This window comes from Leucopleurus acutus, assembly GCF_964270905.1.
Source record: "Leucopleurus acutus genome assembly, chromosome: 15".
Lineage (NCBI taxonomy): Eukaryota > Metazoa > Chordata > Mammalia > Artiodactyla > Delphinidae > Leucopleurus > Leucopleurus acutus.
The window spans coordinates 75,165,559-75,237,647 of NC_139157.1; the positions used below are offsets into that span (position 1 = coordinate 75,165,559).

Below are 72,089 nucleotides of genomic sequence, written 5' to 3' on the forward strand. Positions count from 1 at the left end.
AATATATTATCATTTTTTTTGAAGACAGGGATTGTTTCCTATTCAACTTAGAATTGGACAATTCTGGCAAAGCACCGGCACACAGTAGGCATCCACTAAATATGAGTGAGAAAGTAAGTACAAGTCTTGTGACGCTGCTGACTTGAATCTGACACAGAGCATCTCTGCTCTGCCTAAGGGTTTCCTTCTTCCCTTAGTATGTCTGGGTTATGTTTTGGTTACAGGGTTGCTTTGTTTTCAACTTTCTGATTGTTACTGGGTGATTCCCTTGCAACTCTCTCCTTGCTATGCTTCAAAGACTCTGAGATTTCCATTTGTAGTTAAACGGTCCCATTTTTATCAGCCTCTGGAATGGAACAGGGTCTCGGAGAAGTTCAATTGCAACCACATTCATATTTGTGGACTGTAACAGGCAGGGAAGGAATTTGGCAGGAGTCTCCTTATCTCTTCCCAGAGTCATCCCTCGTGTCTTATTCATCGTCTGCTTCCTCCAAAAGGACCTCGCTTTCTCACTATTCCACACGCCAGTTTGAATGTTTATTCTATTGGTAATGGATCTACAAACCTTAAAAATGAGGGGGTTTATTACCCTTGAAATAAGAATGAGAGGATTGAAGTTTTTTTTTTTTTTAGCTCTTGTGGGATGTCTTTTTGTTATTGTTTTCCTTTCAAACTTTGAAACAGATACTCTAAATGCAGTAAGAGAATGATAATGTATTTGCAATTCCCATGCTATGTTATTAGGTCAAAATTTGGCCTTTCTTTTCTTTATTGCATGTCTGTGTCTGCCTAACTGTAGAATGACCAAATAAAAATTAAAAAGTAAAAATATAAAATAAGAAAATAAATTATAAACACTAAAAAAAATTCCAGATACTCTATAACTGTTTTTTATTAATGGAAGACTTCTACTAAAATCAGGATTTGGGAGAGAAATACAAATTATTTGCCTTTTACAACCACGTTATAATAAACTCCCTTTACCTAGAAATGTTGGGAACTGAGACATTCTGATTAATTGAACATTCTAGTTAATCAATCCAAAAATATTTCTTAAATGCTTTCTGAACACTGTCCTTGACATTGAGAAGAAATCAGAATAATTTTACTGTGCAACTGAGGGTAAGGAGAAGTTTAAGACACATGCACAATGTATGAACAACTTAAGACCATAGTAGCAAACCGGATAAATGCTTAAATAGGCCCCTGAAACTGACAAAAATCCTCCTATAGCCCTCTGGCCAGTTTATTCTCCCATCCTCCAAAATGAGTAGTCAAGCCTTCTCCACTCTCCTCAAGCTTCTGATTCAATATGGTGGCTGCCACGGCCACAACCACTGACTTCAGGTATACTCCTGGCACCTCTCCCACTCTGTGTGACCTTGACTCCTACCTCATAAGACAGAAGAACACATAGAAGCCCTCAGGAACTTCCTCATCCTCCTGATGCCGAATGTATTAACCCACCCCCATCCCTTTCACTCCACTCTGATATAATAAAAGATCTACCCCTTCTCCTATGTAAGACCAATCCTTCCATGGTATGATGGGCTCCACCCACACCCTTCCTTCTCAGAATTCTTAAATAGAGATGCTTATTCTTTGTCACTTCTTTCACCTTTTCATCACTCCCTCCATTTAGAATCTCCCATCAGAATAAAAAGAGAAGATGTTTTTAAACAATTAAAAGTTTTAGACATTTAAAAACTTCTCTCAATGCAAATCAAAACTACAATGAGGTATCACCACACACCAGTCAGAATGATCATTAGAACGTCTACAAATTACAAATGCTGGAAAGGGTGTAGAGCAAAGGGAACCCTCCTACACTGTTGGTGGGAATGCAAACTGGTGCAGCCACTATGGAGAACAGTATGGAGGTTCCTTTAAAAACTAAAAATAGACTTGCCATATGATCCTGCAATCCCACTTCTGGGCATATATCCAGACAAAACTATAATTCAGAAAGGTACATGCACCCCTCTGTTCATAGCAGCACTATATACAATAGGCAAGACATGGAAGCAACCTACGTGTCCATCGACAGATGAATGGATAAAGAAGATGTGGTATATATTTCAATGGAATATTATTCAGCCATAAAGTAGAATGAAATAATGCCATCTGCAGAAACATGGATGGACCTAGAGATTATCATTCTAAGTGAAGTAAGTCAGAAGGAGAAAGATGAATACCATATGGTATCACTTATATGTGGAACCTACGAAACAGGAACAGACTCACAGACATACAGAACAGACTTGTGGTTGCCAAGGGGGAGGGGGGTGGGGGAGGGATGAAGTGGAAGTTTGGGGTTAGCAGATGCAAACTATTATGTACAGAATGGATAAACAGCAAGGTCCTACTGTACAGCACAGGGAGGATTCAATGTCCCATGATAAACTATAATGGAAAAGAATATGAAAAAGAACGTATGTATATGTATAACTGAATCACTGTGCTGTATAGCAGAAACTAACACAACATTGTAAATCAACTATACTTCAATAAAATAAATGTTTTTGAAAAACTACTTCTCTCAACTCCCACTGCCCCCCCGCAGAGACCGTGCTGTCCTCTCCCCCTTCACCGACACATTTTGTAAAAGAGTAGTCTACACCTGCAGTCTCTACCTCCTCGACTCTCATTCACTCATCAACCCAATTTGGCTTCTGCTCCATCATTCCTCCAGAAGAGCTCTTGCAAATGTGACCAATGTGCTCCGTGTTGATAAATTCGATGGGTGTTTTCAGAGAGCTTCAGTGATCACTTACACAATACTAATTCATAGATCTATCTGTGAGAGGTGACCCCAACCCTGAGGCCAAATCATAGCTCTGCCATTTAATGCTTCTATACCTCAGAGAAGTTACTGAACCTCTTGATGCCATGATTTCCTCATATAAAAAATGTAGCTAAGTAATAACTAAACTCAAAGGCCCGTAGGAATTAAATGCATTAATTCTCTCACACACATATATAAACTAGTCCGATTAGAGCCTAGCAATCATCTTTCTTCTGAACCCTGGACTCACATATTGAACTGCATCCTGGACATTTCCACTTGGATGTCTCAAAGGTACTACATCAGTCTTCTATTTTTGCTGTAATAAAGTACCACAAACAGTGGTTTAAAACAAATTTATGATCCTATACTTCTGAAGGTTAGAAGTTTGACATGGGTCTCTATAGGCTAAAATCAAGGTGAAGGTAGGGCTTCCTTTCTGGAAGCTCAAGAGGGGATTCTGTCTCCCTGTCTTTTCCAGCTTCTAGAGGCCACCTGCATTTCTCGGGTCATGGTCACCTCTCCATCTGCAAAGCCAGCAACATTGCATCTCTTTCTCTGACTCTCTTCTGCCGCCCTCTTCACTTTAAAAAAAAATTGAGATGTTACTCACATACCATAAAATTCACTATTTTAAAGTATAAAATTCAGTGGTTGTTAGTATATTTACAAAGTTGTATAAGTATCACCACTAATTCCAGAATTTCTCCATCACCCCAAAAAGACATCCTACACCTCTTAGCAGTGACTCCACATTCCGCTCCTCCCCAACTGCTGACAACCACTAATCTACTTTGTGTCTCTATGGGTTGCCTATTATAAATGCTTTGTATGCATGGAAACATATCGATACAATCCATGGCTTTTTGTTTCTGGCTTCCTTCTCTTAGTTCATCCATGCGGTGGCACGTATCAGTACTTCATCTTTTTATGGCTGAAAATACTCCATTGTAGAGGTATACCACATATTGTTTACCCATTCATTCGTTGATGGATATTTGGGTCGTTTCTACCTTTTGGCTTTATGAATAATGCTGTTATGAACATGCATGTACAAGTTTTTGTGTGAACATGTGTTTTCAATTGTCTTGGGTATAGATCTAGGAGTAGAATCATATTGTAACACTATATTTAACCTTTACGGGAACTGCCAAACCATTTTCCAAAGTGGCCGAGCCACTTCACATTCCCATCAGCAGTGTACAAGGAGTCCAATTTCTCCAAATCCTCACTAACGCTTGTTATTTTTTTTCCTTTTCTTTTCTTTTTTTAAAAAAAAATGTCTATAGCCATCCTATTGACTATGAAATGGTATCTCATTGTGGTTTTGATTTGCATTTTCCTAATGACTAATGATGTTGAGTATCTTTGTATATGCTTATTGGCCATTTAGGTATCTTCTTTGGAGAAATGTCTAATGAAATCTTTTGCCTCTTTCTAACTGAGTTTTCATCTTTCTATCGTTGAGTTGTAAAAGTTCTTTCTATACTCTGGATACCAGACTCTTCTTCTCAGATGTATGATATGAAACAACTTTCTCCCATGCTGTGGGTTGTCTCCTCACCTTTTTGATACTGTGCTCTGATGCACGGAAGTTTTTAATTTTGATGAAGTCCAATATATTTATTTTTTCTTTGGTTGCGTGTGCTTTTGGTATTATATCTAAGAAGCCATCGCCTAGTCAAATGTAATGAAGATTTACACCTATGTTTTCTTCTGTTTTACAGTTTTAGCTCTTACATTTAGGTCTTTGATCCATTTTGTTAATTTTTGTATATCGTGTGAGGAAAAGATCCAAATTCTTTCTTTTGCATGTGTATATCAAATTGTCCTGGCACTGTATGTTGAAAAGACTATTTTTCCCCCCATTGAATGGTCTTGGCACGCTTTCAAAAATCGACTGACCATAAATATATGAGTTAATTTCTGGACTCCGATTTGTATTCCACTAATTTATATATTTATGCTTATGCCAGTGCCACACATCTTTGATTACTGTTTCTTTGAAGTAGGGTAATTTAAGAACAGAAAGTGTGAGTCCTCTAACTTTGTTCTTTTTCCAGATTGTTTTGACTATTTTGGGTTCCTTGTAATTCTGAATGAATTTTAGGATCAGCTTGTCCATTTCTGTTAAAAAGGCATTTGGAATTTCGATAGGGATTACATTGTATCTGTAGATTAATTTGGGTGTTATTGACATCTTAATAGTAAGTCTTCCAATTCAAGAACACAGAATGTCTCTCCATTTATGCAGGCATTCTTTAATTTCTTTCAGCAATGTCTTGTATTTTTCAGTGTATAAGTTATATGCCTCCTTGGTTAAATTTATTCCTATTTTGCATATTAATCTTGTATCCTGCAAATTTGCTGAACTAATTAATCATAATAGGTTTTTCATGGATTTTTTAGGGGTTTCTCTACATAAGATCATGTCATCTGGAAATAGAGAGAGATAGTTTTACTTTTTCCTCTTCAATCTGGATTTGCCCCCCCCACCCCGTTGAATAGAAGTGGTAAAAACTGACACCATTTGCTTGTTCCTGATCTTAGGGGAAAATCTTTAAGTCTTTTACGATTAAGTATAATATTAGCTGTGGCTTTTTCATAGATGCCTTTTACTAGTTTGAGGAAATTCCTTTCTGCCCCTAGTTGTTTTGTATTTTTTCCATGAAAAAGTATTTTGGTCAAATGGGGTTCTTTTTGGCTTCTATTGAAATGATAATGTGGAAGTTTTGTTCTTTTCTTCTATGTACATTTCATTGATTCATTTTTGTACATTGAAACAACCTTGGATTCCTGGAATAAATCCCCCTTGGTCATGGTATATATTCCTTTGTATATGTTGTTGGCTTGGTTTACTAGTATTTTGTTGAAGATTCATAAGGGATATTGGTCTGTAATTTTCTTATGATGTTCTTATTTGGCTTTGGTATCAAGGTAATATTGGTCTCATAGAATGAGTTAGAAAGTGTTCCCCTCTGTTCTGTTTTTGGGAAAGATTTGTGAAGGATTGGTGCTAATTATTCTTAAATACTTGGTAGAATTCACTAGTGAAGCCATCTGGTCCTGGGCTTTTCTTTGATGGAAGCTTTACTGATTCAATCTCCTTACTTGTTATAAATCAATACATATTTTCTATTTCTTATTGAGTCATTTTTGGTAATTTGTGTCTTCATTTGTGTCTTCATTTCACACAATGAAATGTATCCATTTCATCTAGGCAATCAAATTTGTGGCATATTGTTATTTATAGTATTTCATCGTAAGTCTTTTTATCTCTATAAGGTTGGTAGTAATATAAGGTTGGTAATAATGTCCCCTTTTTCATTCCTGATGTTAGTAATTGAATCTTCTTTCTTTTTATCATGGTCAATCTATACTTAAAAGTCTGTCAAATTTTTTTTAACGTCTTTATTGGAGTGTAATTGCTTTACAATGGTGTGTTAGTTTCTGCTTTATAACAAAGTGAGTCAGCTATACATATACATATATCCCCATATCTCCTCCCTCTTGCGTCTCCCTCCCATCCTCCCTAGGTGGTCACAAAGCACCGAGCTGAATCTCCCTGTGATATGCCGCTGCTTGCCATCCCACTAGCTATCTATTTTACATTTGGTAGTATCTATAAGTCCATGCCACTCTCTCAAAAATTCTGTCAATTTTATTGATCTCGTCAAAGAACCAATTTTTGGTCTGTTTCATTTCCTGTATTATTTTTCTATTCTCTATTTTGTTTATTTCAGCTGTAAGCTTTATTACTTCCACCCTTCTGATTGCTTTGGGTTTAGTTTGCTCTTTTTTAAATTTTCTTTTATATCTTAAAGTAGAAGTTTAGGTTATTGATTTGAGATATTCCTTCTTTTGTAAATGTAGATACTTACAGCTATAAATTTCCCTCTGATCACTACGTTTTTCTGTATCCCATAAGTTTTGGTATGCTGTGTTTTCACTTTCATTCATCTCAAAGTATTTTCTAATTTCCTTTGTGCTTTCTTCTTTGAATCATTGGTTCTTCAGATGTGTGTTGTTTAATTCCCTGATATGTGTGAATTTTCAAAATTTCCTTTTGTTTTTTATTTCCTTCCATTGTGGTGGAAAGGACATATTTTATATGACTTCAGTCCTTTTAAATTTATTGAGACTTGTCTAATGGCTTAACATATGGTCTATCCTGGTGAACATTTCATGAGTACTTGAGAAGAATGTGTATTCTGCTGTTTTCGGGTGGAGTGCTCCACAATTGTCTCTTAGGTCTAATTGTTTTATAGTGTCATTCAAATCTATTTCCTTGCTGACCTTCTGCCTACTTACCTATTCATTACAGCAAGTGGGACACTAAACTCTTATTATTAAAGTGATATTAAATTATGAACGTATTACTGTGTTGACTATTTCTCTGTTAAATCTTGTCAGCTTTTGCTTCATAGGTACTGGGTTTCTGTTAGGTACATATATGTCTATATTTACTGTATCTTCCTGGTTGATTGACTTCTTATCACTGTAAGATAGCCATCTTTGTATCTAGTAATAATTTTTGTCTTTGAGTCTGTTTTGTCTAGTATTAGTCTCTGTTGGTTACTGTTTGCAGGTATCTCTTGTCTACCCTTTTACTTTTGACCTATTTGAGTCTTTGGATCTAAACATTGTTGCATCATGTCTTTTAAAAATTTATCTGCCAACCTCTGTCTTTTAACTAAAGTATTTAATTCATTTATATTAATGTAATTATTGATAAGATAGAATTTATCTATAGATATCTATTATTCTATACATAGTAAAATCTATTCTCTTCTGCTATTTTGCTATTTGTTTTCTATATGTCTTATGTCTTTTGTGTTCCTCAGTTCCTCCATTACTGCCTTCTTTTGTATTAAATAGATATTTTCTAGTGTAGCATTTCAACTCCCTTGTAGTATTTATCTTTTACTATATATTTCTGAGTTATTTGCTTAGTGGTTTCCCTGGGGATTACCATTAATATCTCAAGGTCAACTAATTAACAACCTTAATTCTATCTGTAACCTTAATTCCTCTTTGCCATGTAATATAATTTACTCACAGGTTCCAGAGATTTGGACGTGGAAATTTTGAGAGGACCATTATTCTGTCTACCACAAGTACCTAAAAGTCAGTATGTCCAAGACCTTTTCATTAAATGTGTGCCCACAAACACACACATTAATAGACTCCACAAAATAAACAAGCAGATGACAAATTCCTGGTGTTCTGCCAGTGCTTCCCAGTCTCAGCAGCTAGCTGAATCATCTATGCTGTTGTGTATACTAGACCTAGAAGTAATCTCTAAAACCTTCTCCCCCTCTCTCTCTCCAAATCCCATTTATCATTAAATGCTAGTGATTTACCTCCCCCCAAATTTCTGTATCTCTACTTCCATCACCCTAATCTAAACCACTTTTATTAACCTTTTTTTTTCATTATTATGCCCCAGGAAGACCTTTTAGACATTTTTTTCCTAATTGCCCCACCCATGAAATATAAATACCACAAATATACTGGAGAGCTGTGATTTACATATAAAAAGAGTAACTCTAAAGCTTACTCTTTTTGTTCAATAGAGGATTAAGAATGGCTAAGTAGGGCTTCCCTGGTGGCACAGTGGTTGAGAGTCCACCTGCCGATGCAGGGGACGCGGGTTCGTGCCCCAGTCTGGGAAGATCCCACATGCCGCAGAGCAGCTGAAAAAAAAAAAAAAAAAGAAGGGCTAAGTAAAATTTCCAAGTTAAAAGGTCAGAATGGCAACTATCAAAAAGTCAGTAAATCAAAAATCTACAAATAATAAATGCTGAAGAGGGTGTGAAGAAAAGGGAACTCTCCTATGCTACTGGTGGGAATGTAAACTAGTACAGCTATTATGGAGAAAAGTATAAGGTTCCTTAAAAAACTAAAAATAGGGTTACCATATGATCCTGCAACCCCACTCTTGGGCATATATCTGGAAAAGATGAAAACTTTAATTTGAAAAGATACACGCACCCCAGTGTTCACAGCAGCACTATTTACAATAGCCAAGACATGGAAGCAACCTAAATGTCCATCGACAGATGAATGGATAAAGAAGATGTGGTATATGTATATACACAATGGAATATTACTAAGCCATAAAAAGAATGAAATAATGCCATTTGCAGCAACATGGACAGACCTAGAGATTATCATACTACGTGAGGTCAGACAGAGAAAGACAAAATATCCTATGATATCACTTATATGTGGAATCTAAAAAAGTGAGACAAAATGAACTTATTTACAAAACAGAAATAAACTCACAGACACAGAAAACAAACTTATGGTTGCCAAAGGGGAAAGGGATAAATTGGGAATTTTGGATTAACAGATACACACTACTATATATAAAACAGGTAAACAACAAGGACCTATTGCATAGCACAGGGAACTACAGTCAATATCTTGTAAGAACCTATAATGTAATAAACTATATATATATATATATAACAGAATCACTTGGCTGTACACTTGAAACATTGTAAATCAACTATACTTCAGTAAAATAAAAAACAAAAAAAATTTTTAAAACGCTAAGTTAGAAGGCTATCAAACTCTGTATGCTGAATAACTTTTAATGTAATTTATGGGCTTATATAAATTGTAATGCATCAAAAGTATGCATATAAGCAAATGAGCAATTTATATAAATACATAATAATAGCCATGGAATCAAGTTCTTAAAATCATTACATTGTAATTTCCAGCAAAAGTAAAATTATTAAAAAATTGAATTAATTTCTTAAAAATTATTTTTAGTGAACTTAACTTTTGACTTTTGCTTGATATGAGAAAATAATTTTTTTTTTTTTTTTGCACTACGCGGGCCTCTCACTGTCATGGCCTCTCCCATTGTGGAGCACAGGCTCCAGATGCGCAGCCCCAGCGGCCACGGCTCACAGGCCCAGCTGCTCTGCGGCATGTGGGATCCTCCCGGACCGGGGCACGAACCCGTGTCCCCTGCATCGGCAGGTGGACTCTCAACCACTGTGCCACCAGGGAAGCCTGAGAAAATAAATTTTAACTTAATTAGCTGCTAGATAGCCATTCAGATATTGCTGCCATTTTTTCTCTTTAGCATTTGATAAATGAATGATCAGTCCATTAACTTGTCAAATTAAATATCAGTAAATATAAACTATATTCATTTAATTCTCAAAGCTCAACTCACACACAAAAGCATGAAGATCAAACATAGACAACATCTACAAGGTGGCCAACAGCAGCCCATACCCCTGCTCAGGCCATCTCTTGCAATATGAATTGAAGATTGAATAATCATGCAAGAGAATGTCCTTTGTCACAGCTACGGATTTCCCATAGTTGCGGAGCACTGATCTCGTGTACATTTTGTGTATCTTCCATGAATTCAACGCCAGTGCTGCTCATGCGATACCTCAACATAACACCAAAACTCAATAAGAGAAATTAAATACTAAGGAATAAGATTTTATCTGCTAGGCTTGGGCTTTGGAAGTTAACAAACCATTGTAATAGCTAAGAATTTTTGCTCCCAATGTACCAATTTTGTCCTGTCCTGGTCTAAACAATCATCACACAATATTTGTATTCTTAAAATAATCTCCTAGTAGACCTCAATTCAGTAGTCCCTTATCTGGGATTTCACTTTCCGTGTTTTTAGTTACCCACAGTCTGAAAATTTTAAATGGAAAATTCCAGAAATAAACAATTCATAAGTTTTAAATTGCTCATCGTTCTGAGTAGCGTGATGAAATCTCACGCCATCCTGCTCTGTCCAGTCCAGGCCATGAATCATCCCACCATATCTCTCCCATTAGTCCCTTAGTAATCCTCTCGGTTACTGGCTGTCCCTGGTATTGCAGTGCTTGTGTTCAAGTCAAACTTATTTTACTTAATACCAAAGCACAAGAGTAGTGATGCTGACAATTCAGATACACCAAAGAGAAGCAATAAACTGCTTCCTCTAAGTGAAAAGGTGAAAGTTCTCAACGTATTAAGAAAAAAATTGTATGCTGAGGTTGCTAAGATCTACCATAATAAGAATGAATCTTCTACCCATGAAATTGTGAAGAAAAAGAAATTCGTGCTAGTTTTGCTGTGGTACCTCCAACTGCAAAAGTTATAGCCACAGTGTGTGGTAAGTGCTTAGCTAAGATAGAAAAGGCATCAAATTTGTACAGTAAGACATTTTGAGAGAGACAGACCACATTCATATAACTTTTATTACAGTATATTGTTATAATTGTTCTATTTTAATATGAGTTATTGATCGTCTCTTACTGTGCCTAATTTATAAATTAAACTTTATCATATGTATGTATGTATAGGGAAAAACTTAGTATATGTAGGGCTCAGTACTATCTGAGATTTCAGGCATCCACTGGGGGTCTTGGAAGGTAGTCCCCATTCATAAGGGGGGGGTGTCTACCTCCTTCTTGCCTCTCTGATCTGTTCCTCACAATGCTGTCAGAATGATTTTCTAAAACATAAATCTTGATCACCCCACCTCGTTCAATGCTTTCAACAGCCCTCAGAATAAAGCCCAAATGCCTAACACTGTCTACAAATCATTCATGACCTGGTCCTAGTTGCCATCACCTCACATAACAACTTTCAACTCTGTCTGCACTTCAGCAATACTGGCCTTCATGTCACTGAACCACCCTCTCACCACAGGGACTTTGCACATGCCGTTCTGCCTGGAAGCCTCTTCTCTGCCTCTTTGCTTGTTTAAATGCTATTTCTTCAGACTTTTGTTCAGTCATTCCTTCCTCAAAGAATCCTTTTCTGTTATCCCCAATTTCATCACATCTGCCTTTAATAAACTGTGATCTCACCATACCCTCCCTTCAATGGCACTCATTACAGTGGTAATTTTATATTTATTTGTGCTATAAGTTCTATAGTCTCTAAGTTTTATGTCTATTTTTTCACCAGTGTCTCCCAAGTATCTAGTATAAATCTGGCCCATAGTAAGTGCTCAATGAACATATTAAATGAATGCATAATTGATGAACTAATTATTTTAAAGAACTCAAAAGATAGAGTAGTTCAAAGAAGTAAAAAAAAAAAATCAGTGAGAGCCATACCATAATAGTGGGCAAAGGCTTGATGAGGCAAAATTAAAAGACTCCTATAACAAGTATAAACTATAAAAACAAGCATTATGACTCAAGAACTTGAGTTTTCTATTAAACTGTATTCCAGTGATCTTATTATAAAGTCCAGTTAAACAACTGTGTTTGCTTCAGAGTTGCCATATTGTGGCTTTAGAGTGCTATCATGTGTAGTAAGTGCTACAACTGTTCCAACTATAATAACTCTTCGGTACTACGCATCGCATCCTAGGGACCTGCAGTGCCTTGGGGACATCATTGCGAACCACAATCATCACAGCACAACTCAGCGGTCACGGACAACATGAGCTTGCTTTCAGGGATCTGTGAAAAATGTTGCAGCAGTATTTTGCCTCCCAGCCTTCTGCTGTGTCTGGGCTGACGACAGAGGCCTGTCGTACAAGCAGGCATGCAGAAGTAGCTCTCACAGGCCTTAGGGGCTGAAGGCAGCCACTAACCTCCACCCACATAAAACGGCCTTCGCGGCACTTACAGCACAAGCGTTTAACGCTGTCCACGCTGAGGTCAGCACTAATGTCATGAAAAGCATGGCAGGTTTTAGTCAGAAGTTTGAGACTTCATCGTGTCTCTGTCATTAACCAGTTGCATGACCTTGGAAAATGAATTTGACCTCTTTAGACCTCTGTAGAATGTTAAACGAGATAAGTAGTTGAACAATTTTCACTACTAAGCTCTCCTGCTAATAATTTTTAACCATGGACCTTGTGCTCCAAAATATTCTGTCTAGAAAAATCACTTAGTGAGCAATAATTAAGCATTTCATTGTTTTGTTTTTTTAAACATTCCGACTAACCTCTAAAGGGGATTAAAAACTGTGGTAACACAAATGCGTGAAGGAGTGGAAGGCAGAGGGCAAGGTAGGTGATTGGGCTAGAAGGACACGTCAATTTCATCAGGTAGTTAAGCGACAATTTGATGCCCTGTTTTCATGGAACAAAGACCTATTCTGTGTACATTAGCAGGAAAAAAGCCCAGCAAGAGTATGATTTCGTCCAGGTAGTTTGAAATATTGAAAATAGCTCATGACACCCATAACTACTTTTCTAATTATTTAAAAATCCCAGGCTGGACCTCACTGCACAGGGTGATCTCTGAAGTTCCTAGGAAAAGTGTGCTCCAAAATGAATTTTTACTAAATGAGATTTGAGATCGCTGACTTCTGTAATCAACTTAGGGAAATTTTTTTTAGAGGGGGACATTTATCCCTTGTACATATACTATTACATATAAGAAGTCAAAATATTTTAAATTATACAGTTCAAGGGGAAATATGTCTTTCTTGCAAATATTCATTTTATAAATATTTTCTATCAGTGGTGTAAATTCGTTTACATTATGCATTCTCAGTGGCAGCACTATCGCACCAAACAGGACAAAACTCGTTCCTTGGGGGATATTAAAAAAAAATCTTAATATTAAAATGGCATGTGGCCCTCCAAAGCTCAGCCCTACCTAACAAAACCTTATTCTTAGTATTTAATTCCTCTTGTTGCGTTTTTGGTTTTTAGGAGTATCACATAAGCAGCATTGACATTGAACTCATGGAAGGTATACAAAATGTATGATGGATCAGTGCTACAAAACTATGGCTAACGGAAGGCTGTGAATTGAGGACATTCTCTTGTTCCACTGTTCAGTCTCACATTATGAGAGGTGGTCTCTGCATGACCATGGGCTGCTGATGGCATGGTGAATGTCATTTATGTTTGTTCCTCATGGTTTTGTATGTGAGTTGGACTTTGAGAATTAAATAAAAATAGTCTCTCTTTTATTATTTAACTTGACAAAAATTATATGATACACCTTTAATTATGTCAAGTGCTAGAAAGAAAAATATGAACAATATTGGATGAATATCTAACAGCTAAAATTAAAAGTTATATTCTCTTATCAATCAAGAGTCTGAAGTTAATTTCACACAGCACAGAGAAAGATAGCCATTATTTTATAATAACTTTGAATGGAGTATAATCTATAAAAATGTTGGATCACTACGTTGTACACCTGAAATTAATACAATATTGTAAATTAACTATACTTCAATTAAAAAAACCTTAAATATAAAAAAGATAAAGTTTATTAGATAAGAAATTAATTTTTTCAATAGTTTTACTTCTGCTGGAAAATAACACTTTTGAGTGATTTTTTAAAATATTCAGCTACATTGATATTATTATATATATAATATATTATGTATATATATTTATTTATATACTTAAGTAAAATTTTTATATTTTATATTTATTTATCTATTTATATATATATGTAGGATTTGCCCCCTCTCTGGAATTTAGTTCCTTTAGACTTCTTTGCACTCAGCAACCATTTGTCTTTTTAAAATGATTTTCTTGGCTTATCTAATTTTTTTCTATTTAAAGATGGAAGTGATTGACACAACTTTCTACATCCTATCTGGAGCAGAATGTCATTTATTTTAATTTTGCCATTTTGATAAAGGGAAAAAACCAATAGTATCCAGGGATTTTATGTTTGCTTTAAACCTTTAAGGCAGGAGGGGCATGCCAGCATCTGACATGAGGATTACTTCTCCAGCCTAAAGATGGAGACACACTAGTCAGGTTACTCTGAAGGGGGTCTCAGGACAGGGAAGTAGCCAAAAGAAATACTTAGAAATGGGTCACAACACTGGGGACAATGCTAGTGCTCAGACTGTGGACCAAAAGCTCTTCAAATCCTTCTTATGTAAAGTCACTTGATCCTCACCTTCTAACTAAAATTTCTCATGGTTTCCTTTAAGGGTCAAAAGCAGATGTGAAGCCTCTTTAGAGCCTTTTCTCTTTGGTCTAGCAAGAGATGTTAATCAAAATAGTATAAAATGCCACACTAGATTAAAGATCTAGAAAGGGGTTTCTAATGTCCTTGTAGGGAGGCCCCATGTAGAGCACAGGTAATAAAGGCCCAGATTTAGAGGAGGTATCTTTCTGAAGTTGTGGGTTCTGATATGTGATCATTTACCTGAAGTGAGGAGTTCTTGTACAACAGGCAAAGAAAGTGACAAGTTAGCCAAAAACTGAGTTAAAAAAAATCTGAATAGAAAAAAATATATAATAATTTTGCCATATAAATAAGATTTGATTTATTTATAACCTCATTCATCCTAACTCTTTAAAATACTTCTTTGGAAACCACTGATCATTGCTCAAAGCTTCCCTTCAAGTACAAAAGCATAAGTAAATCTCTCTAAGCTCCTTTCCCTTGTCTTTTGGGAAACAGAAGCCAAATGAAACACGATTTGTTCAGGGTCTGAAATATAAAAAGTGTTTCTGAACTTAACCAAAATGTTCAAGGCTTTCCCCATCATTAAGAGAAGCCTAAAAGCTTGTTTTACTGTATCTAGTATTATATGGTTGGACCTGAGATTAAGGAACTGTCCTGGCATCTTGTCCCCCTGACAGCCAAAGTGATGTATTGTGTGTGACAGCTGGCCATGGTGAAGGTCACTCTGGCTCTGGTACCTCAGTTTTGCAGAACTTTGTAAATTAGGATGCACACTATCCAGTTTTCATGAGGTAGACAGTCAAAGCGAAACCCATTGGGGTCTTTGGGAAGCTTCCAGGCATAGCCCAACACCTCTATGTTTCAATTTTCCCATTAATTAATAATCTCAAGGCTTAACGAACAATCTTAAGGCTTAATAATTATATCTAGACAACATCTGGCTCTTGTTAATTGCCAATGGAATTCACTGAAAGCAAATAAATGGGAAGCCTACCAAGCATTTGGGAGAAGTATGTTGTCAAAGAAACTGCAAACTGTTTAATCCCCAAAGCAATCCTTGGGCCCTCCAACCCATACCAGGAAGAAGCGGGATACCAAAGTTTAGCAGCTTCCAAACAGGATGAACTCTTCAGTGCCACTTCATACTGGCCCTGGAGGACGTAGCACAAGGAAGACCTTTCCAGAGGGCAGAGTAGGGGAGTAGCTGGGGAAAGTGGGCATGGGAGATCGTCCTGGAGGAGACCCTGCCATCCAGGCTGCCAGATGAGCCCATCAAGGAACTGAGTGCTAGAGAATGAGTCTTGTCTACACAATCTCAGTGTATCAGGTGTTTGGGGAGCAGGTAACTTGGCTACATCAGGACCTGATGGAGAGGACTGAATAGCTCCTGGAGGTCCTGGACTTTCAGCTGGACAATGTAAATGGAAGAGATGGATGGGATTTGAGAAGTTTCTCCCTTGGCCAGAAGGTGAATCTGTTCTATGTATGAAAAAAAAGATTGGGCACGGATATTTGGGTGGCCAAAGGAGGGCACTGTGGCTGAGAAGCCAGTGTATTAGTTTTTTTTTTTATTAATTTTTATTGGGATATAGTTGCTTTACAATATTGTGTTAGTTTCTGCTGTACAGCAAAGTGAATCAGTTACATGTATACATATATCTACTCTTTTTAGATTTCCTTCCCATTTGGGTCACCACAGATCATTGAGTAGAGTTCCCTGTGTTATACAGTAGTTTCTCATTATTTATCTATTTTATACATAGTAGTGTATATATGTCAATCCCAATCTACCAATTTGTCCCACCCTGCCCCCCCCCCCATTCTGCCCTTGGTAACCATACGTTTGTTTTCTACATCTGTGACTCAATTTCTAGTTTGCAGATAAGTTCATCTGTACCATTTTTCTAGATTCCATGTATAAACAGTATTATATGATATTTGTTTTTCTCTTTCTGACTTACTTCACTCTGTATATCTCTAGGTCCATCTGCATCTCTACAAATGGCACTATTTCTTTCCTTTTTATGGCTGCTGTAACAAATGACCATAAATTCCGTGGCTTAAGACAACAGGAAATTACGATCTTATATTTCTACAGGTCAGAAGTTGAACATGTCTTGCTACTGGGCTAAGGTGTTCCCTGCTGGAGGCTCTGGGGGAGAATCTGTTCCCTCACCTTTTCCAGTTTCTAGAAGCCAACTGCATTCCTTGGTTCATGGTACCCTTCTTCTTCAAAGCCAGAAGTGGTGGGTGGACTCTTTTTTTATATGGAATCTCTCTGACCTGCCTTCTGACCACAGCCAGGAAAAGTCCTCTGCTTTTAAGAGTCAATGTGATTAGATTGGGCCCACTTGGATACTCCAGGAGAATCTCCCCAACTCAAGGTTCTTACTGCAAAGTCTTTTTTCCATGAAAAATAACATATGCACAGGAATACTCTGAGAATTAGGATGCGCATATGTCTGGGGGACAATTATTCTGCCTGCCATACGCGTATCCCTCAACATCTGCTTTCCACTTCTTCAGAAGTAGGACCTCCATGCTATTTACTGAAAGCAGGGGACATCACTGCCCAGAATGAAGACCACGCTGCCCAGTTTCCTCTGATATGTTGGATGTCACGGAATCTACCATGGGATGGAAGCAGAAGTGGTATATGCTGCTTCCTGAAGTTGCCTTAAAGAAAGAGGGCATGTATCTCCCTTTCTCTTTTTCCTTCTTGCTGGACAAAATGCACACATGAGGAGTGAAGCTGGATCAGGTATCTTGAAACGTGACAGAGAAGCTGCATAATGAGGATGACAGAGTCATGGGGTAGGAGACTGGGTCCCCAGGGGTCATGAGCTACCATATCAACCCTGTGTTATTAATGCAAGGGGGAAATTAACTTCTATCTTCTTAGCTTCTGTTATCAGGGGGTTTGGATGCTGGGTCAAGCCTGCTCCTATCAAATAAACAGTGTGTAAAGACATTGCCAATCCAAAGTATAGAAAACAAGATAAATGGATAGGAAATGAGAAGAAGGGATTTGAAATTTCTCCAGGTTCTGGCCAGCTAAAGAAGAAGTCATGGGTATGACAGAAACAAAGCAAAACAAAACCTCAAGAAAAAAGTGTAACTAAAGGAACACAACAGAAGTACAGGGCTCAAATGCAGCTACAGTGTGGGAGCCTCTGATCAGTGTCTTTCTCTGCAAACTTTGAAAGAGTTAAATTTTAGCTTTAAAAGTTAAAACCTTACCAGTTTTCGCTGGGGGATAAAAGGACCCGCAAATCCCAATGGTTTAAAACAACAAAGGCTTATTTCTCACTCACTGTACATGTTCAGTGTGGGACAGCAGGAAGCACCACTCATTTTAATAATTCAGGGACTCAGGCGGAGAGAGACTCATCTTAACATGTGCCTCTTTGCTTGTGGCAGCAGGAAAAAGGGAGTATGGTGAACCATATACTGGTTCTTAAAAATGGTGCTCAGCAAAGCAGCACTATTCACAGTAGCCAGGAGGTGGAAGCAGCCTGAATGTCCATTGATGGATGAATGAATAAACAAAATGTAGGATGCTCAGATGGTGGAATACTCTTCAGCCTTTTAAAGGAAGGCTACCCTATCACGTGCTACAACGTGGATGAACCTTGAGGACATTATGCTAAGTAAAAGAGGCAGTCACAGAAGACAGATACTGTAGGGTTGATTCCACTTACATGAGTTAGCTAGAGAAGTCAAATTTATAGAGACAGAAAGTAGAATGGTGGTTGCCAGGGGCTGGGGAGAGGGGAGGATGAGGGGTTGCTGTTTAATGTGTAGAGTTTAGTTCTGCAAGATGAAAAAGTTCTGGAGATCTGTTTCACAGACACATTCATGTGAATATGCTTAACGCTACAGAATTAATTGTACACTTAAAAATGGCTACAATGGGGCTTCCCTGGTGGCGCAGGGGTTGAGAGTCCGCCTGCCGATGCAGGGGACGCGGGTTCGTGTCCCGGCCCAGGAAGATCCCACATGCCGCGGAGCGGCTGGGCCCATGAACCATGGCCACTGAGCCTGCGCGTCCGGAGCCTGTGCTCCGCAACGGGAGAGGCCACAACGGTGAGAGGGCTGCGTACAGCAAAAAAAAAAAAAAAAGCTACAGTGGTAAATTGTATGCTACGTGGGTTTTACCACAATTAAAACAATGGTGCTTAGGAAAGATAAATGTCACTTCTGTTCACATTTAATTAGCAAAGTAAGTTACAGTAGCTCAGCCTGACTTTAAAACTGTGGGGAGGGGAGGTATAATCCTTGCATGGGCCCATTAGCAGTAAAGCAAATCTGTTTGGTGAACAGTATTAAGTATGATCACAATCTCTTCCCCCTGGCCATGAAATATTTCTTTCACCCTCCTTCCTGCATATAAAATGCATTCATTCATTCCCTTTCCAGGAAAGACAACTCAGAAGTCCCAGTGATAGCATCAAGCTCAAAGCCCAGGATCCCTGGGGGCTGCACGGTAGTCTTTATATCAGAAGGGAACGTACAAGCGGCCTCTCCCACAGGTCCAAGTGCACCTCCTCTTGATCCAGAGACCCACCCCTCCTCCAACACACACACACGCACGCACGCACGCACGCACGCACGCACACTCTCCAGTGGTAGAGCAGCATCAGGATAAATTAAATAAATGCTCACATTAAAAATAAGAAGAATGGGAAACACAAGGTAGTCACTGGCCTATTACAATTCTGTTATTAGCCTAGGCTGAAGGTTTAGGTCCCCTGACCCGAAGGGTGAGGAATTTTCCCTGAAGAGGCTCCATCTGGGTTTCCTAGGAGCGGGGTCTCCATGGGCCTTGGATTTCCCCTTTAGGAGACTCCTCCTTTTCCATTATTATCCTTCTTGGCCTTGTCTGAAGTAGGCACTGAAAAATACAGAGTCAGCCCTCCGTATCTGCGGGTTCCACATCGGTGGATATGGACAGCCATAGGTCCACACCATTTAATACAAGGGACTTGAGCATCCGTGGAGTTCGATACCTGTGGACGTCCTGGAACCAATCACCCAGTGGATACCCAGGAAAGACCTTACCTGCCTTAGAGGCTGAGCCACCTTCTCAGCTTATTTCTTGCTCATCTCTGGTAGGGAATCCAAGGGTCATTTTAAGTCTCAAATAGCCAGGATCACATTTAATCCAAGTTGGTGCCTCTTTGAACCGTAAAACAGTTTTTGAACTCAAACTTGTCTGACTTCTTACCTACACCCATGTTTCCTTTCTAGACATATTTCTCTGCCATATTTCTCTGCTCTGTTGCCCCAGTGCCTGTCTCTCTCTCTCTCTTTCCCTGCCCCCCTCCCTAATTGTAGTTTCCTTGATCCTAGCAGTGAGAGCAACGTCTCTTCACCTGAACGGTGTTTAAGTCATTTTGAGCCATTTGGTCCAATTGAAGGGAATTTCAGGCTACCACACCCTAATCCATGTTCAGTGATCTGATCTTCACTGCAAAGCTGGGTTTTAATAGGCTTCGTTGCTCAGAGTATCGATTTTATCTTTTTTTTATTTTTTAAATTTTTGGCTGCATTGGGTCTTCGTTGCTGTGCGCAGGCTTTCTCTAGTTGTGGCGGGCGGGGGCTACTCTTCATTGTGGAGCACAGGCTCTAGGCACACAGGCGTCAGTAGTTGTGGCTCACGGGCTCTAGAGCTGCCAGGCTCAGTAGTTGTGGCACATGTGCTTAGCTGCTCCACGGCATGTGGGATCTTCCTGGACCAGGGCTCAAACCCATGTCCCCTGCATTGGCAGGCGGATTCTTAACCACTGCGCCACCAGGGAAGTCCCCAAAGTATCAGTTTTATCTTTTATTGTTTGGGTTGAGAAGCAATTGCCTTTCCAACCTTGTAAGTCCCTGAATTTGTAAACTTTCTCATCTCTTTTACTCATCCTTACCAACTGAGCAATCTTCTCCCAACATATCTCTTTCTTGTAATATCTTTCCAAATAGCAACCAAGTAAACAGTAATAATAATAATTTGTTTTCAATCTCTTCCCTAAAGTTAGGTGTGCCTCTTACCTTCCAGCTTACTGTCGGCAACACTTTCAAATGTTTCCCCACTAGAAAACATGGATTTCCAGTCCTCCCACCTTCAGGAATAGTTTCCTTGACTCCCTCTGACCAGCTGTAAGCCAGTGCCACATATTTTGGGGTTTATTTTATTAGTAAAGCAGCGGCTCACGCTTAGGGTCCAAGTTCTGTGTCATTTCGGGATAAGATAGATAATCTTGTGGTGACAAAATTTCCCCCAAATATCAACAGCTTGAATAAGAGGTTTCTTTTCTCTTGTACCCCGTGTCCATTGGAAGGGTCTTCAGATGACTTTGTTCACAGTGCTAACTCAGGGACACACATGGCCAGTCTCTGTCTCAACATCTGTTGCCATAAGCAGAGCTCCAGAGGGAAGAGAAGGCGCCTCTCAGAGCTGGAAATATTTGGCTAGAAGCAAGAATAGAAGCTCTATAGCTCTGAGTTCAAATGCAAGGAACAGAACCCACTGTATCTAATTTAAGGAGAGAGAGAGATTCAAAGATTCAATGGCTCATGGATCGTTGGGAGGACTAAAGAAATAGACTGTAGGTTGAACTTCCAGAAAACCCTCCCAAAGTCTCACCCCAGAACTGGCTCATCAAAGGAGCTGTGCTTCTCCTGCAATCAGGAATCCACTAGCGTTAGGACCCCTGGAGAATGAAAACTCTCTCTCAATCAGGAAGCCACCATCGCCACCAGTTCCAGACCAGGCTACACCTGCCACAGTCTATGTCCACAGGATGGATGCAGGGAAGCCTGCCCCTCAAAACCCACAAAGCTGGTGCCTGGCATCTCTGCTGATATTGTCACAGGAAAACGAAAAGCAGCAGACATGACAGACAGAGCTAAGTGTGGCCTTCTCCTAGTCTCCACTTTCTAAATCTCTTGCTAGTGCATCTGATTGGCCAAATCCAAGTCTCACCCGGAACCCCGGCTGCAGTGGGCTCTAGGTATGGTTTTTAGACTCTAGCATCTTCCGTCCAGGGAGGCACACCACAGCAAAGACGAAGTTGAGCAACAAGACAACACATCCACCCCTTAACACACGGCAGCAAGCCACAGTGTAGGGTGGCACAGGCCACACCAACAATAAAACTTGTTTATAATTTTTACCCCTGCCTACTTTAAAGTTATGTTAAGAGGTTTACACTAAACATCCAAAATCAGGCCCCTAGGGATTCAGGAAAAGTTAAGTTTTTTCTGTGCTCTCCTCTACAATCCATGGGGGAAGATACATACTTTCGTCAAACAAAATATGTTAAGGACTGTGCTTCAGGATTTTGTGCATCCCCATAGTTTATCGTCTCCAGTTCTCACACCAATTCTTTCAGGTCGTGTATCAGTGAGGGACTGTATTCAGCTTCATGTCACAGACACCCAGCTCCAGTGGCTTGAACAAGCAAGGTGCTTATTTTCCATATGTAATAGGCAGTCTGGGAGGGAGCAATCCAGGGCCAGGACAGGGACCCGGATGTCTGTCTCTCTGCTCTTCTGTCCTAAACTTGTGGCCTTCAACCTCACAGACATAAGACAGCTGTCTTACTTCCAGACATTACCAGCAACTTCCAGAATGGAAAGGGGAGGAACGAGGGCAGAAGGCAGCTGCGGGGCTGGGTCCGCCCTGTTATAGGTGATGTTTACACTACAACCTCATGACTCCCGCACACATCTCGTTTCCAAAACAGTGTCACGTGGCTACCTCTCCCTCTGCCAGGGAACTGGAGGATGAAAGGTTCTGTTTTGTTTTGGCCAGAACTATTACCAAAATCAGAATTCTGTTAATAAGGAAGAAAACCAGAGTGAATATTAGGCAGGTAACTAGCAGTGTCTGCCTCAGATAAACATTATTCTCTTCGTTGTACAACAAGGAAACCAGGGTTCAAAGAGGCTAAGTAATGTGATCATAGCTTAGGATTTGAATTCAGGCCTTATGATTACAAAATCAGGGCTTTTTGATAAGAATTTATTTATTGGGGGCAGGAATTTTTTACGAGAGCACAGTTGATTTACAATATTGTGTTAGTTTCAAGTGTACAGCAAAGTGATTCAGTACATATATATATGTGTATATATATATATATATATATATATGTACACACACACTTTTTCAGGTTCTTTTCCATTATAGGTTATTACAAGATATTGAGTCTAGTTCCCTGTGCTATTCAGTAGGTCCTTGTTGGTTTTCTATTCTATATATAATAGTATGTATCTATTAATACCAAACTCCTGACTTATCTCTCCCCTCCCCCATCTCCCCTGTTGTAACCATAAGTTTGTTTTCTGTGTCTGTGAAAGAATTTATTTTTAAATTAGTTAAAACAACAAAAAATTTTGACCTCTTACCTTGATTCAGAAAACAAACAAACAGAAAGAAACCATTTGCTAAAGATTCTGGACAGCAGAAGTGGGAGTAGGAATCAGAAGGGGGGAAAGGACGAGATTTTCTGTGGGAACAGCACAATCTCATGCTTAAACAATGACAACAAAAACCCTCCATGCTTGAAAGCAGCCTTAAAGATTATGGAACATTTTCAGGCTAGTTTCCCACTGCTGGGTAAAAATTCATCGCCTTGTGGTTAGAATTCATTCTGACCTGGCAAAGTCATTTTATTGCTTCTATTAACTCTTACCTAGTGCTTGAGAATTAAAGCAGCTCTTAACAAACCTAACCTGAAAATCATCTCCAATTGCTCTATGGTGTTTTCCAGAATGATTCATTTGATTCTCATTTCCCTAAACCTGGCTAGTTTTGCTGTTGTTGTTGTTTGGTGTTTTATTGCTATCATTGAGAAAAGGAAATGGTTTGATCTGCCCTGAAAGGCAGGTCCCCTGTGAATAGTGACAGGGATGGGGCTATTGGATATTTCTGACCAGCTCCCAGGGGTTCTGAGGTTTGAAGGAAATGCAGAAGACATCAGAAATGGGTGCCAAGATCCCAGCTGAGAGGGGAGGGGTGGGCCTGCTTGACAGTGCATCGCCCTGGCCGTAGTGTGCAAGAACGTACAACCCCAACTGGTCTTGGGAACCTGACAGCCTGTGGCTTTTCACTGAAGGGGATGGGGTGTGTCCTTACTTTGCTGTGTCCTTGCCTTGAACCTTGGGGATTCCCCTCCCTTAACTTACATCACCTTGAACCTGGTTGGCTCTTGGCGCTGGACATGCGGACAATCTGGCCAAAAAGGATGGCCGAACAAATGTAGCCCAATCCCTGGTTCTAGCTACTGAGCATGGCTAATTCCTGCCCAAATAGTCATTTGGCAACTACAAAGAGCAAATTAATTACACTCCTGTGAGTTTAAGCGGCAGCAACAAGAAGAAGGTGAAGTAAATAACACAGAGATTGGATCTGAAAAGGACCAGGGGCGGGAAAACTGTGTAAAACACACTTGGGGTAAAGAATCTGCACACAGATTAAATGTGATTGAAGGCTGGGAAAAACAAAAAGGGGGTTCCTGTTGGAAGATCACAGAACGCCCTGGCCCTCCTTGCTAATGCAGTTACAAGGTGTGCTTGTCCAATCACTGAAATAACAGAGCCTTCAAAGGATGTGGCTTCTGGGGTTTTGCTCAGCTTGGGTTCCCTTTGAGGATGGGGGGGCCAGGGAATTTAATCTTGCCAAGGGCTGAGGAGCTGCCTAGCGCTGCCTGGGAAGCTGGGAGGAGGTGCTCTTCTAAGGATCTTGGGGCGGGACATTTTTAATCTTGCAACTAGCGAAGAAGTTGGGTAGTGCCTGGCAAAACTGGAATTGGGGAAGGAAGGAGCCCAAGCAAATTCTAGTATAAAAATCACATGAGAAGCTTGTTTGAAACGCAGATTCCCAAGGCCAGCCATAAAAAATTCTGATTCAGTAAGTTGGGGTTAGGGTCTGGGAATCACAGGCAGTGTCTATGATTTGGGACCAGTGGCTCTCTGTCCCAGTTACTTTGCAAAAACTAAATGTGGTCTCTTCAAAAGTTAGCACCCAATCCAATTAGAGACTTGACTGATAAAAATACAAAACAAAGACTGCTTTTTTGCCACCTCTCGTTCATTCACCTTTGGAGTTCTTTGGCCCATTCACTGAAGAATAGTAACTTACCCAGGAATTACAGAACTATCAGAGGCAACAGAATATAATTCTAGTATCGATTTCTCCACAACTGCCATTACTTAGAGCAAAAGCCTGCCTTCGCCTGCCTGAAAGAGGGAAGGAGGGACAGATCAAGAAGGGGGTGATCCCTTCCTTTCAAGATTCCCTTTCAAGATCTGAAGACTAAACACCTTTCTTCCAGAGGAAGAAAGTGCTGGGACCCCCAGAGATTCACAAGATTCATTAGGACTGTGCAGTAGCTTTAAGGTTTTTTCACCAAGACCCATCCTAAAAATACATTTCAAGACACAACCTACGACACACACACACACTCCACATACATGTACCTATGCGTGGTATGTGTTTACGTGGAAACGTATGGAAAATGGAAACGCTTTATAAAACACGACTTGCCTTTACTGTGTGAAATGCACTTATATTTTCTATGCTCTGCCCTTTTTTCTTTTCCCTTCTCCCTCCCCCATCTTCCTTAATGATAGTCATGGTACCATAAAATGGTTTCATCTTGCTGTTTGAAAAGTGCTGGGGTCAGTGTAAGATTCCAACTGTTCTGAGTAGGAAAGAAGGGGAGAGGAGTTGGAATTGGAAAAGAGGTTTGTTTACTCACTTTTTCCTTCTTCCTTCTTCAGGAAGTAACTCTCTTCATTTATCCATTGTCTAAACTGGCTAAGACAGCATCCACATCCTGCAGAGAAGACTTTACAGTTTTAGAGGTTGATACATCAAAACAAGAGAAACACTCCTCGGAATTTACTGATAAACAAAGAAGTCTTTTGGGGCAATATGAGTATCAAAAAAAAGTAATAATGGCAATAGATTGAAGCATGCCAAATATATAAAAATCCATGAGTTCCTAAAGATATTACAAAAAAGAAAGTCATTGACCACTTCTGGAGTTTTCTAGGATACTAATTCATTACTCTGAAAATTAATAAAGAAAAATGTCAAGCATTAAAATTAATTACCTGATAATGTTATTTAATACCTATTTGTAGCCTCTGTGTGACCAGAGTGGATTTGGCCATATTTGTAGCATAAGGTTTCATTAGTGTTTTCTTATAATGTGAACTTTTGCCTTCTAATATGATTATAAAACTAACCATGCCTAATTTTGCTTTTTTAAAAAAATAATTTCATATGAGTGGAATTATTCAGTATGGTCTTTTGTATTTGCCTTCTTTCACATAGCATTTTGTTTTTGACATTCATCCATTCAGGAATATTTTATTCCTCTTTATTAAGCTGAGTAGTATTCTACTGTATGTAGTTACCATAATTTGCTTAACCATTCACTAGTGCTTTTCCTGTATCTAGTGAACTGATGGTTTTTTTTTTCCCTTTATTCCAGCAATACGGTGAGTTACACTGACAGATTTTCAGGTTAAACCAATTTTGCATTCCCAGGATAAACTTAACTGGTCATTCTCTTAAATGTTGTTGGATTTGATTTACTAAAAAGAACTTTTTTAATTGAAGTATACCTGATGTACAATATTATATAGATTCCAGGTATGCAACATAGAGGTGATTCACAATTTTTAAAAGTTATATTTCATTTATAGCTACTTGATTTACTAAAATTTTGTTCAAGGTTTTTGTGTCTATTTTATGAGGGATATTGGTCTGTAGCTCTCTTTACTTTTGTGGTTTTTCACTGGTTTTGGTATCAGGGTAAGCATGATTTCATAAATTCAGAAGTGTTTGCAATGCCTGTTAAATGCCTGGCAGAACTTTGAGAAACATTAAATTATGCATATTTAAATTGTCATTTAAATATGTTTCAAAAATAAAATAATCTGTTCTGACCTTCTTCAGTCTTCTCTAATTTCCATAACAAATACGGAAGGTGAACTCTGTTCACCTTCAAGCCTGGTTTGAAGGTGGCTGAATTAGTGAGTGATTTGTAATCAGATTTCAGGAAACTATTCCTAAGCAATTTTAGGGATTATTGTCACTAGAAACCTAGAAGGGGAAACCGAGACCCTTAAAGGTTGCCAGACTCTTCCAGATCAGCGTACCTTCCCACTTTCACAGCGCTCCATCACACAGCATTCGTTACAAGCTTTTACAGGAAACTATATAAAGTGCCTGCTGTGTATACATTTACCTTATAAAATTAATGTGTCCATCCTTACTCTTTTTCTTCCTTATGAAGGCCTACACTTCCAACTGACACAATCCAAAAAGGGAGCGGCAAAACAATGAAACTACAGGATCCTGTGGCTTGGGGGTACTAGTTGAACTGGGCATGCTCAGTCACCAGGCAGATTTTTTTTTTTTTTTTTTTTTTTTTTTTTCCGGTGAAGTGGAAACTACAACAGAGCGTACCGTGCGCACGGAGGTGGGCGTGCCCTCGTGGAGTTTAGAACGTTGCTGCAGCCAATGGGGCCTCGCGGCCGGCTGCCGGGGCTCCTCATTGGAGGAGCGGGGAGGCAAGCGAGTAGAGGGCCCCTGGAGGGAGCCGCGGAGGTTCAGGTCCCGGAGGCCGGGCTACGCCGAGCCTTGCGCGTGAACAGCTGCGGCGGGGGCAGCCTCCAGCGGCGGTGCCAGCAGTTCCAGCCCGTTGCTTTACTTTTTAGCTTCACCAACGTCATTATGCCGAAGAGAAAGGTAAGTCTTACCAAAAAACATTTCAAAGGCCTTCAAATTGCGCTAACAGCAAATCTTGTCATTGCAATGGATGGCGTGCAGTGCACTCGGTAGTAACTCGGGGGTTGCGAGTCTCTTTGCTTCTTCAGTGCTTGTTTTCCGTTGCCTGTTGCAGACATTGCGCCCTCCCTCTGTCCCCATCGATCTCTGAATGTTACTTTCTTTCCGGCGACCCGGCTTCCCTTCTTTTTGAACTCATTCTAGCCGGAATGGTTTCCACCTCGAACAAGAAGCAAAAGCGCTTTTCACCCCCGCTTCCAGGAGGGGAGTTTCCTCTTTACAAACTGCTAGGTTGCGGTTAGTGTGGAGGAAAAGCAGCGCGGGGTGGGGAACAAGTCCACGCATAGGGAGATCGAAAATGAATCCAATAAGTCGGGCAGATGTCGGGGTTATTCCCATGTGGGCCGTGCCCACGCCGGTGCGCAGCGATGGCTCTGAGGCTACAGGAGAGGGAAAGCCATGTTTAAAATAGCGCTCACTCCCCTGCTCGCCTGCGCTGCAGACCCGTATGTACCAACTCCAGTGTCAGGCAGGGCTGGGGACGGCGCAGGCGGGGCCGGGGTGGCTGGACTTGCCCGCAGTTGGCGGCGGCAGCCGCGGAGTTGGCCACACGCAGGACGGGACGCCGCCGGGGGCGCGCGCACCGTGGCTGCAAAGGGCAGGGGCCACCGGGTCCGATGCGGGGACCCAAACTCACACTCGGTCCCGGAAGGCGGGGTCCGCGTGCTTCCGCGCCCCTGGGTGTGTAGGGGGCACTGGGGTCACTCCTGGCGGACTATTATGTCCCCTTCCGCACAGGCCCCGGACACCAAGTAACTCGCATGGGGACGCACGTTTCCCTCGGAGTCCGGCAGCGACTTGTCATTGTCCCAGGGAGGAAGGGAAGGCTTTCCTCCCACCCCGAGGCAAAACCGCTGTGTAGCGGCTGTGTCTAAGAAAATGCCTTGCCCTCGTGTTTCCAACGCTGTTAACCAGTGAGGATGTTAAATCCGAAGCAAAAGGGCAAATAATATTCTGCTTTATCCGTTAAAGATGGTGGAATGATTTGTGTGTGTGTAAATGACTGAATTATTTTTAAAATATTGAAGCTTTAAAAATACAGAAGCTTTTGCCATTTTATCTGTCTTTACTAAGAATTTGGTGGAAACTTGTCTCCTCCATTTTTAAAAAAACATTATTATTAAAAGTTTAAAAAAAAATCTTAGAGTTTATTGTGCGCATACTATGTGCCTCATAGTGTGGGCAGAGTTTGATTTAACATCTAGTTTAATCCTCTCGTTTAACCTTGACAGGGGTATTCCATGGAACTGGGGCTTAGAGACAGGAATTACCCAAGGGTCTCAACAACCAATGGCTAGTACCAGAGATTTAATGAGATGCTGCAGGTCTAGAGGCTTTATTTTCAGACATTATTTACTCATTCTCTTCATTTAGTGGTGGGTGTGTCAAGAGGAGTTTGAAATGCAAAGAGACTCCCAGCCTAAGAAGATGGATGGCATATTGAGTACTAATAATTTAGGTTCATTATTTAAACTTAATTTTTATGAAAGTATTGTTTTTGCATTACTAGAACGAGGATATTAGAATGAGACCACAATTTTCAGCATTTTATCTTTGGTTTAATGACGAAGCTGGGAATTCTAGTAGAGTCACCAAGAAATGGGTTGCTGAGTGCGTTGATGCCATCTCCTTTCTTGGGAATTATTAACAAATTTAGACAAATAGTAGGTTAGAGGTGCACAAATTCTTTATTATAATGGACCCTGATGTGCCGGAATCCTTGTTGTCCAAGGGTCAGAGTTGGTGAAACCATTACTCTTACTTTTCCTCATTGCCCACCTCTCTTAGGGAAATAGAAGGGAAGAAAAGAAGAGCAGTAGAGGAACTGGCGTTTAACTATTGTTTTATTTCCCTAGAAGGCAGGGAAGAAGCTAGCCATAAAGAAGCTAGCCAGGCATCCTGGGACTAGGGGAAGACCTGTATGCAGGCACCTGTGTGGCATCCTAGGGACATCAGAGTGTTTTCAGAGGTGGGAAAGCTCTCCTTGATGAATAGAAATGCTCTTCATTTATACCCATGGCCGAAAGACCTGGACTGGTACCTGGCCAGGAGCAGCCACAAATTAAACATGGCTTCCACGGCCATCCCATCTCCAAGGCAAACCTTGGAGCCGCCTCATGGAACCCTGGAGGTCACGGAAACTTACATAGGAACCAATAGTCATTAGGTAAAGGCTGCCTAGACGCAAAGAAGAGAACTGGAGCCAGTCTGTTTGTTGCTCTGCAGGATCTGTGAAGCTGGGGTATCATGTACATATTGCTCCACGACATTTTTCTTGGCTGCAGTACTGCCTGTTGTACATTATAAGTTTCGAAAGTGTCCCCACAATGTTTTTTTTCTTTTTTTAACCGTCTTGGCCCCTTTTTTTCAACTTTTCCCAGAAATCAAGAAAGGTTATTTAATGAGCACTGTTGAGGCTGCAGAGTAAGAAACAGCACTAATAAAGTCAGTAGAAACATCTGGAATCCTAGCACTGCTTGCGTGCCATAGGGATATGAAGTTTACCCTCATGGAGCTTCTGTTTAATTCAATGAGGTGATAAGGGTAGTGGCCACAAAACAATTGAATAATATTAAGCCTGTATATATGTCCCAGAATACATAGTATAGGTTCTAAAAGCTGCAGGATAGATAAAGAAGGTTGAACTGGGGCCAGTCTTGAAAGTGTGTTTTGGCGGGGGGCGGTTTCAAATATACAAAGAGAAAAGCAGGCATTTTCTGTTTTCAGGCATTTGGCTGCCTCTTCTGATTGTATCTCAACATGACCAGGCCTCAGGTATATACTGTACCTCGAAGGCCACAGTATCCACATTAATAGAAAACAGTCTTATGACATTTCTTTTCTTTAAATATATATATATATATATATATATATATATATATTTATTTATTTATTTATTTTTTGCGGTACGCAGACCTCTCACTGTTGTGGCCTCCCCTGTTGCGGAGCACAGGCTCCGGACACGCAGTCTCAGTGGCCATGGCTCACGGACCCAGCTGCTCCGTGGCACGTGGAATCTTCCCGGACCGGGGCACGAACCCGTGTCCCTTGCATAGGCAGGCAGACTCTCAACCACTGCGCCACCAGGGAAGCCCTATACAGTTTTTAAAGGTTACTTTCCATTTACAGTTATTACAAAAAAAATTGGCTATATTCTCCGTGTTGTACAATACATCCTTGAGTCTGTCTTACCTTTGTGAGTTTTATCTATATCTTCGTGTGTGATAGTCATAACTACACGAAACCAAATGGTTTTTATAACTGCGGGAGTATTTTTTGAAGCAGTATAGCCCTCAGTGGTGACGAGTTCTTCAGTTAGCGTTCCATCCCTTCCCAAGTTGGTGAGATTTAAATAAAGTTGAGTTTCCTCTATTCATTACCTAATGGGTGGTGGGTCACCACCCACTAATTCCTAGACTCAGGTGGTGGTGGGACAGTGAATGACTGAGCTCTAGACTGTTCTGGTCAGACATCCACAAATGCTTACAGTGATCACGCTGTGATGTGATGACCTGATGGTCTACACAGAGACCTCAGCCAGCAAGTCCTAGAGCCATGGTCCTGGCATGAGTAGCAAACACATTTTCATATCCTTCTTTTTATTTTTCCAGTTCTTCATCACTGGAACTATTGGAAATGTCTAGTGTATCACATCAGAAATTTTCTCTAATGAGGCAGTTTTCCAGGAATTTGCGATGTAAACCCTAGTCTGTCTTTACAGTTAAAATAAAGGTTTAAGGAAGAAAAGTCTGTCTGCCTCTAGCTTTGAGATGTGAAATTACGTTTTATCTCTTTTCATAAAGTAGAAAGGCCCTGGGCTTGGCACGTGGGATGCTTAACTAACAATACTCAAGGTTTCTGATTAATCTTTCAAAGGAGTATCACATATTATAACACCAGAGACAGATTCTGTAAATGAAAATAGAGATAACTTTGACTACATAAAAATGAATATGTCAGTATGGCAAAGAAAAGAAAACTCTGTTAACAAAATTTTAAAATTTATGAACAACTGGGGAAAAAGTATTTGTACCACATATCACTGAAAAAAGTGTGCTATTTTAGAAAGATAAGGAGGCTCACATGTCCTTATGGAAAAGATGTATATCCTTATAAGAAAATAACAGACTCAATAGATGAAAATGTTTAGTTTTACTAGAAGTCAGAGAATAGTATATTATTAAGAATAATGAGATGTGAGTTTTTAAAACCAGTCTGGTTTAAAGAAAAGATTGGAAGTGTTACTGCCCAGTGCTTAGTGACACTGACACTTCAGCAACTCTCAAGCAATGTGGATGGGGGTATAATTTCGTTTAAAAAAAAAAAAAAGCTTTATTGAGGTATGATGTACTTACCATAAAATCTGTTCATCTATTCAAAGTATACAAATCAGTGATTTTTAATAAATTTATAGAGTTGTGTATCATTACTATAATCCAGTTTTAAACCACTTCTATCACTCCAGAAAGGTCTCTCCCATTGTTGGCAGACAGTCCCTACTCCCACCCCAGTCCTAGACAACCACTAACCTACTGTCTCTATAGATTTGCTTTTTCTGGAAATTTTATATAAAAGGAATCACACAGTATGTAGTGCGTTACGTCTGGTTTCTTTCACTCAGCGTAGTGTTTTTGAGGTCCACCCATGGGTTAGCATGTATCTGTAACCTCATTCCTTTTTAGTGCCCAATAATAGTCTACTGTGTGGGTATTCGACTTTTTGTTTATCCTTTCACAAGTTGGTGGACATTTGGATTGTTTCAATTTGGGGTTATTATAAATAACGCTGTTGTGAATATTTGTATGTAAGTCTTTGCACGGACATATTTTCATTCCTCTTGGGAAGTTTCCTAAGGGTGGAACTGGTGGGTGGTATGAAAGTCTATCTTTAAGAAACTTCCAAACTGTTTTCCAAAGTAATTGTATCATCAGTGAATGAGGGTTCCAGATTTTCCACATCTGTGCTCATAGCTGGTATTGTCAGGGTTTTTTGCTTATAGCCTTCTAATTAGTCTAATTTACCATAATAAGTAATGTTGATGAGCACCTTTTCATGTGTTTACTAGCATAGTGGATATCCTAGGTGAAACATCTATTCAAATATTTTGCCCATTTTGAAATTGGATTGTTCATCTTATTATTGAGTTGTAAGTGTTCTTTATATATTCTGGACACAAGTCCTTTATCAGATATATGATTTATGGATCTTTTCCTTCAGTCTGTGACTTTTAAAGAAATTTTGTCTTGATGTCTTGCAAAGAACAGAAGCTTTTTAATTTTGATGGAATCCATTTGGTGTCCTGTCTAATACATTTTTGCCTAATCTAAGGCCACAGATATTTACTTCTAGAAGTTTTATAATTTTAGCTCTTATATTTAGGCTTATGATCCATTTTGAATTAAATTTGTGTATAGTATGAGATAAGGGTTTCAATTCTTTTGTGTGTGTGTGTGTGCGCGCACGTGCGCAATGTGGATACCTACCTGTCTCAGCACCAGCTGTTAAAAAGACCGTCTTTTTTCCACTGAATTGCCTAGGCACCTTCGTTGAAAATCAATTCATCATAATGTAAAGGTTCGATTTCTATCCTCTGAGTTGTGTTGCATTATCTATAGGTTTGTCCATATGTCAATACCACATTATCTTGATTACTGTGGTTTTATAGTAAGATTTGGTACTGGTAATGTCAGTTCCTCACTTTGTTCTTCCTTTCAAAATTGTTTTGGCTATTACATCCTTTGCACTTCCATATAAATTTTCAAATCAACTTGTAAATTTCTACAATATGCCTGCCATGATTTTGATAGGGATCGAATTGAATCTGTAAGTCAGTTTGGAGAGAACTGCCTTCTTAGCCATATTGAATTACCCAGTCTGAATGTGAAAGGGCCTGTTATGTAGTATGCCATCCATAAATACTTGCTGAATTTAATTGCGCCAATATTGATATGAAACCCGTATTTGAGTAAAGGCTCCAAAATGCCAGGGTTATACATTTTATTCATTCCTTCACTCACTTCATGTTAAACATTTAGCAAGCATCACCTTTATGCAAAGTACCATCACCTTGGGAAAGTAAGCGCATTATTGTTTTTTCCAACCCTTTTTGAAGTGAATGAGTAAAGGCCCTCATTTTTAAGGATCTTTCGGTCTGACGGGGTACGTAATATACAGTCAGTGTTCATAATTCAGGGCAAGAAGTGATAATGAGCCACAAGAAAAACTATGAGCTCTGAGCATTCACAAGTTTGGTCAGACTCTGTGTCCAAAGAAAAACACTGGCAGAAAGTTGTTTGGTTAAAAGGGTTGGGGAGGGCTTCCCTGGCGGCGCAGTGGTTGAGAGTCCGCCTGTCGATGCAGGGGACACGGGTTCGTGCCCCGGTCCGGGAAGATCCCACATGCTGCAGAGCGGCTGGGCCCGTGAGCCATGGCCGCTGAGCCTGCGCGTCCGGAGTCTGTGCTCCGCAACGGGAGAGGCCGCAACAGTGAGAGGCCCGTGTACCGCAAAAAAAAAGGGTTGGGGATTATAGTTTCTTTTTTTTAAATCACAAGAGGATCAGTGCTAGTTTGTTAATAAAGGTGATCTCTGAAGTCTTGCTTTCTTTGAAGTAGAAGGAAGTTAAATTCAAGGCCGGTTACAACATTTGGGGTTAGATTGTGTCCGGTAGCTACCCTCACTCATTAGTAAAGATTCAGTGATTTCTTGGCCCCTATGCTTTTCTGTAACCACCCTCTTGTGTTTAAAAGGTGGTTGTCTGGGACCATGTTTCTAAGTTGACGCATGTTATTTGATTGATTACCTAATTTTGAATTAACTTTGTAATCCTTCTAATTCCACTTGACCATGAAGTCTTGGGTGGCTCTGGTCTTTTTTTAATCCCCCTACCTCTCCTCGCACAGGTACTGTAACTGTTTGCTGAACGAGTGCATGAATGAATTGTTTTCAAGGGAAGAAGGTAGTAACTTTAATTATTTCATAACTTTGTTGGGGAGATAGTCCAATATAGCCTGGCTTTACTGTTTACTAGCTGTGTAATTTAGGGCAGGTTACTTAACTCCTCCCTAAGCTTCTGAGTTCCTAATTCTCTGAGACTCGGTTTCCTCATCTGCAAAACTGGGCTAAAAATATGTTCTACCTCGTTGGGTCGTCGGAGGCATTAAATGAGATGGTGAATGCACGGTTCTTAGCACAGGGCCTGGCGTGTGTGAGACGGTCAATGGATGCTCATTGTTGTAGTGCTGATATTTTTAATTATTAAGAGAACTACAGTGAAATAACAGGCTTCTGATAAGCCAAGCTTCCATTTTGTAGGACCAGTGGTGCACAGATCTCACCCTGTATGGCCAGTTAACTGCAATTATAGGAGTAGGTAGTGTTTTTGAAAGCACATAAGCTTTCATCTGGTGCATTTTTACATGGTTGATTTTTCTCAGAGAAAAAATTATGCTTAAAAATATTGCCACATAACATTAAAATTCCCTTGGCAAATCAGTTACCAAGTGATCCTCTTTTCCTATATTTTTTCCCCTAAAGCACTGCCTTTGTTTACACCAAAGTTAAATAGATTCCACTTTCCTGCAGGGTACAATTTGGAAATGGCGACTGAAGTAAACACCGTTTAATCTGTCTGCTTTCACAGTACCTGGTATGTTGAAATACGATGTTAGTCTCCTGAGTAATTTAAAAATCAGTGTTGAAGATAACGAACCGAATCAAAATGTTGAATATTTTCTCCCACTGGCTGCTTATTTATTGTACATTTAACTGCGTTCTTGGAAGAGTTCAGCGGAATCATGTGTGGGTTCCTGGTCAAGGTATTTATTGAGTCCAGTATTTTTACATCTTGTGAGCATGTCCAGAAACAGGGCCATTTATATATGCCCAAGGCAAATGCATGTTCAGTCCCAGAAAGTAAATGATATGCATAATCAGAAGTAGGGAGATATAGAAAGAGGTTTTAAATCTCAAAATTGGTTCCAAAATTTAATATTTTAAGAAGAACTTATATCCGTAACAATATATACACATATTTATTCCCATTAAAATTTAAATAGCTACCACTTATTGAATACCTGGCTGTACCGGACGTGAGCTTTGTGCTTTATAGTCGTTAGAATAAAATAAAAATTAAATAAAAATATGTGAAGTTGTTAGAAATAAACCTGTGTGGCAAGTATTACGGTGCAATTTCATATTATTTCATTTTATTCTCCCCGCCGTCCTGCGAGGCTGTCCTCATCTCACAGTAAATAACATGTAGGTGGCTTTCTGTGACTCAGTCACTGTTCCCAGCACTTTGCGTTAATGAGCTGAATCGTCCAACCACCCAGTCAGGTGTGTGCTCTCCACACTGACATCTTCAGAGGCAGCGGGTGGCCGAGCCGGGAGTGCAGTCCTGGCTGTCTGGCTCCAGAGCCTGTGCTCTGAACCACCGAGCCCTGTGGCCGGTCCCATCCACATCCACAGTGAGAAGACTGGGATTTAGTGCAATGAAGGCATTTCCCCTGGGTCACACAGCTGGGAAGGGACAGAGCCAGGAATTCTACCCCAGCCCTCTTTTACTCAAGCTTTTTCTCCTAACCATGACACCACAGTACTTCCCGTAAATATTTATTTCTATTGGCCTCGTGTATTTTTATTTAAATCAAGGTGCACAACAAATGAAACAGGGAAGATTCAGGAGTTATGTAAATATGTGAGTGTCCATCTGTTTAAAATGTTGTCTTTATTAAGATATAGGCTGATGCCGTTGTTTCTAGGTACCAGTCATAGGAAGGTACCCCACAAGTCATTATTATCTGTGATCATGCCCTAAGGCTGCCCTCAGGGTCCAGGCCTCTGGCTTCTGAAAGATGTACGTTATCATGAAGCCTTCTGGGTGTTTCAGGATCTAATGGACTGTAGGGTCATATACAAGGTATATATGACGTTTCCTCATCCAAGCCTTGGTATCTGAGTATTGAGGGTCTAAAACTTCATATTTTCTCAAATTCCACCATGAAACTGCTGGATTTACTATTTCTAAGATGTATTGTCTTCGTTAATTTGTTATATTTCAAATAATAGGGATATTCACCTGTGACCAGAAACATGTAAACACACTTGCATATTATACAATATATTGAGAGGTTATAATGTAAATGTTAAGCCACCATGGCTTACACATTGGATTTTAAAAATGAGCAGGTGTTTTGTTTTAGCAGGTGCTAAAAGCCTCATAGTTTAGCAAAGCTGTTGGACCTAGAACTGGATGGAGTTTTATTTCACAGTCCTGGATTACCAAATGATTCATGTTTAATTACAAAAGTTATTTTTAAAAGATATAAAGTGATATTATTTTAAAACTATATCTTTATTATTCTGACCCCATGCAAAGGTAAATACAAAGTTTACCCCAAGAGATTTTTTTTTTTCTTTCTTTCTCTCTCTTTGTTTTTTCTGAATTGGGTACAAGCTGTGGCTTTTTACAGTACAGTACTGGACAGAATTTGTTAAATTCTACTTCGCGGGAAGTTGTGAGTCTTGGGCCTGGTGTATGTAGGAGGTAAACATACCAAAGGCTTGAGGTGATCAACGTCTGAAGCTTTGAAGACTTCTTCTGAAGTTTCATATATATGCCACATAATACAGTTTTTAACTGTATCTTTTCTATCTACTTCTCATTGCTTTCCTTTATCGCTTCTCTTCATTAAAATTTTTAGTTTTACTATTCCCCCTTTGAATGGTCACATGTCCATCACATCAGAGCTAGCTGATTCATTTTGCAAAAATATAAGAAACATCATAACTGTGTTTATCATTTAGTAGAAATAAACTCATGTCTGAGCAAATAGGAAAATAAAGTAACTATCTGATAACGTCCCTTTAAAATCCCTGGTGTAAAAGTTGGAAGACTGGGGTCTAGTGTGGTCTCCACAACTCTTTATTGGGGGAAAGTCACTTGACCTCTTCGAGTCTCTATTCTTCATCTGTAAAATGGGAATATTAAGACAGTCCCTGTGTATCTCAGTGCTACTGAGAGGATCAAATACAGCAACAAGGTGAAAGTATACAGAGAAATGTAAAGTACTGTTAAAAATGATAGAACTGATTTGGTGTGTTGCCTTTACTTTTTTTTATTCTGTGGTACGCGGGCCTCTCACTGTTGCGGCCTCTCCCGTTGCGCCGCTCTGCGGCATGTGGGATCTTCCCAGACCGGGGCACGAACCCGTGTCCCCCGCATCGGCAGGTGGACTCTCCACCACTGCGCCGCCAGGGAAGCCCCTGCCTTTACTTTTAATAGTGAGATAAAAATACTTGTGTCTGTGACCATTTAAAAACCCAGAATAGTACATTTATGTGCATCTCAACATGTAATTTTTTTCCTTTTTTGTCAACATGCAATATTATTTATTTTAATTTTAATTTTTTAACTTTTTTTAGAATTATCTGACAAAAATTTATTTATTTTTGTAAGTTTAATCTTTTTTTATTTTTATTTTATATTGGAGTATAGCTGATTTACAATGTGTGTTAGTTTCAGGTGTGTACAGCAAGGTGATTCAGTTATACATATATCTGTTCTGTTTCAGATTCTTTTCCCATATAGGTTATTACAGAATATTGAGTAGAGTTCCCTGTGCTGTACAGTAGGTCCTTGTGGATTATCTATTTTACACATAGTAATGTGTATATGGTAATCCCAAGCTCCTAATTTATCTACCCCCTCACCTTCCCCCTTTGGTAACCGTAAGTTTGTTTTCTAAGTTTATGAGTCTGTTTCTGTTTTGTAAATAAGTTCATTTGTATCATTTTTTTAGATTCCGCATTATAAGTGATATCACATGATATTTGTCTTTCTCTGACTTACTTCACTTAGTATGATAATCTCTAGGTCCATCCATGTTGCTGCAAGTAGCATTATTTCATTCTTTTTTATAGCTGAGTAATATTCCATTGTACATGTGTACCACATCTTCTTTATCCATTCATCTGTTGATGGACATTTAGTTCCTTAAAAAACTAAAAGTAGACCTACCATATGATCCAGCAATCCCACTCCTGGGCATATACCCAGAGAAAATCATAATTCGAAAAGATACGTGCACCCCACTGTTCATTGCAGGCGCTATTTACAATAGCCAGGACATGGAAGCAATCAACATGTAATATTTTTAATGGGAAATTGTGTCTTGCTATTCCAAGAGGCTCACAAATGAGGGGGAGTAGGAAACACTCCATTACATATTATGTGTTGCTTGGCTGGGTCTACAGGTGAAGATATTTCCCACCCTGGAAGCGCTTTGCTCTCCTAGCATCCCAGATCTGCACACAGTTTTGAAATTGGGAAAGCCAGCAGAAACGACTTAGAGTGGTGTAGTGGATGAGTCGTGAACCTGAGCCAGCCTCCCTGGCTCTGAATCACAGCTCTTCCACTGACCAGCAAGATTACCAGCTGGGTCATCTTGGGCAAGATGCTAGGTTATCTTGCAAGATGCAAGATTACCTAACCTCTCTGGCTTCAATTCCGCATTTAGACAATAGACATGATACTGTTTACCAACCTCACAGGATTGTAATGAGGAGATTAACTCATTCAGATCATTGTCTTGCACATGAATGCAGTACAGAATCCATGTTTACTGAGATTATGGTTGTTCCTTTGGGTCTGTTCTCGTGTCCTTTTCTAAGACTCCCATACCTGGCACCTCTGTCCTAGACACTTACATAATGTGATTAGTATGTACACGAGCATCTCACAAAGTCAGGCAAGTGAGAGCTTCGGGTCCATCCTCTTCGTTTTTCTCATGAAGAAACTCAGGCCCAGGGACATAAGATACAAGCCAGACTGGGGTCAGGCTTCGGACCTCAGCTGGGACCTTCGCCCACGATCCCATTCACACAACAGGGAGGAAGAGATAGCTGTCATGAAAGAGGCAGCTCAGACCAAAGAGATGTGTGAAATATTTTAAATTATTTCCTATTAATGATATACTTACATTATTAAATTATGTGTATTAAATTATGTGTATTTATGTGTATTAAATTATGTGTATTTATGTGTATTAAATTATGTGTATTTATATAAGAAAAGTTCACTGAACATACTTGAAGAGGGCTTTTTCTTTGCTTCCAGTTATCTTTTGTAATGGAGTACAGTGCGAGATAGTTTCCCTAAAAGTATCTCTCAGAAAAGAAGAGTTGCTGTTTACATCGTTTCAGCCAAAGACTTCTAAAGCAGAGTTCTTACTCAATTACTTTTATCTTGAACAACAAAATTTTATGTGGGGAAGACATACTAGCCTCATGGCCTTAATAAGCTCTTTGGGTTTATAGAAGTTGATGAAATTAATAGGCACAAGCAAGGAAGGAGGTAAGAATGAAATTTGATATCAGTTTGATTATTAATCCTTTGCATGTGATCTCTCAATCCTAAATGCTGGATTTTTAAGGGTTTTTTTAAAGAAAGCAAGGCAGTATTGGAGGATCCCAAACATATACTTACAGCATGAATGAAAAGCAGCCATGCTGATGTTAAACAACGGTCCTTGTGGCTTTGAATAAAATTTTCAGTGTCTGTTTCATATGTCAAATCCAAATATGTGAATATTTGAGTTTAAGGGAAGCACCTGTTATTTGGAAAACTTCATAAGAATTTCCTGGACAGTGCCTCCATTTGTGGAGGGGAATTAATCAAGTAGTTGTGTTTATGTGTTAACTTTAGCAGAAAAGTAAAGAGTTAGTTATGGACACATTTCAGTCTTTCTCGGGGTAGGTTGTTTGGATTTTTGTCCTAGAATGGTTTCTCCTCGTCTAACCAGCTTACTAGTGGACTGCCTTCTTTTCTCCAGCCTTAGGTTTATAACAGAAAATGTAAATTGATTTTAAAAGAAAATGTAAAGAAAATTAATAATAATTTAAACATATTGACCAGCAAGTTAGAGAAAAGTCCCCTCAAAGTAATACATTCCCCAGGTGAAAAGAAGTGGTTGTTGGTTTGTTTGCAGGGTTACGTCTGCTCCCAGCTTTCGTGCATCAGCACGGATAACCCAGGAGTTGAGACTGAATTTGTTCTATAGCTGCTGGTAGATGGTTACTTGAATTTCATAGGTACTCTAGGCTCTCAACAAATTCACTTAAGTTATAAGCAGTAGCCCTTGTCACTTAAAATCTTAGAAGGAAAACTCTGAGAGCCTACACTTCAGTAAAGACTATTTGGAACTTTAATACAAGGTCCAGAACTCTTTGCTGAGAACCCTGAACCCTGCTCTTTCTCCTGTGGCTGAGAAATATGGTACCAGGAGGTACCAGCCTTTTGTTCCTAGCTTCCTGCCACACCCTCAATGTTTTTCTCTGTAGTGACAAACTTGGAGGCTAAGGCCATGTAGTGCTTGCGGTTCCCAAGCAACTGTTGAAGGCTATAAGGATTTTTTCATCTTCTCTGATACCTTCCTGAGTTTGGAGCGAGAAAACTGGGTTCACGACACCCACAAGAGCCCCTGTGTAAGGTGGTAACCACTGTTACCAGGGGAAGGAGAAGCAGGAGAAGCTCAACAGTTGGTAATTTGTCCTGTTGATTCCTGTGGGTGGTCTACAGAATGAAAATTCCAATTTTCTTTTCTTGATTTCCTGAGAAGGGCTGCTGCTACAGTTATCTTAAGGAAACACTGTTGTGTCCCCTTCAGTGCATTTCCGTGTCTTCAGATGCAGGACCCAGGCATCTTTGTGAGATGGGAGAATGGAGACAGTGCAGTTGGTCGGCTGCTGAAGGAAGCCGGACTCCCTCTGCCCGTCTCTCATCCTACACTCACCCAAGAGGGACAGTTCTGAATTCACGTTTGTAATGCTCTTGGCTTCCTGTTTTACCCAGCTCCAGATTCCTTCATATCAGCACAAATGAAATGACTATGAATTGTATGTCTTGAACAGAAAAGGAAGAGGCAGTGTGTGGGCCAGACTTATACGCCATTTAAGAAATACAGAAAACACTGGGACTTCCCTGGTGGTCCAGTGGTTAAGACTCCACACTTCCATTGCAGAGGGCATGGATTTGATCCCTGGTTGGGGAACTAAGATCCTGCATGCCGCATGGCTTAGCCAAAAAAAATAATAAAAATAAAAATAAATAAAGAAAATAACTGTTTTAAAAAAAGGAATACAGAAAGCACTAATAGTCATGGAATTTGTGTTGGGAGTAGATGTGGCACTGCCACCTGGGCTTTGCTTCCACTCCCCTACCCCCTTAATATTGGTAATCTTTTTAGGGGGTTTCAAGTACAGAAAAATTCAGGAAATAATATAACATACCTATTCACCCATCACTCAGAATTCACACATTTGAACTTTTTTTATCCTATTTGCTTCAGATCTTTCTAAAAATAAAATGTTACAGATAAAGTTCAAGTTCGGAACACCCCCTTGGTTCCCTTCCCTTGTCAGCCTCCCTGGAGAAAAGTATAATCATGAATTTGGTGTGTATCCTTCCAGTCCATGATTTTATATGTTTATGATGTATATGTCACATATAAATCCATAATATTGATTTGTTTTAAAATTTGTAAAAGTGGAATCATATACCTGTATTGTTCTATGTCTTCTGTTACTTGACATTATAATGAATTAATATAATTTCTTTAGGTATATTATGATAACTAATATATTTGGACTTTTTTAATGACTTATTTTGTGGTTTCTATTTACTATGTGTTTCCCTTTGGTTTGCTTTTTTCTCCCCTGCCTTTGATTGTAAAATTTGCCTTATTCCACTTCTCCTGATTTTTAAGTTTATATTATTTTCTTAAAATTATTTTCTTACTTATTTTCTTAAAATTTTTAATGCCTGTCTTTAAATTTTGTTTTAACAGAGTCTAAAATGACTCTGTGTCAGTATCATTCTCCAGAACAAAACCAGGACCCTCCCATGCTGGGGGTGAGGAGGATCTGTTCCCCCTCCTCTCATCTTTTGCGGTTGTTATTGTCTAGAATTGTGCCATCCAGTATGGCAGCCATTAACTGCATGAGTCTATTAGCCAATGAGAAAGAATGAGCTGAATTTTTAAAATTTTAGTTTTAATCAATTTAAATTTAAGAACTGGAAAATTTTAAATATGTTTGCAACAACCTGGATACGTGAAACTACTATAAACTTTATGATCTCTAACATATTTAGAGGGTCAGGTACTCCTGGTGAAAACTTAACATTTGAATGGAGGTGTGCTGTAAGTGTAAAATACATGCCAGGTTTTGAAGATCTAGTACCAAGAAAATTTGTGAAATATCTCATTAATAATTTGGATATTGATAACATGTTGAAATGATAAAACTTCAGATATGTTCAGTTACATAAAATCTATTATTACAATTAATTTCACCCATGTCTTTTAACGTTCTTCATGTGGCTGTTAGAAAATCTAAAATTACGTGTTATAGTTCTATAGGGCAGCACTAATCTAGGATTTCTACTGAAATATTTTTAAACACACAAAAAATACATATTAGTATCTACAGGTAATAATCAGATTTGCCAATATATTTTATACATTTTTTCTTACATAGTTTCCTTCCATCTTAATTCACTTTTCTTATCGCTGAATTTGATTATTTAGTACTGGGTCCTTGTTGAAAGAAAGGCTGTGTTGGTAGTAAACTCTCTTAGTATTTGTATTGACATGTCTTGATTTTGTCTTCCCTCTAGAATGATAGCTGGGTACAGGATTCTAGGCTGACAGTTTTCCTCAACTCCTTGAACATTGCTTTGTAGTTTCTTATAATTTATAGATGCTTGAGAAGTAATTCTTTGAAAATTATTCATCTTTTAATTCTGATAATTTTTAAAGATTTTTCTCATTTTCCTTGACCTTCTGTAGTTTTATTATGTCTCATTGTATCTGTTTGCTTTGTTTTGTTTCCAGTTTGTTCCTTGGTGTGAGTTTTCCATCTGGAGGTTCATGACTTCAGTTTAGGAAAGTTCTCACCCATTATGCCTTTGTTAGTATCTCTGTTCTCTGCTTCTGAATGTCTATGAGATACAGGTGGAACCTCGCAGTTAGCCACCATGTCTCCTAACCTCTCTTTCATATTATCTCTTTATTGCTCTTTCCTACATTCTGGGCTAATTCCTCAGCAGTCCGTGACAATTCATTATTTCTTCTACTGTCCCTGGTCTAGAGTTTATGTTTTGAGGTTTTTTATTTCAATGAGCCTACTTTAATTTTCAGAACTTGTAATTTTAAAAAGGTCAACTACCTGTTGATTTTTGCCAAATTTCATGCTCTTGGCTGACTTTGGGTCTCCATTGGGTCACCAGGTGTTCAGTGATCCACCTGCCTGCCAACTCGCCCTCAGATCATCTCTCAGTGGTGCTTCTGACTCCCCCAGAATCCCTGCTCTGCCTTCCATCAGGCCACCACGTGTGTCCCCCACCCCTTGCTGGCTCTCAGCTCGGTCCCCATCTACTTGGGTGCTGAAGGAGCCTCAGATATGTGAATGAGATCTTTTGGCTAGACCATGGTTCTCTGCCCTTTTGACCGTTGTGGGTTCCAACTGGATTAGCATAAGCCTGCCCTGTCTGGGGGAGTGGGGCAAGACCCCTCCACCTTGGAATTCCCCACATCCCATCTAACTCACTTACCTTCCCGTCAGCCCACAAGGTGGTTGAAGTACATCTGAAATCATCTATGTACACCCCCAAGCCTCATTTCTCCCTTTTCTTTGTTTTTATTCCTCAAGATCCCTTGGGACAAAACCTTCGGGCTTCTCTTTTAATCCCTTCATACCATGATCTCCTGCTCTCTCCAGCCTCATGGCTAAGTGTTAACGGTGGACAGAGTGTGTGATAAGACAGCCGGAAACGGTAGGTCTTTCCGAAATCGTGTACCTGTTACTCTGTGTAACAAAAACAGACGACAAGGTTGCAGGGACTCTGGTTGTAAGGAAATGTGCTCAACCTTAAGGCCCTGTTCAATATGATATATCATATTTGATAATTCAGGAGACTTATATATTTTGTTGTATAACATCTGTATAGCGATTCAGTCTGAAATGCTCTCCCCAACATCTGGCTTGAACGTAAACATGACCCTCTGAGTTAGATGTCATTATCATCTATCAGATGAAGAGACTGAGCCACAGTGATGAACTCACTGCCCCAGATCACACGTCTCCTAGGTAGAGAGCCACGACTGAAGCCAGTGTCTTGACCTGCATGTGTGCCACAGTACCCCACTGATCCCAGGGTGAAGGTCACTTGGGTCGTTCCTGACTTGCAATTTTCTATGTGCTTGTTCATAGAATGCTCTTATGGAGAGGTTGAGCTTTGCTGGCGTTGTATCTCTTCCCCTCTCCAGTCTTAGGTTCATTCGTTCATGCATCTGAAAGTATTAACATTTTCAGTTTTACACCTGCTTTTTTGGTGGGGTCTTTCCAAGTTTCTCTTTTTCAATAATTTGCATCCAATACAAACATTGTTAGGTCAGTGTTTAGAGAGTGATCTTTCCGTCATATTGCTGTCACAAATCCACTGCCTAGAAGAATATTGAACGTAATGTCACTAGCATCAGTTTAAGCAAATCTTTTAATGTCATGTAACATCAGTAGTAGCTGTGTGGTGCTTCTTTAAAAGCCTATCAGTTACAGCTGGAGGGTACCCCAGATTGAATCTACTGAGTGGCCTGATAAGTGAGAATGAGAGCCCAGCACTTTAGACAACAGAGGATCTGGTTTGTGGCCAGAAGGGTCAAGTTTGTAACCGTGGAAATGAGCAAAGCCAAATGGCTCACCTAGGGATTCGATTTTCTAAGATTTTTCTGTCTCTAACTCAGCTGGCTGATATAGCATGAGATCTGTGAGCCAGACATTCTTTGCAAGAGAGTGGGGACAGAAAAGAGAAGTTCTGGGACTCCACCCCGTCCCCCGCCACCAGTCCAGTGGTTAAGACTCTGAGCTTCCACTGCAGGGGGCACGGGTTTGATCCCTGGTTAGGGAACTAGGATCCTGCATGCCACGCAGCATGGCCAAAAAATAATAAATAAATAAATAGAAATTTGCACCAAGAAATTTAACACAATTTTAAAAAAAAAGAAAGAAAAGAGAAGCTTTGTTTTCCTTGATGATAGAGAAGATTCCATGGATGCGGGAAAAATAATTGGTTGATTTGGGAAACAGGAGAGAGCTCCATGGATCTGGGAGGTTCTGAAGGGAGATGAATCGGTAGACGGTGGGTAACAGTGGGTAACAGGCAGCCCCAGGGAAGAAGAGAAGGTTTACTGTGTCTTGAAGAAAAGCTTTTGTCTTTCTCAAAGTCTTTATCTACTTCTGACCTATGTTTTACATATTACTTTATAATCTAAGTGTTTATTTTCTTTGGCTGTGCTGTGCGACTTGTGGGATCTTAGTTCCCTGACCGGGGATCGAACCCGGGCCCTTGGCAGTGAAAGCACAGAGTCCTAACCACTGGACCACCAGGGATTTCCCTATAATCTAAGTGTTTAAATTTAGCCTTAACTTTATGTGGACTTTCCATGTGTTCATATAGCCTAACTATTTTTAATCGCATTGCATTAGTAATTATATCGTTTATTTAAATATTTCTCTGTTATTTACTGATCATGTGAGTTGTTTCTAGTTATTTCATATTAGAAACAGTACAAACAAAACCGTATTTTTACAAAGTCTCTTTCTTTGAGTCTTCGTGCCAAAATTGGAATTACTGGGTCATTATATGATTAGTCCTAAGTGTCTTTTTCATATTGCCAGGATGTTCTCTGAAAATATTATATTAATTTACAGTGTCACCAACCCTAGCAAGCAGTGGGGTTTGAATGTTTTTCTCATTTTATCAGATGAGGCGTTACCGCATAGCTGCTTTATTTTCCCAAGCCAAACATTTGTGCCAAATGTCATTTGCTCTTTGTATGTTTTCACCCTGGGAACTCCGTTCCTATCTTGTGTTAAATAGTTTTAATTTTCTAATTAATTGAATAGTTTTTATCTTATTTATTGTCTTTAGCCAATAAAAACATATTGGGATAATTGATGTGTCTCATAAATGTAAGTGTATTTCCCCCGTTGGGAGTCAGGTTTGAGCTGTCGTGAGAGTGGGAGGGTGCCTCCCCCCCGGGGGGGGGGGATGGATCAAAATCAGGAAAGAAATCGGCTGGCGTGGCTGGGCGCTGGACCATCCTACCGAGGCTGGGAGTGTGGGAGAGAGCCTGGAGCTGACGATGGAAAAATAGGAACTCACGATAAATGTATCAAGTCGTATCAAGAAATGGGCTAGAAATCAAAGCTAGGCGAGTATGGGGTGAAAGTACACTTTTGCGCTTGGGTTAGGTTTTCCCTGCTCTCACCTTAGGGAAACAAAGTGACTGGAACATGTGTTGGGTCCCAGGCACCCCTGCTGCTGACTGCTGGGTCGCTGTTCTTTACCGGGCAGCAAGAGATCAATGAAAATTCCTTAGAGTGAATGTGCATTGGGAACAGGGGCTCAGATCAGTTCTTGCAATACTTCCTGGTATAATCTTAGAGCAGTTATGCAGATAAATGCAGTGTGTGTGTGTGTCTGTGTCTGTGTGTGTGTGTGTGTGTGTGTGTGAAACATATCCTCTTACAAACTTACTTTTCCCTGCAGAGTATCATTGGCTTATGTGGTCTTTTAATATGCATTTTCCAATTTAAATACAATTCACCGAAATTCTTTCTTTCTAGTCTCCAGAAAACCCAGAGGGCAAGGATGGCTCCAAAGTAACTAAACAGGAGGTAAGTGTACCTTTGAAATCCTGTATTATTAACTGGAATTTTTAATATCATTATGATGGTCTACATCTGAATGAATACTCTTCGAAACCAGATTGTTGAGACGACATAAACCAGAGATAAAAGTGTGGCTGTGTAGCCTCCCTTAGCCTGGATAGATTTCAGTTAGGGGCACTCATGAGGCATTTTCCACTTGCTATGTTGTTTATGTTTCTACCTGTTGGCGCTGCTGTCTGTTAAAAGGGATACTGAGAATTCCTTCTGGGCAAGGAGCGAGATAATAGGTAAATTCATCAAGGAGAACAAAGTCGGCCTTTCACAGCAAGGAAATGAAAGACTTGATTTAATAAATTCTCTGCTCCGGTGAGTGAACTATAGATTACTTTTTGGGTTCTGAATATTTGCCTAAAAGGAGTCATCTCTAAAGTCAAAAACTATGAAGGATACATAAAATGTCAAAATATTAAAGTTTTTTTTTTAATCAGGAAAATTCTTAGGGTTTGGGATAGTTAGACAATAAGTCAAAGAAGCTCTGTATAAAATACAGAAATCTCCAGAAAGCTAGGAAGAGATGCTTGCATTTGACCTTCCGTGGTCCTATCATGAACTTCTAAAAGGAGATGAGCTAAAAAAGCAGCCAGTGAGATGGTAATTGTGATGACAGCCATTCCCTTGTGCACAGAGCTTTACAGTGTGTGGAATCCTTGAACTTATAACCTAAAAGGGGTCATGGGAGAGACAAAAACAATGTCTAGTTACGGATTCTTTGATTGGGTGACTCATACTGTGTTAATAATTCAGAGGTTGTCATGATAGCAAAACCCCTACACACGATTTGTACAAGGAAGTTCGTTCTGCCGAATGGAAAATCTTTAACGGAATCTGTAAAGAAATCATTTAAAAGCAAAACAAACAGAACTGCCGATAGCCAAGTCCCCACCAACCATTTACCCAGTATTCAGTGTCTAACATAGAGTTTGGGAGGTGAAGTTGGTGATCCAAAGTCAGGTCACTAAACAAATGCTTAGAACCAACCGAAAAATGTTATCATACCAAAGTTCAAGTGCTTGAATTTTCTTGAAAATGGCAAAATACAATTTGTAGGACAGTTGGCTAAGTGTAGTACCCCCTTAATGTTTTTAGATTTGGGCACAAAATGCATTTGGGTTTCTCCTCAGGGACCGCTATTTAAGTTGATTTGACAGTCAGAAAACCTAGAAACCATTACACACAGCAGGTCTTGGGTAGTGAAAACAGCCTTTCCCTCCCTTCCGCACTGAAAACCATCAAGCTGGTTGGAATATATGTAAAAGAGTTTTGCTTACACACCTGTCTTATGCATATTCTTTTATACCCCAGAATTTTTATTACTTATATTTTTACATTATTACTTCTAATATTTTATCTGATTACATGTATTACCTTATTGCTAACAAAAGTCATTCCTAGAAAAGACTCTTTTCCTGTCCGTTAAGCCAACACCAGATTAAAACTTGTGATTTGCCTTCAGGACACCAACATAGTTGTTTGAGAAGGGACAAGTTCAGTTAGTTGGTGGTGCTTTGGGGTAAGAACTGTCTGACCGTATATTGATTGATTTTTTTTCCCCCCAGTGAACTGACTGAATTTTCTAGTCATGAGTGTGCACAGCCTAGGCTCCAGCCAATAGAGATCAGTTACAAAGGGGGATCCCCTTTTGAAAATCATCTTCCACTCCATGATATTTGAAGGGCATAGTGCAGAGTATAGTATCCGGATGATAAATGACCAAAACAATATGCTACAGTCATTACACTGGGCAGCTTTCAAAGCCCTTTCACCTCCATTGTTTGATCTGATCCTTAAAATCACCCTGGAATGAGGGCAGAGAGCCTTTCAGCATTTTCAGAGAGACATTCCAACCCAAGCAAACAAAAAATGTAGGGAGCGCGTGAACGCACCTGGCTGCACAGATTCCACAGTGAGCAAAAGGAGCAACAGTCTCTGCCTTCATGGAGCTTCCGTTGTAGTAAAGAGTAAATAAAACGTGACTGAAAATTTGCTGTGAAGAAAAAGAAAGCAATGAGAGAGAGTAATTTATGGCAGAGAAGCGCTGTTTTGGTCAACACGTGGGAGTTATTATCCCCATTTGAAGAGAGCAAACAAGGTACGCAGAGAAATACGTGATTTTCCCCAGGTGTCACAACTTGTAAATTGCAGAATCAGGAAAGACGTCTGCGTCTTCTGACTCAAAATCCCCTATCCTCAAGCCCCTTTGGGGGTCATCATAAAAATCTGGTCATGGGACTTCCCTGGCGTTCCAGTAGTTAAGACTCTGCACTCCCGATGCAGGGGGCATGGGTTCGATGCCTGGTCAGGGAAGTAAGATCCCGCGTGCCGCAGGACACAGCCAAAAAAAAAAAAAAAAAAATCTGATCCCCCAGTGCCTTTTCTCTGTCTTCATTCTCCAGCCAAAGCCCTGATACACATCTTGCCCCACTTCCCAGTTTTGCAAAGAAGGGAAATTCTAATTAGCTCTTCATTTGTTTTTGAAAGTTAAAAGCAACTTGACTTGTGGGCTTTGCTTGGTACATGGTGAAGATCAGAAGCATTAAGAAATCTCATAAAAATAAATATGCTTCTGAATTCCAATGGAATGGCCCATGTGTTTCAAGCAGTATTCAGCAAAGTCCAGTGATTCTACTTGCATCTAGCCCCGCCCCCCAGGGAATTTTGTCATATTGAGATTAGACTTCTATGTTGCTTTTGCAACCAGGACATTAAAGTGAAAGACTTCACGTCTTTCATAGTAGCCTTCACTGTAATTTTCTCCAGCCCGGGGAATTACCAGGTAATCAATAAATGCTTACTGAATAATACCATAGTGCCCAGCACCTGTGTACCACAGTGACAAACCCTCACATTGTTTCTGTAACTTTTAGCGATCTGTCATTCTAAAAACCTTCCTCTTTTCCCTTAGAACTGCTCTTTTGGCCACTTTTCCTGAGAACTCACAGTCAACAGATGGAGAGAAATTCTCTCTCTTTTTTTTTTAAATTGAAGTATAGTTGATTTACAGTATTGTGTTAGTTTCAGGTGCATACAAAGTGATTCGGTTATACACATATGTATATATCTGTATTCTTTTCTTTAAATTCATTTCCATTGTAGTTTATTACAAGATATTGAATATAGTTCCCTGTGCGCTACAGTAAATCCTTGTTGTTTCTCAGGAGAAATTCTTATCTTTTTTTTCATAGTAGTTCTGCCCCACAGCCTGAGTCTTAAATGAATACTTTGAATTCTAGTGTTTGAAAGAGGGAAAGAGAGCAGTCTGGTCTATTTTATATCTGGTATATATGGTCCAATCATTTATAGATTTGACGGCTTGTGAAAGCTGATGAAACGTTCCAGGAAGGTGTATACACTGGGTGCATAATCAGTACTGCTGACTGTGAGTGAAGGATCGTTTCAGCCTCCTGTGTCTGCAGTGAAAAAGAAAATCTCTTAGGATGGTTACCGAAAAGGAACGTTTAAGAGAAGTCTCTTTTTTTTTTAGCATAGAAAGAAGAGCTGGTAAATTTTAGCAGGAAGTCATAAAATCATTTTACAATAAAACGTGGTTTTTAGAGACGGCTTGGTTTAGACAGCCTAGAAAGGCAAACTCTGTTTTTGCATTAATTTCCTAGGCTTTTTATTTTGGAACTCTTGTACTCGACCTGAATTATGAAAAGGTAGCGAGTCTTTTGGATCGGAACTGCTTGCAGGCCCTGCAGAGCGGGGCTTGGTTGGAAGTCTCTCTGGAAATCCCGCGGGGGGGGGGGGGGGGGGGCGGGCGGATGGGGGATGGGGACCGGGGTTGGGGGCGGGGGATTTTTCAGAGGATTTGGCTTCGCTTCAATGAGATCTTATTCAGGACAGCTCGTTGGTGGATAGGGAAGCCCTTGTAAGTAACGGTTAACCTGTTGGCCGCTTTTCAGGCTCCAAACTGGATGGTAAGTGAGGAGCGGCCTTGGCATTGCAGCCTGCAGGCTCACACTTGCATGTCTGGCGTGTCTGACCACTCCGTTCACCTCCACGTTTTACTGAGGGCTCCCGCTACAGAAGTGCAAGAGAAGGGGGTTCTGTGCAGATGGGGTACGGATAGGAGACAGGGGAGGGAAGGCCAACCGGGCACACGCAGGGCGACACCAAGTGGGGGCGGGGGGATTCAGACAAGACCTGTTCAACCCCTTTAGCAGAGAGGCCGCCGATTTTCCTCTCAGAGGGCATCTTTCTGAGCACTCCTCTGCCGGCTGCACTTTCCTCTTGAGGCAGTGTGGGCGGTTCTTGAAGCCACACAGAAGCGTTAAGCTGAGCTCTGGTTGGTAATCGGAGGATGCTCTCCAGCATGCCCAGAAAGCATACTGAAGAAGCACAGGTTACCCACTTGCTGCCCGGTTTAAGTGATAAGGCTGCCTCTTCTTCGGGGATACGCAGCACCTGCAGTGAACCAGCCTGGGAAAGGCACTACAGGATTCGGGTTCCGGTTCCCAGCATGGTTATTGCTTCCAATTATCCCATGATGATCCAGTAGACGCGGTGGCGATTCCCATGGAGCATCTGGTCCAGGCCCCGCCTCCCATACTGTGCACCCCTTACCCCTGCAGTGACGCGTCACAGCCGACACGTAGCCTGCACAGTCTCCCCGAGTCGGCACGTTCTGCCTACCAGCCTGAAGTCCAGCTCAGCTTTGCACACGACCCCAAGGTTAAAATTATTCCAGAAGGCTCTGGCCCTTCATTTCCTTCTGTAGTTTAAAGAAAGATGACTTTAGCTTCCTCTAGCTATTTTCAGTGAGAAAGGTCTTCGATGTGGAGATGGCAAGAAACATTTCTTTGACTTTGGCCTTGACCAGCTGACCTAGACTGACAAGGGAATTCCATGATTCCTTGCAATCCTGAGCCAGGCTCCTGCTGACCCCCTTAAAAGATTATTTGAGACATTTCAGCTCTTGTAATGAGGCGAAGTCTGCCTAAGGCAGCAAATTAGGGAAAAGCTTGAGTTAATTTTTTTCAGCCAGTATTCTTGCATATCCACTGTATGTTAGGTGGTACACTATTCTACTGGAGATAGAGCAGTGAACAAAACAGGCAGAAAGTGTGGAGTATTTGCTTCCGGAACACTTTTAAAGAAAGGCAGTTGTGCTTTTAGAAAGTGAAATCCCTCGGGGAGCCATCTTTTGCTGGTGGGAAGTAGAATATCAATTCTATACGCGTGTTTCTGAAATGCCTAGAACGGTTCTGCTCTTAGAAATTTTCTTTGCCATGTCGTTTGCTGTTAACTTGCACCATCCTTGAAGAAAAGATTTCCTTGAAAAATACCAACCTCAACCCAGTTTCTCTAAATCTGTAAACTTCTAAATGAGATTATTAAAATGATTATTTACATCTTTCAACGTGTGCATTGCGTAGATAAATAAATGTGTTTATTTTGTTACAGGTAAAAGGAAGTCTTGCTTGTTAACTGCCTAAGATTTGGAGTCATTCTCTTTTCTAATGTAGTAACCAGGGAGGGGACTCCTGCTATTTCGGTTTCTGCACAATTATATAAGTCTCGTTTAGTATTAATTTATAAGCTTTAGTTCCATTTGTAAGGAGCAAGAGTCGGACTGGACTGGTTCTTAAATAGCACCTCCGTGCTCCTGTTGCCAGTTTTATCACAAAAGTTTGGGTCGGAGCCTAAATGTGTCTTCTTTGCCTTTTCCTTGTCCACCCCACCCTCTACTGCAAAAGGCCATTTCTTTGAACCGTGAGCCTACACCTCTTTAGGAACACGTCCTCTGGAATATTCCAGTGCCCAGGGCACTTGGGGGTATGTTTCACTGTGCTCACCTGGGGAGGGTAATGGGACTCCTGCATTCTGTTCTTTCAACAAAGTAAGACAGTAAGAATGAATTTTTAAAACTCAACTTGGTTGTGTATAATCACCGAAACATATGTTTTTTTTTTGTTTTCGTTTCCTTTGTAGCCCACCAGACGGTCTGCCAGGTTGTCAGCGGTGAGTACTTTGGACCCCGTTGTTGTTAGCTCTTATGAATACACGTTCCCTCGGTCCAGAGCAAAGCAGCAAAAGGAAGATGAAGGTGGTGTTTCCCTTGAGCTTTTTTTATTTCCTTTTTAGAAATAACCTGGGTCAGAATTTCTAGCAACTTTGACCGGTGTTGCCAGCAGCTCACTTGATCAGACACGTTGGTGAAAAACAGTGGCCAGCCCGTTTAGCAAGCGTTCAAAGCCCAGGAAGCTGTTTGATATCACTGGATCCCTGAGATGGAGAATTAGGTTAGCAAAGTCCTAGCCTCCCATTCTACACCTGATCTGCTAAAGGAGTCAAGAATTCCAGTTCTCCCTCCGCGACTCATACCTTAGTCAGGACGTTCTGAAGGTTGGCTGAATCCATAGGCTCTAGCCTCACTTCAGAACTAGAGAATCTGAAAAAGTAACGATTTCCACTCTGCCACCTGGGGTCTCCCTCTGTGGGCCAGGCCCAGGGAAAGGACAAGGGTTAAGATCGTTAAAGCTGGGACCGGCTGGTGTGAGCGAGCCTTGGCCAGGAGTGTGCCTCAGCCCTTGTCACCACGCTGTGCTCCCGGCTGGCTCCAGTACTCATCCCTGCCGCCCTGCTCACGCACCAGTACTCCTTCTGCCAAGACAGGGCAGCCTGCCTCTCTGGTGGAGGACTTGGGTTACTTTATGTGCACTGCCCACTGACACGCAGAGGGAAAGACATTGACCTCTTGGCTGACGGCACGTATCCCGATACTAGATAGCCCGGGAGCTGCAAGCTACTGTGACCTTCAGGGAAGCATGGATTCCCTCCTCAGCCCACACCTGTGCCTGGCACAGTATAGGGAATCCAAGCTGAAATGGATATGGGACACTTGTTTCTGAATTTAAAAAAAAATACTAGTTTCTGGCTTTTCTTCTCAATATATTTTTGCTAAACTTGTTTCACACATTGAAATTAAAAAAAAAAAAAAAGAAGCAGGTACTGGGACCATTCAGAAGTTCAGAAGTATAGCCAGGTTTGGGTTGGCTGAGCCAGTGTTTCACATAAGTCCCAACGTAGGAAGCAATGTCCGAGTTACCAGGAAGGTTAAGACCTGGGAGGTGTGGTCGTGTGTGTACCCAGTTAATCCAGATTCTGCCAGAACCCCTCAAAGGTGGTGTGCTTGTCCGGTGGTATAATTTTCACTGTGGTTGAGAAGTTAAGTTTTAACTCTTTTGTAGATTTCACTGTAGATTATACTGAAAGCCATTGTATTCCATGGATATCTAGCCTTTCAAGGGGGTAGATCATGTAAGTCAAAAGCCAAATTTTAAAATAAGGCGTTTCCTGAACACCAGGGACCAGCAATATAGTACCTTCCACTGACATCGTTGCCCATGGTGCTGACGCAGAGCCTCCTTGGAAGCCAGTGGGATTACAGACTATAAAACCTCATCATTTCCTGTCCCATCAAAACACGAATGCTGAGTTTGGGGGAAAGGTCTGTCTTAACAGAAAATAATATGAAAGGACATCATTTGCTGTAAATTGAGAAAACAAGGGCATGTTAATACACTATATCAAAGCCCCAAATAAAATTTTTTTAATCCTGAAAATTTAGGAGCCATGCAAGCTGATAGATGTGGGGAGAAAGGTACAAATATACAGTGGTCAGAATGTTAAGGAAAATAGTCCCTACTTTTCAAGCTCCACTTTCTTTTTTTTCTTTTTGCGGTACGCGGGCCTCTCACTGTTGTGGCCTCTCCCGTTGCGGAGCAGATGCGCAGGCCCAGCGGCCATGGCTCACGGGCCCAGCCGCTCTGCGGCATGTGGGATCTTCCCGGACCGGGGCACGAACCCGTGTCCCCTGCATCGGCAGGCGGACTCTCAACCGCTGCACCACCAGGGAAGCCCTCCACTTTCTTTTTTTATTTGAGAGGTCGTGTCCAATGGTCAATCTTCCAGAACTGAACTGACTACAATTTCAGTTTATGCCCTTGATGGAAAGGGCCAGGTTATGTATGTTCCTGAACATCTGGAGGTATTGGGGAGGAACATGTGTTTTTTCTCCACGTGGGGGCAGAGAGGGACTCTGGGCAGTGTTCTCTATTTAAAAACCATTCTCCCTGGTGCCAGGAAAGAAGTGTAATTTTTTCCTAACTCAACGAGAGAAATATTTGCCCTAAGGTAGCTATAGAAAACCAGAGGTTTACACTTCGTGGTATCCCCATGTGCCCATCTCAGACCCCTAGGAAGCAGCCGGGCTGAAGCCCTGCTTGAAGGGGCCTGGGGCCACGGGACAGGTGGGCACTGCTCCCAGGAGTGGGGAGAGCCACACGAGGCAAGAGAAAAAGAGTTGCCCGCTGGGCTCTTTGGCTAATAGGGTCTGTGAAAGATCTTGAACTTCGGGAGCTAACAGTGGACATTGTATCATTATAATTGTGTTCTTAATAACAAGCTCTAGGGACAAATGAGCCCAGGGTCTGGATGGGCAGGAGAGTCTCCTCACCTTGAGCTGGCCTTGGAAGAGGAAAGTAGGAAGAAGCTCAACCTTCAACAAGCGCTTGAAACCTGCATCGGAGGTGGGAGGATTTGGAACTGGCTTTGGAACACTTCACGGGCAGCTCTCTTATTCCCAATGGGCTTTTGCCTGTGATGGTGCTAGGATTTCTAGACTGTTCGGGAGGCCGGTGTCCCTGAATTCACCGAGTCACTTGGCCAAGGGCCTGAGTCGTTCCTCTTGCTGCTGTGTTGTGATAAAAGGAAGTACAGAGACATGGGACACAGAAGCTTAAATCTGTTCCCAGAGAGCTGTTCTGGCCCGGGGAATAGTGAGTTGGCTTTCAGATCTCACCTGCCATTCACTTGAGAACCCGGGATGAAAATAGTTATGAAATGCGGAGGTCTTTTTGCTGCTACCTGATGCTGAAAATAGGACGACATATTTTTTTGAAATGAACATCCTAGTCAAAATGGACTGTCTTTAGCAGTCTTGTCGCTGTTCCTTTTGGTGCCGAGGGTTGTCTTTTTTCAGTATTTGTATAACTTAATTTGTCTTTGCAGAAACCAGCTCCACCAAAACCTGAACCTAAACCAAGAAAAACATCTGCTAAGGTAAGAGGTGGTCCCCCGCCCCACTTTGGCTTTTTCAGCAGTGAATAAATTATAATCCCATATCCCAGAGTCATCCGAGGCACGAGGACATTTCATGATCCAGGCTCAACGTACAGACTGGAAAACTTCCGCCAGCTGCAGACAGGCTTTCTCCGAAGGCAGAGAGCACAACTTTACGTTTCACTGGGAGTGTGTTTTCCGTTTGGTCCGTAAAGCGAAGGAGGTCAGAGCGTGTTGGCGTGAGAAGCCTCATGTCCAAGGCGGGGTTTGGTAGCTGCCTCGAGAACACGCCGTTCAGATGGGGCTCAGAAGGGGTGAGCCCGGGCCCGGGCGACACTGCTGCCAACAGCTGGAGGCGTGGGGAGGGGCTTCTGACTTCACGTAACTGATCCGAGGAGGTCAGTCTGAGGACTAATAATAATTCCTATAATAGTCAATACCAGCAGATAATTAATACCGGCAAACAGTTACATGGTGCTTATCGTATGCATAGATCCTCCCGTCAGCCCCACTGAGGTAGACACACGTATCCCGTTTGGCAGATGAGGAAACTGCGGCACAGGACTATGAAGAAATTTACCCCCAAATGGCCTTTCTGTACCCTGCCCTTCAGAGCGTCGTCCCTTGCTGTGAATTTTTTGAAACGATGTGTATGTTATCATGGTATGAGTAGGCAGTTCGGAAGCGGAACTCATTTCTGTGGCTTGGTTGTTCTTATTTTTTTTACTTTTTGGCCGCGCCGCACAGCTTGTGGGATCTTAGTTCCCCGACCAGGGATCGAACCCGTGCCCCCTGCAGTGGAAGCGCAGAGTCTTAACCACTGGACCGCCAGGGAAGTCCCAGCTTGGTCTTAAAATCAGGAATTTTTCTTCCTCTGGGCCTTCCTTTTAAGCGCTCTCTCAGCTTTCTTGTCACTTAAGCCCCAGGTCCCCACGCGCAGTGTTCCTCTTGCTGGGTCTGCCCTGGCTTCACCACGTCCCCCTGCTGCTACTTCCCCATGGCAGAGCCACTTCTCACTGTAGCAAGAGACAGTGCTCTCCAAAGACACACACGAGGGGAAATCAAAGTCCAGTGGATTTTCTAAGCCGCCTGTTACATGTTCATGGAGCCTCAGTGGAACTCACTCAAAGCTCAGGGGAACCGGGTTTCCATTTTCCCCTGAAAGCCACCACATTGGCCTTGCTCGTGTTTCCCCCTGTGCTTGGACGGAGGCTGGCTGAGTTTGCACAACATCACACCGTGTCTAACACACTCTGTTTCCCTGTGCTTTGATCCCCTGTTAGAAAGAACTGGCAACAAAGGTTAACAAAGGTGCGAAAGGGGAGAAGGAGGAAAAGCAAGAAGCTGGAAAGGAAGGTACTGCACCATCTGAAAACGGTGACACTAAAGCTGAAGAGGTACTTTCCCGAAATACCTCCCGCTGATTGAATCAGTGTCTTGAAAGCAATTGCTCGATCCTTCAGCCGGCGACCGCATGTTCATAACGTCTCTCTTTATTGCCTGTAATGTTATTGCAGATCCACATCTCTCGCTCAACTGTTAATGTCTCAGCCTCCAGAGGTACCCCACCCAGCACACTGTCAGTAAAGGGGCAGATTGAAACAGTGAGAGTTAAGGGTACAGTAGAAAATTCCGCACGTTTGCAGTGACTAGCATCAGATAGTAGTGTGGTGTTCTTTTTATCGTGAACCGGGGGAGCTCACAGGTAAAGCTTCCGTGGTCCTTTGCAAAGCAGAAAGCAATAAAGGCAGCCAAGCGTTTGTGTCCTATTTTCCTGCCTTGTCTGTATTACACCCAGAGTTGAAGTCGGTTTTGCAGTAGAGCTGCTAAAAAACAGATGTTCCGAAGTGTGTGTGTCGGTGGGGTAGAATCTTCTTTGGCTTATAGTTGTTTTAATAGTAACTCTATCTTTTTTGTCTTCCGTTCTTTTTCCACAGGCACAGAAAACTGAATCTGTAAACGAGGGAGAATGAATTGTCATGAAAATTGGGGTTGATTTTATGTACCTCTTGGGACAACTTTTAAAAGCTATTTTTACCGAGTATTTTGTAAATGCTAATTTTTTAGGACTCTACTAGTTGGCATACAAAAATATATAAGGATGGACATTTCACCTTCTCGTAGTCATGCTTTTTGGAAATTTCCGTCATCCTTGAGTAAAAGAAATACCAATTTAATATTGGAAGCTGTCTGTAAAATTGATTCAGCATTCCATGCACTTGCTTTAAAAATTTAGTCCTGTGCATACTGTGGTGTTTTTACTGTGTGTATTTGAATTTTTTCATGCAGTTTTTCTAGAGCAATAATCAGTGGTGCTTTCGTACCTAGGTTTTATGTGATTTTAATGAAACATGGATAGTTGTGGCCACCTGCTGACTATTTGTGGTTTAAAATAAAAGGTTTTCCTGCCTGCAAAATACCTGCCTCTTAGTAGTGTCTTTGCTAAATTTAGGCAGTGTTTCATTTTTTTGTTGCAGAAGATGTAAAGAATTTCTACAGTCTGTTCTGTGATGGTCTCTCGAATAAGTCAAATAGGACTGTTTCTTAATTTTCTGCCCTTTAAAAATGTTATTTTAATAAAATCATCTATGAGTGCCAGCGTAGAAGAATTACGTCTAATATCCTTTATACCAGAAGTGGCCCGCAGTGGTCACCGTATAATAAAACTTAATACAACACTATTTTATTGAAGTCCTTATCAATAGGATAGCATTCTGCTAAACCGGAACAGTGAAAAACCATAAACTTGGACTCATCCTTGAAAATGTTCCCACCTTCAAAATAATACGAAGTTACACATTCGTATTAAAATATTTTCCCATTGGTTGAGGACTTTACGGTTTTGAAAGCACTTTATACCCATGTGACCACATTTCAGCCTTGTGTCAACATAGGAAAGGACTTGGCCTAGGTATTGTCAGAAAGAAATAGGAGAGTATGTGACTTACTTCAGGCCCACAGGAAAGAGAAAAATGGGGACTTGAACCTGGTCTCGTGAATAGTGTTCCTTAAGTCTGTTTGGGCTGCTATAACACCAGGCTGGGCATCTTATAAACAGCAGAAATTTCTTGCTCACGGTTCTGGAGGCTGGGAGTCTTGAGATCAGGCGTCAACATAGTCAGGTGAGGACCCTCTTCAGGTCTCAGACTTCTCCCTGTGTCCTCACATCGGGGAAGGGGCTGCGGATCTCTGTCTTTTATAAGAGCACTAATGCCATTCATGAGGCTCCAGCCTCATGACTTAAGCTCTTCCCAGAGGCCTCACCTCCTACTACCATCATCGCAGTGTCCTTCTGTTTCTGGAAGGACAGTGGAGCATAGGAGCTGTTTTTTAAATGTAATTTTGTTTGTTTGCATTCCTGAAGAAGTTGGGTAACTGCATGAACACCCCAGAAAAGCTGAAATCTGCAGATTCCTCTTAGATGAAGATTTGAATCTTTTAAAATGGAGACTAGTAACTGCCTGTGCTGCTCAGGGACTCTTGCAAAAAGGCTGTTGTTTCTCGGGGCTTCCATGCATTTCTCTTGTTATCAACAAAAACAAGTTCCCTCCTTGTATATTTTGGGGCTCAGAACTTAAACCTGTGTCTGTGTCCCAAGTTTGTCGTTAATCTACTGCAGATATCAACCATGTTATATACAGAATAATCTCGTTTATAGTTTCTTTGGCTTCTGATTATGAACTGTACCTTAACTCACGGGTGTTAGATATGCCAAAAACCACTTTTGCCCCAAAGAAAAATAGCTGGTATCCTGTGAACACTTTACAAAAATATTTTCAATGTGCAGTAAGTACACAGTTGAAGTACATTGCTGGCTAGCTTCCAGTTCAGAAGTGGAATATAAACTTAATAGGTTTACTTTTTAAAAAGTTACAAAAGTGCTACAGGTGATACTTTTTTTTTTTTTTTTTTTTTTTTTTTTTGCAGTACGCGGACCTCTCACTGCTGTGGCCTCCCCCGTTGCGGAGCACAGGCTCCGGACGCGCAGGCTCAGCGGCCATGGCTCATGGGCCCAGCCGCTCTGTGGCATGTGGGATCTTCCCAGACAGGGGCACGAACCCGTGTCCCCTGCATCGGCAGGCGGACTCTCAACCACTGCGCCACCAGGGAAGCCCGAGGTGATTTTTTTTTTAAAAAACATCAGACATTACAATGGTATATAAAGTGAAAGTCAGAATCCTTCTTTCCCCCATTCCTATCTCCCAGAAGTAATCACTGCCCACCATTTTCTCTATTTTCTATGTATATATGCGTGTATATGTGCATATACTTGCACTTGTATGCACACGTGTATATATGCACATATCATTTTAAATACTATACATTCAATTTTGAATTTAATTCAACCAATAAATTGTATTTGGAGATAATAAAGATTATCTCTAATATTGCAATGCTGCCAACGGTACTGCAGTAAACATTCTTATACACAAAGCTTTGTCTACTTACATCTTTCTACTCAATTAAATAATTTCCTAAAAGTGGTATGTCTGAATCAAAGGGAACGTACATTTGATGTTTTAAGTATTGCCCCAAAAAGTGATGCCCATCCACTTCCATCAACAGCATATGAATGCCAACTCTTCCTGCCTTTGTCAGCACCCTTATTTTGGTCAGTCTCATAAATGAAAAATAATGCCTTACTGTTTTAATTTTCAATTTATTTTATTACTAGTAAAATTGAGCTTTTCATAGTTTAATGTCATTTGAATTTCATCTGTAAATTGTGATATTTTTCTATTTTTATATTGGGGAATCAGTGTGTTTTAAATCATTATTATTTACAGTGACCACTGATGCCATTACTTTTAATTCAGACACACAAAGATCAGTGGTCTGTAGGCCATTGGTATATGTCTCTTAAAGCTTATGGGTATTATCACTGCCACATTGACAAAGCAAGGGAATACTATAGAGCAGACAGCTACCAAAATAGCCAGAAGGCCCTCATTGGTTCCCGAGAACTTGAAGACCTGAAGGGTACACTGCCAAGGGTATAGATACACTGCCTGCAAATACATAGAAGGTTTGGGAATCCCATCCACTGCCACACTGCCTACACCTTTGGTGGATGTATTCAAGTTAGAAAAATATGTGTTCTCCAAAATACCTGTCTGCTAACCTGCTATGAATCTACAGTGACTTTGAGTCAAATGCCCGGTAGCTGAGCAATGCACTGCTTGTCCAGTCATAAGTGGTAGTCCTAAAATTCTCCCTGAGGCTGGCCCATGGATCGTGGTGGAAGAAGAGTGGGCTTTGACGACCTTAGGGTTACCAGGGGGAAAGGGGTGAGTGGGGGACGGATAGATTGGGAGTTTGGGATTGACATGTACACACTATTTAAAATAGATAACCAGGGCTCCCTGGTGGTGCAATGGTTAAGAATCCACCTACCAATGCAGGGGACACGGGTTCGAGCTTGAGTCCAGGAAGATCCCACATGCCGCGGAGCAACTAAGCCCGTGCGCTACAACTACTGAGCCTGTGCTCTAGAGCCGGCGAGCCACAACTTCTGAGCCCACATGCCACATCTACTGAAGCCCACACGCCTAGAGCCTGTGCTCCTCAATAAGAGAAGCCACTGCAATGAGAAGCCCACGCACCTCAACAAAGAGTTAGCCCCTGCTCGCCACAAGTAAAGAAAGCCTGCACGCAGCAACGAAGACCCAATGCAGCCAAATATAAAGTAAATAAATTTTTAAAAAATCTCAACAAAAAAATAAATAATAAAAAAAAATAAAATGATAACCAACAAGGACCTACTGTATAACACAGGGAGCTTGGCTCAATATTCTGTAATAACCTAAATGGGAAAAGAATTGGCAAAAGAATGGATACTTGTATGGGATCCAATACTGAATCACTTTGCTGTATTCCTGTAACTAACACATCATTGTTAATCAACTCTACTCCAATATAAAATAAAAATTAAAAAAAGAAAAGAGTGGGCTTTGAGAAGCAAGTGATTCTGAAATTCTCACTTTTACGTTCTGTGAAAAGATAGCGTGAAATAAAGTCAAGATACATTGGCCCAACGGTAGGTGAACTGTTTCATAAAGTCTTGAATGTACATTTACATAATTAAGGAGTTTGAAACAAGGTTATGAAACGATTTTTTTCCCTGTCCCCAAATTTTAGGAGACGTTACTCTTAGCTAGAGGTACAAGTATTGTCCCTCAGGTGCCAATCCCAGCAGTCACAGGGAGGCCATCTCAACATTTAGCTGTCACCTGTGCTAATGTCTCTCTTCTTTGAACGCTTCTCTCTTAATCGTGAGTTCTAAACTTCCATTATTATTTTCTATTGTTTTTTTCAGAACATTGATATAAATATCTTGCAATAATTATAATGATTAAGATAATAATAAATAGGCACAATTTATTTAATGTCACTTTTCATAAATTAATTTGGGAGAAAATTTGTGAATTCTGTAATTATTTTAATCTAATGTTCCTATGCCTCAGTAAAAATAAGCCTGTTTTTCCAATGCCAAATAGAGGGTCAGGCTCTTTTAAAACTGCAAAGGGAACTTGTGATTATATATCTCTCCCTTGTGAGAGAGAAGAAAGTGAGAGCCCAGTTTTAGAACTTCATGACCTTGAATTAGGCAGTGGTTTCTTAGGTGTGACACCAAAAACGCAAGCAACCAAATAAAAAATAGATAAATTGGACATCAGATTAAAAACTTCAAGAAAGTAAAGGGACAATCCGCAGAATGGGGGAAAATACTTGCAAAATCTGATAAGGGCCTAGTATCCAGAACATATAAGGAACTCTTACAATCCAACAATAAACAATTAAAAATTTGAAATGGGCAAAGGATTTGAATAGACTTTTCTCCAGAAACATATATCAATAGTCAACATACAAATGAAAGGATGCTGAAAATTATTAGTCATTAGGGAAATGCAAATCCAACCCATAAAGAGACAACACTTTACACTCATTATGATGACTATTTTAAAAAAATGGAAAATAAGTGTTGGAGAGGACATGGAGAAATGGAAGCCTTCACTTATTGCTGGTGAGAAAGTGGTGCAGCATCTTTGGAGAACAGTTTGGAAACTCCTCAAAAAGTTAAACAGAGTTACCAAATGAACCAGCAGTTCTACTCCTAGGTATATACCCAAGAGAATTGAAAACGTATTCACTCAAAAACTTGTGCATGAATGTTTACAGCAGTATTTTTTATTTTCCCAAAAGTGGAAACAGTCCAGATGTCCATTCACTGATGAATGGATAAACAAAATGTAGTACATCACAGTGGAATATTATTCAGACATAAAAAAGAATGAAGTACTGACACATAGGATGAACATGCCTATGTATATTCATACCACAAGGATGAACCTTGAGAACATGCTAAGTAAAAGAAGGCAGTCACAAAAGCCACTTATTATATGATTACATGCATAGATAATGTCCAAAATTGGCAAATTCATCATGGCAGAAAGTAGATTCGTGGAGGCCAGTAGGTAGGGGGAGGGGAGAGTAGGAAGTGACTGTTACTGGGAACTGAGTTTCTTCTGGGGGGATAATGAAAAGGTTCTGGAATTATTGGTGTTGGTTGTACATCCTTGTAACTATACTAAAAACCTCTGACTTGTACACTTTTAAAAATGACATTTACAAAGCTACTGAAAGCACAGGACTTAGAATCAGCAGGCCTGGGTTTACATCTCAGCCCCATTTGTCACTAATTGTGTGAACCCAGTAAGGTCATTTAACTTCTGCCTCTGTTTCTCGTCATTAAAATAGAGATAATATCTGTTTGACAAAGCTGTTAGGGTTGAATGAGATAGTCACTGTGGAATCACGTAGTGTCGTGCCTCAAGTGCAGTAGGTTTTCCATAAATGCCAGGTGAATTGAAATTGGATGAATACAAACAGGCCTTGTAGGCCTTGCGTATAGATCACGTATGTCTGTCATAGGCAGTCTGTCTTGGGTCAGTGAGTCTCCTTTGTGCAAAAGAAAGACTGTGCTTCATGTCAAAGGCAATATAATATAATGGTTAAGCTTGTAAACTGAAACCATGCTGCCTAGGTTCAAATCCTTTCTTTGTTTCTTACTGGCTATATGACCATGGACAGATTACTTAGCCTATACTCTGCGTATCTTAGAGTTCCCATCTATAAATGAGAATAAAAACAGTACTTACTTTATGGGGTGTTAAAAGTGTTAAACGGTGCAAAATAAGTGTTCAGGAAGTATTGAGTCAAACCATGGAGCAGGTGAGATGTTAGCCCCTAGAGGGCAGTGAGCATTGTCGCATTCACCTCTGTGATACATAGTAGAGACACAGTAAGTATTTGTTGAACGGAGTATGGTCTTCAATAAACAGGGAAGAACCAAGCTCAGGGCTATACCATTGCTCTATTTGTCTCCAAATGAAGCTAATTGGACAGTGTAACCCAAACAAATCGCAATTCACGCTCGTATTCCTTGGAATTAATGCAAAAATTAAACCATCTTTATTTCGTTTAGTTTGTATTTAAAGCTAAAGCCTTTTAAAACACCAATACCATCATTTTAAGAACATCTTTCTGTTGGTTGTGGTACTATTCTTAGGACAATACTAGTTCGACCTGTGTACACAAGTATTTACTTTTAATTTAGACCCAACTTCACTTTTCTAGAAAAATTACACCTTGTTCTATAATACCTTTCTTTCTAGATCACAAATTACTTAATAATTGAACAGGGAATATTCATTTAGAGATAAATACACCTGGACCTAGGTTGACGGGTCTCACTGAGTTCCCTGAAGCCAAGTCATCAACTCTGAAGATGGAAGAACCCCTGAGGTCATCTTGTTGCCCTCAGAGGGAGTTTAGATTCCCCTTTACAACAGGACAAACAGTTTCTCAGACTTATTGAATTCCTCCAGTCATGAAGTTATCACCCAAACAGCCCTGAGAGTTACAAAGTACTTTCTTATTTTTGAGCTGAGAACTGTATCCTTGTAGCTGCCAACTGTTGACGCCAGGTCTCCTGGGATTGGGCACATATAGAACTGATTCTTCATCTAGTGATCCTTCAAACGTTTGAAGACATCTGTCACATCCCCTTGGAAACACCTTGGTTTCTCAAACTCATCTATAAAGATAAGACATAGATCTCTTTTAAAAATGTAATGTATTTAAATTAGTCTCATAAATTCAGACTGGTTGAGAAATGAGAGAAGAGTTTCAAAACAATCACATTACGCTGAACTATGTGAAATGCCTATCTTATTTTCTCTTTGGACCTTCAGAAACAGCAGTTTCACATGGTTCAACCAATCCTTATCCTTAGTTTTTCCCCCTTGTGAAAATTTGATTAGTGTATCTTCTGTGTGTTCATCCTGACCCATAATAACTATGTTTGCAGGGCAAAGAACACTTCAGGATTGCACCAAAGTCTGTCTTCCACATTCATGTATTCATCAAAAATATCCTGAACATCTAAATGCTGGGCATTTTGCAAGGCATTGGGGATGCAGTGGTGAGAAGGTCAGTGTCCTGCTCTTACGGAGCTTAGAGTCTAGCGGGGAAGCCAACATTATTAGTTACTTAGTAACACAAATAAATGTGTATTTATAAGAGCCATTACCAAACCCTAACATTTTCCACAGTAAAACCTGCATATAATTACTCTAATGGATTTCATGTTGAGAACAGATTTTAGCCACAAACACATAAAACTAAGTAAGTTAACTTATTGAATAGCATTTTTTAAATATTATTTACCTGGTTGCTATAGAGTGCCTGTGCAAAATGACTCTTTGGGCTTGGCATAAATGTTTAGTTGTACTTCCAGGAAATAATTGGTCTTGAGTACTTCCTGTGGCTCTTCCACTGATGTCTTTTAGGACTAGAAGACTCCAGTCTGTCACACAAATGACCTGTGGAATTGGAGTGACTTAGGTAAAACAGAATTTGGGGAGAATGGAGGATGGGAGGAAGGAAGCCTCAGAGACGGGACTGACCTTTATAGGTATCTTATGTAGTTTTGTTCTTAGAGCCAAGTCTCCTTTGAATTCCAGAAGAATTGCTTTTTTTTTCCTGTGAAATTTTTAAGGTCTTCTCATAGTAGGATCTAAATCAGGATAAGATAAAATTTTACAATGTGCATTCATTCTTTTTGTTTTGTTTTGTTTGTTTTTTAAATTTTTTCTTTGTTGCTGCTATTAAGTACATTGATTTTTTTAATTTAATTTTTTTTTTTTTTTTAAATTTTGGCTGCATTGGGTCTTCGTTGCTCGTATGGGCTTTCTCTAGTTGCAGTGAGCAGGGGCTATTCTTCGTTGTGGTGTGCAGGCTTCTCATTGTGGTGGCTTCTCTTGTTGCAGAGCACGGGCTCTAGGCACGCGGGCTTCAGTAGTTGTGGCACTCGGGCTTAGTAGTTGTGGCTCGTGGGCTCTAGAGTGCAGGCTCAGTAGTTGTGGCACACAGGCTTAATTGCTCCGCGGCACGTGGGATCTTCCCGGACCAGGGATCGAACCCATGTCCCCTGCATTGGAAGGCAGATTCTTAACCACTGCATCACCAAGGAAGTCCCTGCATTCATTCTTTCTGGTGGAACTCAACTTGAGTAATTGATAATGAATGATACTCTTAAAAACTGGTTTACTTAGCATATACAAAGCCCCCATGAACTGCATTTAACCAGTGACTGTTGAGCAGCTACTGTGTTCTAGTACTTTGCTAAAGAATTGATAACAATCCCAAGAAGAGATGTAATTTGGGCCTTCATTCTTATGATTCCGGACAGGCCTTTGGCCATATGAACTTCTAGGTTGTTTTTTTGGTTTTTGGTTCTTTTTTTTTTTTACAGTGAATTGAATACTGATTCATCAAATTGTATAAAATCCTCAGTTAATCCATAGCTAGTGAGTGGCTATACTGTACCCATGATGGAGAGAAACAAATGGACATTTGACTGATCTTTTCTGTCACAATGAGTTGCTTTGCCTCTTGCATTCTTAGAGCACCTTCCTGACCTGTATTTTATACTGATTCCATTCTGTCTGGTACTGTAATATCATGTTCCCTTGTCTGTTTCTTCAAGTAGAATTTGAGCCTCTAGAGGCAAGTCCTTCATCTATTCTCCAAAGCATTCTTATATTCTTGTGCCTGGTGCATAGGAGTTACTCGATGAATGTTTATTACATGTTTAGGTGAACTAAATGAAAAGTCCAAGTTGTTTAGCCAACTCTGTGAAAGTACTACTGACTTTGAAGGGAAGCAAAACTAAAATGCATAAAAGAAAAGACTCCAGAGTAAAAAATCAAGTATTAAACGTGTGCAGTTCAGTCTAAAAAGGCTCTAGGAGACCAGAGCAGGGAACCATTTTGAGCATCTGTGGAAGGATTATAGTGGAGAAAACACATATGCTCCCAATATTTGAAGGAGGTCTGGATGAGTCCAAGAGTAGCAAGAGGACTTGTCAGACAGGGAACAACCTTTTTAAAGGCTAGAGGGAAGTATGCGTGGTCAGATATACCTGGAGTAGATTCATCTCCCAAAACCATGTTTTGGATACCTGAGCAAATAGATTCACTGTCTCCTGCTTCCATTTCTTCTGTAAAATGATAGGTCAGATTTGATTAATGGCTTTTTAAACCATTTTTCAAAGCAATAGGATACCAATAATTCTTTTTTGATGGTGGTGGAGGCAACTGCAAGAGAGGTATGACCCACCCTCGTGGCCATCACCTCGCCTCTTTGGGCAGCTCCTAAGGCTCGTTGGCTGAACCCATGGGACACAATTTGAAGACTAGTGCACCAAGGGACTTCTCAAGGCCTCGGTGAGAGGTTGGCTCCTCTCAGCTATCAATGTGCGCAGTATGTGTGGGAAGATGGGAAGACACCATGACTGGAGAGGAGGGTTGCTGGTGGGAAGCAGCGGGAACTGGGCGGAGCCTGGTACACAGTAGGCACTCGGGAAACGTTATGTCAGTGTTTGTGGGAATGTGCTATTGTAGGCTGGGAATGTGACGTCCACACCGTCAGAGAGGCCTTGCATGGTGGTCACCAGTGCTTAGCCTTGAAACATAGAGCCACCAGAGAGTCTTCCACAGGGGCAAGACAGAATGAGAGTGCAGTTCAGGGAAGAAGCGCCTGACGACTAACTGGATTCCTCACCTCACTCATATTTTCCCTTTAAGTAGAATGTAGGCTGGATGTTGCAGAGGGAACTGTAGTTAGTTTTCTAAGGTGAAATATGGTATTGCAGTTACTCTTAGAAAATGTGTACTAAAGTTTTTCTTTAGGGATGAAGGTTTGTAAGAGCTACAACTTATTTTCAAACAATTCAGATCTAGAAATATATCTAGATCTAGATCTGAATTGTTTAAAAATAAGTATTATATATAGTGTATCTATTATACATATAATGTATATGTATACATAATAATGTATATTTAACATATATAATGTATATATAATACATGTATATACATCCATTTGTACACATATATTTACCTACACAGATACTACAAATATGGCAAAATGTTAATTATTGGATCTAGTGGTGGGAATACAGGTGTTCCTTATATTGTAATAGTAATCATACATATTCAGAGAGTACTTACTCTCTGCCAGACTGTGCAGTAAAGAATTTGGCCTTTGTCTCCAGCTCCTGAGGGGGAACCTTTAAACCCTTGAAATTTCCCAAGTGGTAGGAGTATCTTTGTTATTCAGGGTGGGCCCCTGGGCCACGTGGTTTCAGTCCAAACTGGGGGTGGGGAGACTGGAGACCAAGTCCCAGCACATGGGCAATCAATCCATCAAACATGCCTATATAATGAAGCCCCAATAAGAACTCTGTACACCAAAGCCTTGGTGAACACCTCAAGCTAGTAATACTCCCTGTGTATTGTCCGACATCAGTACCGGGACTTCAGTGCTTCCTGAGAACAATGAAAGCTTTGCCTTTGGAACCCTCCTAGACGCTTCCATATGTGGCTCTTCCTTTAGCAGGTTCTGATTTGTAACCCTTTCCTGTCATAAACTGTAACCATGAGTATAATTGACTTAAGTGAAGTCTGTCCCGTTACCAAACCTGGGGTTGGCTTTGAGAACCCCCTGAACCCGCAGTTGTTCGGAGGTGAGGTTGGTGTCAGAAGTGAAGATAGTCCTGGGGACCGTGCCCTTAGACCTTGCAGTTTGGCTACCTAGGGCACAGGCGTTCTCCTTTGTATTTTTGTGTGAATATTTATTACTCCTAACATGAGCATGAATGAGTTGTGATAGGCACAACCATTTGCCTATTTTATAGATTAGAAAAACTTAGGAACAGATAACTCTCTTGCCCAAGGTTACACACTGAGTAAATGGTGAAACTAAGCATTTAATCCTTGCCAGGCTGCACCAGAGTTTGTGCATCTTGCTGATAAGGAAACAAACTTATTATCTCAGGGATATAATTCCAGAATTCTGAAAAGAATTCCCAAGTCGGTAGGTCCAAGTTGGGTCCTGTCTCCTCCATTCTCTAACTGCAGTTCTGTACAATAATAATGGACCTTCAGAATGAAGACCCTGAGGCAAAACAAGACACCAACCCCTGAAAGAAAGATTCAGTGGTGTTTGATACTACACACTTTGTTTTCTAAGGTCATTAAGTGGACTAATTAATTTTGTAAAGAGTTCTAAAGAGAATGGGCTTTCTCATAAACTTTTCCGTTGTCCAAGTAACAAGACCTCCACATTCTCTAACCATCCCAGTTAATAGGAGGCTTGCTATAAAATGTCAGTGGCATGGAAAAAATGCTTTAAAAGAGAGAGCAGTCCCGCACCTCTCTCTACTAATTGCTGGTTGACAGTAATCCAAATCAAAATGGCATGTGCTTCAGAATTCAAAAATCAGGATGGTAAAAATTTCAATAACCTAAAGAAATTATATGAGGGAAGAAGATCTATCCAACAAGCTCTGAATACTCTTCTTTTGCAGAATTCAAAACACTTCAATAGGAAAGGTTTAATTTTAACAGGCCACAAATGTCAAGACTTTGCAAGCATGTTGGTAATCTTGTAAACCAACTAGCTGAACGTGCATTCATTTTAATCAAATCATCACAAAAGCTTCCAGATAGATGGTACTATATAGATGCAAGCAAAAAGTGTGAATGACCCTCTGCAGTAGTCATGAAGCTGGGCATTTGCTCTTTGAATATGTGCGTTGATGTGTGAGCAATGCCCTGACACAGGTTGTGAGGTGCTATTCTTCCCTGGCCATCCCCCCAAAAAGCCTGGAGGTAAGTGATTCACTAGTGGGAGGAAAATTGGGCAATGCCAAGAGCACATAAAAACAAGAGAAATCCAAGAGAGTAAACCTCTGGTGCTGCTTTATTCTGCTAACGTGAGCCTAGTGGCCGAAAGAATGTCTAAGACGTTTTAGTTTGGGCTCTTCTGTGGAATTCCTTACGTGGCTTATATTTCACCTAAAAAAACAGAAAAAAAACAAAAAAAAAACACCCCCACAACTTCAAACATTGTGTTTTGAGATAATGCTTTGCTCTGATCTGTACTATCCTCATTTTCCAATTTTTTTCAATGATTAAAAAAAATTGGTTCCAGAACATAATTAGGCATAGTCCTAAAACCTTATGTAGGATAAAGAAGAAACCACCTCCCCACCACAAAAAGAAAGAAAGAAAGAAAACACAACCACCAAAGGAAAATAGGAAATGGTGTATACAGGTTTCCTCATCTATATAATAAGAATAATAAAAGTGTCAATCTCATTGGGCTGTTATGAGGATTAAATTAATTAATATCTTTCAAGTGCTCAGAACAGTGCCAGGCACGTAGTAAGCTATATAACGTCATTTAATAAAAAATTTTAAACACAAGAAACTTTGCAGGCGCAAGTGGAATAAAGTGAGTGACCATCAGAAAAGATGCCTTTGTCTTTCTTATAAGTAATTAGGTGCCATGAGGCAGTTCTGTAGGCAGAGAGAATTGAGGTACAGTGAGAGAAATGTGTTTCCAGCAAGTCTTAGCTAAGTGTGTTATCCCTGGGTTTATTTTCATTATATGAGTTTTTGATTCCTGCATACTTTGAAGTTCGCCTCAAGGGAAAAAGTTGAATTGGGACTCTTTGTGACTAGAATCTTTGGCCTGGAAGGTTGGCGCCTTCAACTGTTTCTCATGCCAAGCCTGTGAGATTCTGTTCCCGTTCCAAAAGCTGACAGGAGCTTCCTTGCAAATTTTTCTGAAAGAAATGAATGAGACTAAACTCCACCAGATTTCTGCCTTTATGGACCCTTAACTAGCCTAATTAGCTTGGTGAATTAGCAGTGCGAAGGGCAGAATGCGCAGTGCAGCCGGCCCAGCTCTGGGGGTGGAGACTCAGGAGGCCCCCCAGATCACGAAGCAGGAACCCTCCCGCAGCTGGTCAGGGACACTCAAGACAGGCTGCAGTGAAGAGACCGAAGAAAAACTGCTGCCATCTTTTGGCTGATTCCACAGGAATGTGGATTTTGAACTTTGAGCCATGTGAAATTATATTTATACCCAAAAAGGCTTTGTAATGCCGAACCTAGTGAGCATAAGATATTACATCATTTACATTTTGGGACATAAAAAAAGACAGAAAATTTTAAGGTCGTTTTCAGGAGTTCTTTTCCAGCTCCAAAGGGAGAGGGAAGAAGACTGAAAATGGAAAATGGCATTAAGCCGTGGCAGGAGGGACCCAGGTCTAACACAAAGAACTTTCAGACCTTCAGTTGAATA

At 40.5% G+C, this 72,089-nt stretch overlaps 1 protein-coding gene across 4 annotated transcripts; it reads left to right on the forward strand.

Annotated features, from left to right (window-relative positions):
- The first annotated feature begins 27,012 nt into the window (after window positions 1–27,012).
- Window positions 27,013–59,024, forward strand: HMGN3 (high mobility group nucleosomal binding domain 3). 4 transcript variants are annotated; one of them, XM_082855564.1, is made up of 7 exons: window positions 27,013–27,421; window positions 47,205–47,255; window positions 53,241–53,270; window positions 56,322–56,372; window positions 57,656–57,769; window positions 57,890–57,932; window positions 58,310–59,024. In XM_082855564.1, exons 1-7 carry the CDS (start codon window positions 27,194–27,196, stop codon window positions 58,321–58,323), a joined length of 531 nt encoding a protein of 176 aa, XP_082711690.1. In that variant the 5' UTR covers window positions 27,013–27,193; the 3' UTR covers window positions 58,324–59,024. The 4 variants fall into 4 exon arrangements, with proteins under 4 accessions (XP_082711690.1, XP_082711691.1, XP_082711692.1 ...); XM_082855565.1 differs by lacking the exon at window positions 57,890–57,932; XM_082855566.1 differs by lacking the exon at window positions 57,890–57,932 and having other exon boundaries at window positions 57,656–57,728.
- The last annotated feature ends 13,065 nt before the right edge of the window (window positions 59,025–72,089 follow it).

What these genes read in the sequence shown, in the direction of transcription:
- HMGN3 (XM_082855563.1), top strand. Translation starts at nt 27,194, where the DNA reads ATGGGGCCTCGCGGCCGGCTGCCGGGGCTCCTCATTGGAGGAGCGGGG. An exon ending in CAAGAAAAACATCTGCTAAG is followed by an intron (nt 56,373 to 57,655) that starts GTAAGAGGTGGT and finishes ATCCCCTGTTAG; the next exon opens with AAAGAACTGGCAACAAAGGT. An exon ending in GTGACACTAAAGCTGAAGAG is followed by an intron (nt 57,770 to 57,889) that starts GTACTTTCCCGA and finishes ATGTTATTGCAG; the next exon opens with ATCCACATCTCTCGCTCAAC.